The 70,761-nt window shown below is 36.8% G+C and overlaps 5 protein-coding genes across 19 annotated transcripts; 2 read left to right on the top strand and 3 right to left on the bottom strand.

Moving 5' to 3' along the window:
• Nucleotides 1-15,366: 15,366 nt before the first annotated feature.
• Nucleotides 15,367-30,657, top strand: c8h14orf180 (chromosome 8 C14orf180 homolog). Of its 3 annotated transcripts, none has more exons than XM_046856324.1 (10): nt 15,367-15,803; nt 17,547-17,577; nt 19,370-19,456; nt 20,718-20,838; nt 24,843-24,873; nt 24,971-25,079; nt 26,090-26,244; nt 26,340-26,457; nt 26,885-26,911; nt 28,192-30,657. In XM_046856324.1, exons 1-10 carry the CDS (start codon nt 15,651-15,653, stop codon nt 28,395-28,397), a joined length of 1,038 nt encoding a protein of 345 aa, XP_046712280.1. In that variant the 5' UTR covers nt 15,367-15,650; the 3' UTR covers nt 28,398-30,657. The 3 variants fall into 3 exon arrangements, with proteins under 3 accessions (XP_046712280.1, XP_046712279.1, XP_046712281.1); XM_046856323.1 differs by having other exon boundaries at nt 20,715-20,838; XM_046856325.1 differs by lacking the exon at nt 26,885-26,911 and having other exon boundaries at nt 15,368-15,803; nt 20,715-20,838.
• A 411-nt stretch (nt 30,658-31,068) lies between these two features.
• On the bottom strand, nt 31,069-34,528 carry LOC124390156 (transmembrane protein 179). Its single transcript, XM_046855917.1, has 4 exons — nt 34,161-34,528; nt 33,291-33,428; nt 32,652-32,730; nt 31,069-32,553 (listed from the first exon to the last, which is right to left on the bottom strand). Exons 1-4 carry the CDS (start codon nt 34,493-34,495, stop codon nt 32,371-32,373), a joined length of 735 nt encoding a protein of 244 aa, XP_046711873.1. The 5' UTR covers nt 34,496-34,528; the 3' UTR covers nt 31,069-32,370.
• A 1,066-nt stretch (nt 34,529-35,594) lies between these two features.
• On the bottom strand, nt 35,595-45,674 carry LOC124389678. Of its 4 annotated transcripts, none has more exons than XM_046855096.1 (19): nt 45,584-45,674; nt 45,383-45,506; nt 45,183-45,272; nt 44,984-45,091; nt 44,682-44,840; nt 44,169-44,247; nt 43,826-44,024; nt 43,362-43,502; nt 42,589-42,697; nt 42,316-42,445; nt 42,044-42,203; nt 40,810-41,062; nt 40,626-40,713; nt 39,344-39,423; nt 39,088-39,254; nt 38,459-38,951; nt 38,273-38,349; nt 37,798-37,847; nt 35,595-37,017 (listed from the first exon to the last, which is right to left on the bottom strand). In XM_046855096.1, the coding sequence occupies exons 2-18, from the start codon at nt 45,480-45,482 to the stop codon at nt 37,839-37,841; spliced, it is 2,442 nt and encodes an 813-aa protein (XP_046711052.1). In that variant the 5' UTR covers nt 45,483-45,506; nt 45,584-45,674; the 3' UTR covers nt 35,595-37,017; nt 37,798-37,838. The 4 variants fall into 4 exon arrangements, with proteins under 4 accessions (XP_046711052.1, XP_046711051.1, XP_046711050.1 ...); XM_046855095.1 differs by having other exon boundaries at nt 45,383-45,514; nt 45,584-45,665; XM_046855094.1 differs by having other exon boundaries at nt 45,383-45,652.
• A 1,497-nt stretch (nt 45,675-47,171) lies between these two features.
• prph2la (peripherin 2-like a) lies at nt 47,172-50,761 on the top strand. 3 transcript variants are annotated; one of them, XM_046855567.1, is made up of 4 exons: nt 47,172-47,350; nt 47,696-48,617; nt 48,702-48,948; nt 50,437-50,761. In XM_046855567.1, the coding sequence occupies exons 2-4, from the start codon at nt 48,037-48,039 to the stop codon at nt 50,698-50,700; spliced, it is 1,092 nt and encodes a 363-aa protein (XP_046711523.1). In that variant the 5' UTR covers nt 47,172-47,350; nt 47,696-48,036; the 3' UTR covers nt 50,701-50,761. The 3 variants fall into 3 exon arrangements, with proteins under 3 accessions (XP_046711523.1, XP_046711521.1, XP_046711522.1); XM_046855565.1 differs by having other exon boundaries at nt 47,678-48,617; XM_046855566.1 differs by lacking the exon at nt 47,172-47,350 and having other exon boundaries at nt 47,369-48,617.
• Nucleotides 50,762-51,976: 1,215 nt separating this feature from the next.
• On the bottom strand, nt 51,977-69,180 carry ubr1 (ubiquitin protein ligase E3 component n-recognin 1). 8 transcript variants are annotated; one of them, XM_046855561.1, is made up of 47 exons: nt 68,662-69,177; nt 66,420-66,685; nt 66,019-66,097; nt 65,829-65,930; nt 64,447-64,574; nt 64,118-64,256; nt 63,929-63,991; nt 63,718-63,841; nt 63,330-63,437; nt 63,005-63,093; nt 62,810-62,908; nt 62,538-62,695; nt 62,351-62,450; nt 62,139-62,267; nt 61,858-62,038; nt 61,659-61,720; nt 61,464-61,574; nt 61,102-61,167; nt 60,897-60,998; nt 60,649-60,712; nt 60,355-60,479; nt 60,183-60,235; nt 59,973-60,075; nt 59,813-59,861; nt 59,473-59,627; nt 59,245-59,344; nt 59,051-59,154; nt 58,880-58,960; nt 58,578-58,759; nt 58,104-58,300; nt 57,920-58,013; nt 57,612-57,764; nt 57,108-57,205; nt 56,927-57,020; nt 56,684-56,832; nt 56,502-56,557; nt 56,305-56,401; nt 56,104-56,171; nt 55,279-55,426; nt 55,070-55,160; nt 54,831-54,967; nt 54,618-54,726; nt 54,455-54,508; nt 54,295-54,372; nt 53,576-53,746; nt 53,148-53,249; nt 51,977-53,001 (listed from the first exon to the last, which is right to left on the bottom strand). In XM_046855561.1, the coding sequence occupies exons 1-47, from the start codon at nt 68,704-68,706 to the stop codon at nt 52,860-52,862; spliced, it is 5,205 nt and encodes a 1,734-aa protein (XP_046711517.1). In that variant the 5' UTR covers nt 68,707-69,177; the 3' UTR covers nt 51,977-52,859. The 8 variants fall into 8 exon arrangements, with proteins under 8 accessions (XP_046711517.1, XP_046711518.1, XP_046711520.1 ...); XM_046855562.1 differs by having other exon boundaries at nt 58,104-58,303; nt 61,464-61,571; XM_046855564.1 differs by having other exon boundaries at nt 58,104-58,303; nt 61,464-61,568.
• Nucleotides 69,181-70,761: the final 1,581 nt, after the last annotated feature.

The following is a 70,761-nucleotide window of genomic DNA, read 5'->3' as shown; positions in this document are numbered from 1 at the left end:
GTGTGTGTGTGTGTGTGTGTGTGTGTGTGTTTTACATTTACAATTTAATTTTCACATTTTCGCATTTTCCTCACAATATCCAGCTTTTCTTCAAAGGTCCGTTGTCAAAAAGCCCTTGTAAGTAGACCTGTGACCAAATCAGATTCTTCTCCTCTGTCAGCCATTGTGGAATGAAAAAAAAACAGCTGTTAAATGCACACAAATATATTTGAGCGTGTGCAGTTTGCTACAAATGCGGTTTGCTGTCTCTGACTAGTGCAAACTCTGACCATCCAATCAAAAAGCGTGAAAATGTTGACGTGATTGGATGCTTTCCAGAGGGCCTTGGAGTGCCCAAATTGCAATCTGACAGCTTCAGGCAACATGCAGTTTAGCCTAAAAGAACCCACAAGTGCTGACTCTGAAGTTTTAATGGGAGATAGACATCTTTGACCTCTGTAACATGTGGTGTGACAGCTGAAATATGATTGGATAGAAACTCCAACCTAAAAGAGTATAGACTACTTGGAATAATGTAATACATATTATAAATTGCATCTCTAGTACCAACACTACTCCAACATCACTTATAAGTATCACCACAGGAGGTGTGAAAGGTTTTAAGAAAAAACCTTCTGTTTGCCAGACTTTTCTAGATCTTCAAATGGGATTGGGTTATGGTTCATCTATCTTGGTCAGATTAACATTTGTTAAGAGTTTACATTTTTAAAAACTTTTTTAAATAAAATGCCTGCTTGGTTTAATTATATAAAATTATATTTTCTAAATATTTAAAAAAGTTAAATTGATGCAATACACTTTTTTTTAATAAAAAATTATCAATTAAATTGGCACAAGTGTATATAAATGTAATTAATGGAAAAATGCAATTAAGTAGTTTACATTTGTTTTGGCAGTCGTGTGTTTTATATATAATTTTCTAAAGATCGGGATTTTTTTCTTTTAAGAAAAATTCTTACACCACTAGGAGACGAGAAGATGACTCAAAGTTGTTATCTTGTCAAAGGAAAGTAATATTGACGGGTGCTAACAGTTTATATATATATATATATATATATATATATATATATATATATATATATATATATATATATATATATATATACAGTACAGACCAAAAGTTTGGACACACCTTCTCATTCAAAGAGTTTTCTTTATCTTCATGACTATGAAAATTGTAGATTCACACTGAAGGCATCAAAACTATGAATTAACACATGTGGAATTATATATGGAATTATATACATAAAAAAGTGTGAAACAACTGAAAAATGTCATATTCTAGGTTCTTCAAAGTAGCCACCTTTTGCTTTGATTACTGCTTTGCACACTCTTGGCATTCTCTTGATGAGCTTCAAGAGGTAGTCACCTGAAATGGTCTTCCAACAGTCTTGAAGGAGTTCCTCAAGAGATGCTTGGCACTTGTTGGCCCATTTGCCTTCACTCTGTGGTCCAGCTCACCCCTAAACCATCTCGATTGGGTTCAGGACTGTGGAGACCAGGTCATCTGGCCTAGCACCCCATCACTCTCCTTCTTGGTCAAATAGCCCTTGATGCCTTCAGTGTGTCTCTACAATTTTCATAGTCATGAAAATAAAGAAAACTCTTTGAATGAGAAGGTGTGTCCAAACTTTTGGTCTGTACTATATATATATATATATATATATATATATATATATATATATATATATATATATATATATATATATATATATATATAGTCCAAACATTTGGTCTGTACTCTATATATATATATATATATATATATATATATATATATATATATATATATATATATATATATATATATATATATATATAATATGTAAAACTGTGTTGTGTTTGCAATAGTTTGACATCCATATATAGAGTCATTTGTACATTTAAAAAAATGTTTAAACAATAAAACCTTCTTTGCTCATATTTCAGTTTAAAAATGTCAATATTAGTGGAGTGTTGTGTAAAATGTTATCATGCTCCTGTTCATGGATTATAGACAGCCAGAGCAGTAGGCCTGGAAAATAAAGCTCATTCATAGTCCTTGATCATAAACTTAACATTTTATTTAATCAATTATACAAAACATACTTAACACTAGTGCAAACTTCAAATAAATGAATATAAAATAGTTGTGCACCTGCAAAAATGAGAAGTCACATGAGTTAGTGACTTGTTTTGTTGTGTTTGATGAGAAACTGCCAGTATAAATGTTACTTTTTTAATTTCTTTAAGCAGATTAATGTCCTGTCAACAAAAGTAACCACAACAGGTACTCAATATCACTAGATACAACAGTCTAAGTCTGAAGAGGATACAAAATCAGAGATACTTTTAGCAAATGTCTAATGAAGTAAAGTGAAATAATGGAAATCAACACTTTTTATAGGTTATATTGACACCATGTTGGAAGGTGTGGACAATATATTGACACTTCTCTACAGAAACATAAAGTTGATGCTTTTTATTCCCTTGTCTGTTTCCATTTCCATAAAAGCAGATCTATAATGCTCTTGTCTCACAAGTGTTAAATCATGAAAGTCAGTGTAATGGAAAATGAAATGAAATAGCAGACTCTACAGGATCAATAAACATATTATTTTCCATTGCCAAGGCTGATGTCATATCCCTATACCTCAGCTGTCCTTCTGAACAAGCCTCTGATCAAACAATTTTACATGTGAAATTTACTGTATATTTTGGGATAAATACTCAAAGTGCCTCTCTGTCTTGGGATAACGTTGACGAAATTCTTTGCTTGATTAAATTTAATAGCGCAACCATCCTCACTTGGGGATACCAGAACAATGGTGAGGGACAATGAGTAGGAGGAGAGTTGATGATGAGAACACAAACATTTGAAGCGTTTATGGCGCTCTGTGAACAGATGGTGCTGAACAGAAGCCTTCACCTATAACCTTCTTCTTATTGACTTACTACAGCACTGTACCACGTTTTAGATCACACATAAACACACACACACACACACACACACACACACACACACACACACACACACAAACACACTGTTTGATGGAGCGTGAAGTTGGATGCTGGTCATAAGAGTGTCCAAGAATCAAGTGAGACAGTTAACCTTTTGTGCTTACTGAGAAGAGGCCTTTATACCTGTAACCGCAGGGCATTTTATTCATAGCACAAGACTTCATGTGACCATATTATAATAAACATGATTTCAGTACTCTCAGTCATCCAACTTTGATATTTTATGCAGCAGTTTTTGGAAAAATAATTAAGTTCCTGGTCTACCATTTATGAATAATGTTTTAGTCTCATACAAAGCATTCATTATGCATCACCTATCATTTAGAATTCTTTATTTCAGGAAATGAAAATCAAAACAAAGACCAATATGTGGAAACTAATTTGGACGTAAGGCTAAAATCAACGAGGCAGCACACCTGTATAAGCTATTTTAAGGGAAAATAGGTACAAATGCATTTCCTTTGTCAAACAGACTGAACGATTATATTTGTTCTTACCATAAAGCCAGAACACACACACACACACACACACACACACACACACACACACACACACACACACACACACACATTCACAGGTGATTTATAGTCACTAATCTATAGTGGGAGGAAACTGGATAACCCAGGGGAAACCTACACAGGGACAACACGTCAAAACAGGAAACCTAGAACTGCAAGGGTGCAATGCAACCTGCTGTACTCCCATTAAATTTCTTTTGCACTTAATTTGCCCTAACAAAAAATGCCTTACCAATTTCGTGATTTAATCCATCTTGTACAATTTTCTAAACATATTGCAGTCAGTGATTTTAACAGTAGAATCAATTCCATGAGCCCCCTCAGAATAAATATATTATTTAGAAAAATGTACAATAATATATTGGCTAAAACATATACAGAAAAAAAATGCATTATATAATATAAAAGTGATATAGTACACTATATTACATGATGTGTTGTCTATATTTTCCCTAAAAGAAAATAGATGATTGTAGCAGTGTTTGAACAGTTGGCCGTTCTCTCAGATTGCTTGCAAACATCTCCCAATTGGAGCTGAAGAAATTTACCCCAAGCTACAAAACCATTATTGAAGTCCAATTGCAGTGTGAGTTAATTCCCTTAGCAATTGAACTGCTCTCATATGCAAGAGGCAAGAACAGTTTCAGAGAGTTACCTCTTGATGGCTTGAATCTAGAACTCATTTATCAAAGCAAATGCATTGGAAAAGGATGGGATGGGGTAATTCAATGAGATGGGCTGAAACACTTACACAGAAGAATCTATGTTGTTAAGTGATGCACAATTTAAAGCCGTTAAATTCAAAACCGCTACAATTTTCTTGTGGCTGTGAATGCCAAATAATACATATTTACTGACAAATCAGGGCTGCATCCAAAACTGCTTTGTACACACCAAATAGCCTAAATAGCAATGACTTCATTTTTAACTAACTTACTATTTAATAGAGTAGACGCATCCTAAGTACTCACAACCGAGCACATAATTATCTGCCGTTATCATTTCCCCTCAGATTTACAGAAGTGTTTTGAGGATAAAAACTCATAGTTATAATTGCTTCATTAACTCACCAAATATAATCTATTTATAAATGCATAAAGAACAGAGAAGCATGAATTAGACACTACCATTGAGTTGCTATGTGAAACAGAGCAGAAAATATATAACACACAAAATGTGAGCAAAAGCCTCAATCCCATCTCACCAAAAATGATTTTAAATGAGCATACTACAGAAGAAACATACCAAGTGTGCCCACCATTCTGTCAGATAGACAGGTTGCTAAAACAAAGATAAAGACCTAAAAATTTGAAATACCTAAAACCTACCTAGGAATATACCTATTAGTCAATAAACACACCAGAAAAGCCATCATTTTTAGCTAGCAGTTTCACAAACAAAATAAATATTCTAGTTCCTCACAATAGTGAAAGAAACTATTAAATTCAACAAAATAAAACATGACTCTGTGTTTTATCAAAAATTGGTTTGGTTTGATTTGTACTCTTATGCATATTCTTTTTCCTGACTGGCTGGTGCTTTTGCCAATCACTGTGTAATATGACTCTATGGTTAATGGTGTTTATATCTAAGTTATATGTGAATGTCATATTGTTTTAAACCTTGCAAAGCACTGACCTGAGACCACAGGACTCACAGGAGTCAGAAACATATATATTTTTGTTCCCAGATTCAATAATCATAGATTCTGAGGTGAAACCTGAAAAGCTGAAATATATATATTAAATCACATATGTAATGTGTGATCAAGGTCATACATAAAATGTAGAGACATACAGTTTTTATGATACCTACATTTCTGCTAGATTTGATAAGATCCACTAACTAGATGCCTTTTTCGTGTGTCAATCCAGAAGACAGACGGTGAGTTGATGGCCTATTCCATTTTATGTAGCCGCTTTATAAGATGATCTAATTTTTACGACAGATTCTAATAATTCATTTAATGATTTGCCCTGTCACAATGAATGGAACTCTCAAAGGGCTGAACATGCAGTTGGAAAAAAAGTTGGGGGGGGGGTTTCAAATAAAAGCTCAAATAAGATGCTCAGCTTCAGTGTGATCCATTCTGCATTCACTTGAGCATTCCATGCCTTACCAGATTCCAGGAACCTATCAGTCCTGGGAAGCACTTTTCAGCTGCAGCTCAAGACACACAATCCACTCTACACACTCAGCCTTTCATATGGCCATCATTATTTTTCCACTCAGTCAGTCTAACAGGCTGGAAGCAGCCAGAGTGAGACCGCCTAACTGTACAGTAATGCAAAGGCAGAGAGAGAAAGACAGGACGCAAGCAGGGACAGAGCTGTGGGTGCTGCTTGTTATCACTCGGCACAGAAGAAGCTGTGTCTTACAAATAGGGTCCTTCTAATAGTAGACAGTTCTGCTTGACTTTCTTCCCATCATTATGTAAGTGTAAATAAATACTTTAAAAAAAAAGGAATAAATATAAGGACCCTTCAATATTTCTTTGCCTCATAGAGCTGGAATAGAAATTTAGAGAGGCTCAACAGCATGGTAATAAGATTATTTTACTCAGTAATCCATGCTTTCTGGTTCACACTATAATCCCATGCAATCAGAATCTCCTTAGGAAGTATGAATGCTTACAATAAGGCGCAGGTGTTTGATGCTAATGATACCATGTCTGATGTGACCAAGATCATTGAGTGGAAAACTGGACTGTGCCCTTTGACCCCTGGTTCTCTGATGAGGTTGTATGAATGAAAGACTGGTATAACCAGACACCTGTGTATTTCTTTGTCCATTGTGAGGACATGTGCCCTCATCAGCACATGCTGTATTGCTCCAAATGAAAGTGTAGAAGAGACTGTGCTAATTAGTGTTGACAGGAGGATTGTAGATGAGGAAAGTGGAGGTGGAGAAACTGGGAGAGTGCAAATTAGCCATTCTTGTGATACATGGATATTTTTTTGTAGCCAGATGTAGCTGTGAAATAGAAGAAAAGGATAGGCATTAATGGAGGCACATTTTATTTATTTAATAGATTTATTAAATTTAATAGATTATTTAATAGATTATCTGTATTTCAGCTTGGAATATTAATATTAATAATAATATTAATATATTGTTTGTCTTATTTTTTCCTCTTTTTTTAAACAATTTAACACATGATGATCACTTTGTTTTAGCAAAGATCAGTTAAAAATATGCCTAGACATGCCACCACAAAAAAGAACAGACAAATATAGAAACAATATATTTATTGGTTTTTGGGGTTTTTTTGTTAGTTTCTTTGTTTGTTTTGTTTTTTAATTGAATTCCAGTGTGCTGCGTGCCATGTCCACTAGATGAGGCTAGAGGGTAGAGAATGGCATAAAACAGTTTCTCTCATTATTTCAGTAAAAATAATTACAGAAATGACAGCATTACATTTAATTAGACATTGATAGAAAGTGCTATTAGTGGAATAAGGAAAGAATAAAAAGAATTATAGAAGTAGTAGGAGAAATAGGATTTAAAGAGAAGTGATAATAGTCAGAGGAGTATCAGTAATAAAATTCAAAATAAGTACAAGTAGTAACAAAATGAGGAGGAAAGATATGAACTATGAAAAATAATTATGAGTTTATGATAACATAATCAACGATCATTTAAAATTTAAATCACTGAATTCATTTCAGTGGCACCTGTCAAGGGGTGGGATATATTAGGCAGCAAGTGAACAGTCATTTGTTGAAGTTGGTGTGTTGGAAGCAGGGAGAATTTGCCAAATATTAATATCTGAGTTACTTTGGCAAACTGCATCTCCAGATTTGTTTATTGTTTGGTTTTGTGGGGTGTTCCCAAAATAAAGTGTTTATACCAAAGCTTTTTTATGCTGCTTAAATAGAAACTACATGAATATACAAGAAAAAACATATGCCTTGCTAAGGTCAAGACACTTGATGATGACACAACTACTGGCTAATAACTAATGATGATATGCTGGGTGTTTTAGCTTCTAGGAGTTTGTCAGCACACAGAAGCTCCATATAAATGTTTGAGCTGATTTCTCACAATGTCATCGTCATTGATTTGGGGATTACTTTTGGCATAGGTCCACATTTGGCTGCTGTTTTAGGAAATGTATTGAATTTAATGATTCCTTGAACAGTTTGTAGGTTGTTATTAGTGGTAGTACGGCCGACTACTAGAGGGCACTTTATACCTTAAGACAAAGCCGTGAATGCCAACTGTACACAAAAGTACAATACTGTATGAATTAACATTTGATGCAGAGATATAATTGAATTTATTTATAAATGTTAACTTTATTATTTGTATTATTAAATGAGGCAATTATTAAATGTATGATGGCATATTGATAAAATTATATCAGGTAGTAGTAATGGGTACTTTCTACTTAAGTACGTGTCATAGACCAAACATCTTTACTTTATCTTGAGTAAAAAAGTGTAGTCAGTACTTCAATTTCAAAACATGAGTATATGTACTTCTACTTGATTGAATGATGTGTCTAATTTTGCCTTCCTGGTTTCCTTGACAATGGACATAACTGACACAAATAGCGACTCAAGAGACGTTTGAGGTTGTATAAAACGCACATGGAGTGAAGCCGGCGCCAGCTTCTGTAACAGAGAAGGAAGCGCTGAAGGGACGTCGGAGGTCAAGTCAAGTTTATTTCTATAGCGCTTTTCACAACAGACATTGTATCAAAGCAGCTTTACAGAAATTTACAGTTAAGGTGAACGGTGTACATTTATCCCTGATGAGCAAGCGACTGTGGCAAGGAAAAACTCCCTTAGATGTTATGAGGAAGGAACCTTGATAGAAACCAGACTCAAAAGGGAACCCATCCTCATTTGGGTGACATCAAGACTGTGATTATAGTCTTTAAACAATGCAGAACACTGGAGAGTGAGAACTAACATGAGCACCGGAGTGTAATATTATGAAAATGATCTTTCTACAGTCTTTTACAGTCATTGTCATTATAAAACAAGGAGCTACTTAGTAACTCATAAAATAGCTCAACATTTGCAAACATCACAGATCCAACACCAGCTTCTCCATGCCAGAGCCTTTAAACACTCAAGGGAGTCCAATGTCAGAACTCCACATGAAGTGGGTCCAATTGTCACTGGTACATCTCTAGATGGTTCGGGGTGTTTGCAGGGTCAGCATCTACTTCTTTAAAGGTCTACAATCTTCATAAGGTGGGACATGACTGGGGCTGGAGCTACCTCAGGGTGCCTCGGAATGGATAGAGAAAGAGAAGCAGTGGAGAGGAATTACCGTAGCTGCTGTTCATGATATTAACAGCACAAGTTGATAATGTGCATGTGATCAGATGTTCTGGAGCACAACGTTATGATGTGATGTTTGTTATGTGTAGGCTTTGATGAAAAGATACGTTTTTAGTCTGCACTTAAACTGGGAGAGTGTGTCTGAGCCCCGAACACTGTCAGGAAGACTATTCCAAAGTTTAAGAGCTAAATGTGAAAATGCTCTACCGCCTTTAGTGGACTTTGCTATTCTTGGAACTACTGAATTTTAGGAACTACTAAACATGGCATAGAGATGTCCTCAGGGAACTAGGATTACATATGTAACCTAAAAACGTTCCCTTTCAGGAACTCGAGCTGCGTCGGAACGATTTGGGAATGAGAGTCCAATACCACCACACTGACCAGTCCCTGACTAGTGTGAAAGAGCACAGGTAGGTTGAATGACAGAGGTGTCAGGAGTGGCATAGAGGTCAAGGTTGTAAAACCTGACAAAGGTGAGTGGACCAAGTCTTAGAGGCTGCCACACTCCAGGTCAAGTGCGCTCCAACAACGAATGGAGCTGGGGGACAAGAGGACCCATAAGAGGACACAATAGCATCAATAACCCACCTGCTGAGGGTTTGCTTATGAGCAGGAAGGCCTCTCCTCAGAGGGCCATAGCAGATTGTTCCAACTTCTTCCAGGGACTTGTCCTGTAGACATAACAATCCAGTGCTCAGGCCAGGCACAGCCAGTTGAATCTTTCCTGGTCTAGGGTCTGGAATGGAGGAGGATTGAATGCCTGGAGCCTGACAGGTCGTGAGACGACAGAGGTAAACTTGGGGATGTAACCCGCTCTAGGGTGCAGGGAGGCACTGGTTATGTCTGGAGTGAAATCCAGAAAGGAGGTGGCCACAGAGAGGGCCTGTAGATCACCTACTCTCCTCAGAGAGCAGATAGCCAGCAAGAACGCAGTCTTAATAGATAAGTGCCTCCATGAAATATCGGCCAATAGCTCGCAGGGGACACACGGCAGGAGCGGATCTGCCTAGTGAATGCCCCGACAATGGGGCATGATACGCCGAACTCCAGCACTGAACCAACCGGGCAGTGGACTGGGTCGAATTGGTGCTGAGCACACCACACCTTGAACAGACGCCATCTCACGGCGTACGATCTCCTTGTGGAGGGAGATCTGGACTGGAGAATGGTCTCTACTACATAGATGCAGAGACCAGAACCTCAGAGCTGCGCCGCTTCAGGGGCCACAACCACAGCTTTCACAGCTCTGGTCGGGGGTGAAATATTGTGTTTCCTGATTGAGATAGGAGATCCCTTCTCAGAGGAATCTCCTATGGAGACTGCTCAAGGTGGGCCACCAAGTCCGCGAACCATGGATGGCCCAACCACCGCGGGGCTACCAGGAGGAGATGAACTCCATCCCGGCAAACTCTCTCCAGAACTCCCGGAAGCAGCGCGGCGGGGAGTAGGTGTAAAAGCGCACCCAGGTGGTTTATATATGAGACCAGGTGTTTTTCGAGTGGATCAACACATGATGACCTCTGAGGTCCGGAAGAAAACGCTTCAGAGCCAGAAGTACAGCCAGTATCTCTAAGCAGTTGATGTGGAGTAGTAGATGGGGACTCTCCTATAGACCTTGCAAGGAGCGGCCACTTGTGACCACTCCCCACCCCATGAGGGATGCATCTGACATTAGCACTATGCAACGACCAGGGACTCCCAACACGAGACCTTGAGATAGGAACCCGGGATCTCTCTAAGATCTGATCCAAGACACAACCTGTTTGAGGGTCAGCATTTTGAACCAGAGCCTCATCAAAGAGTGGTTCAGCTACGTAGATGGAGGAAAGGAAGCAACCCGCCGTGCTTTTTGGGAATTATGCAGTATCGGCTGTAGAACCCGGACTTCTGTCTGATGGAGGGACCACCTCGATGGCCTCCTTCCTCAGAAGAGTGTATTATTCTTGTTCCATGACCATAGCCTGTTTACCGATCAGCAGGTTCCCACAAGGTTGTGGGTTCAAGCCCCGGCACAGCCAAGGTAACATTTTTTTTTTTTTTAAATCTAATAGTTTGTCTTCTTTGTGCCATTTAACTGTAAATCTATTTGTTAATTAAAGAGACCTGTTAAAAAGATTGCTTTTTTCTTTGTCTTTTTTGAAAGACTTGTTTGGCCTACTTTGAATATGAGTTACATGGTGTTGAAGTATGGAAAAGAAGCTATGTTGGTTCATTAGGTTTATTGACTTCTGCTTGAGGTTGGGGCTGCGCCGATTGTTTCTTGGCTTCCTGAAACCTTCGACTACCAAACTAACGGAGTTGCTAAAAAGGCCTGATGGGCGAGAGTGGGGTATCCAGCAGCAGGGCCTTGCCCCTGTCGAAGATTTCGGAAAGGGTGAGCCACAGATGTCTCTCTATGGTGGTTAGGGTGGCTATAGACCGGCCAATGTCCTAAGCGGTTCCTGAAAGGAAACATAAAGAACATAAATCTTTTTTATGCTTATTTACTATAGTGACTATCAATTCTGTGAAAATAATTACCCTTTTAGATTTATTTTTGAGTATCTTTGCCATAGAGTAAACCATTTAAAGCAACATGTCAACCTCCCATTATTGACCTGCACACCAAAGCCCAGATTTGGAGAGGCTGTATATGTCCAAAGAGTGACTGTTAAGTTGGCACACCAGTATGTTACATTCAATGAATTATTTATCTCTCAACAAACACTGAGCAGAACAAGTGACAACCCACATAAAGAGCTGCACTTCATTAAGTGTTCCTTCCATTTCATGTGCTGAAAGCACTATAGTGAAAGGAGTGCAAGTGCAGAGTAAAACCCTTTTTTTTTTTTTAATAAGCAGACAAACAAATACAAAAAGGCAGGCACCTAGTATGGTCAGTTTATTGTAGGATGTCAAACAGTTGCCCTCTAGCCTGGTCAGGTAGTAGGAGTAGGCCACATCATCGTTCTCAAGCTCAGATTGGTCTTGGGGGCCACCTCTTTGACCTTGGACTCCGACGGGTCTTGCGGGGCCACCTCGGGTTTAATCGGGCCTTGAGTGGGGGGGCTGACTGACTCGTTCAGATTTGTCTTGGGGGCTACTTTGTCCACCTTGGACTAAAGCATGGCATGGGCCTTGGCTCTCCTTCCCTCATAAACGAGTGGGAAAAGAGTGGTCGGGCTTGGGCCAATCATGGCCAAAAAGCCTCTTAAGCAGACTGACAAACCCAGCCTCTGTGCCAATTTCCCCATTACCTTGGGCAATGAGTAAACAACAATTAACTAGGCATGGCAAGAACGAGAAACAAGGAAACAGAAACAATATCAAAACAGCAGGACATCATGAACATGAACAAAAAAAATTATATGCACAAACAGGTGTATATATCCACACAAGTTAGTGCGTAAAAGAAGGGCAATCTTAAACAAAGGGATACATGAGGGAAATGATAATGAACTAGACAGGGGTAGATCATTAATAAAAACAAAAGACTCCTACAGAGTTTAGTTCTTTTTTTTCTTATTCCCATTCCTTTTGGACTGAAACAAATTTAGAGAAAAAGCAGAGTGGAGTTAATCTCTGCAGCATTTGTGTGTGTCTTACAGGTATGTTTGTGTGTTCAATAGGAGCATTTAAATTGAGAATGTATTTAATATCTTCAGCTGCATTTAAAGCTTTACCTGCAGCTGAAGGGAAACAGAATATATATTAGAAGAGATATTTAGCAATGAGAGTAACTAAGCTGATAAACCTTTATTGCACTATATAAAATATATATTTCATATATTACATTATTACTTATATATATATATATATATATATATATATATATATATATTTAAGTAATAATGTAATATATGAAATATATATTTTGGTGGCTGACATATATTGTCAGCCACCCAAGCTTATGTCAGTCAAATTTATTTTTTATACCATTCTCAGGCAGTTTCAGGGGTTTAACTGACAGGTGAAATGACAAGTGAGTAGGAGAGAGGTGAGAGCTTGAGAGTTATGGCAGCAGACCTAAATACTGATTAGTTTTATTAAAAAATATGGCATTATACACTTCTAAAGTATTCTTTAGCTATTGGTTAAATCCAACACTTAGGTGCTCTGCTTAATTTTAAATGATATTTTTAATTGTTATAATGTACATAAGATGCACAGGCAAATATGTGAGCAGTGCTACTTTACGTCGCTCTGGACAAGGGTGTCTGCTAAATGCCGCAAATGTAAATGTAAATGTAAATGCTACTTTCTCTGACACTGTTATAGCACATCCATATCATGACACTCCCCAGGGGAATAAATAATTCTCCACTTAGGGTGGTCTGTCACTGCATAAGCAAAAGTCAGTAAAAGTAAATGGCAATGATGTAATTTTGCATCTTCAGTGAATGTAGGTGCATATTATGTTCATTAAAAAAAAGACAAGACCAATTAGACACGGTTTACTGGAAAATGTGTAAAAATACTCAGGGTGGGAATTGCGCTTTATATCAAGTAGGCCCGTTGTCAATGATTTTGCAACTGTATTATGAACCTTTACTCAGTCATTTTGAGTAATTGGCCGTTTTTACCATTTGTGAAACCAGCATTGTATTATGTGTTTTGGGCATTTGATTAAGAATAATCTGGGCTCAGCTCCTGGTTGAATATCAGTCAAGCTAACGCAGCTGACACCCTCCCCCACAAATTACAGATGCATTAAACTCCCACTTAAATACATTTCAGCCATTGGAGTGGGCATTGTCCCTTATCACCTATAGGGGGCAGAAAGGAGGTACAGAAAGCAAGCATTACACACATACTAATTTGGCTAACCAATAACAGAACTGGCATTGCTTGTAAATAAAAATATAAAGCTATTTTATATAGATATAAATATATAAATTTACTTTATATAAACTTTATATAAATATATAAATATAAACACTTGTTTTAGTGTATATGAGTATTAGAGTATGTACATTTGTATACGTGTGAGTAAATGCTATCAATTCATAGTAATAAATAACACAATATTAAAAAAGCTAAAATGCAAACCCTGGTCCAAAAACATAAATGTACAATGTACTCACAGTTTGATTTTAATACAATTATTGTGGTCCAGTAAACACCTTAAATGCACCAAAACACCCCAAAGTTTATTGTGTCATCTGGTACGTAATAGCAATACGAAGCATTGTGGGATTGTTTTAACTTGTCCTGCTCTATGTTCTCTGTTTTCTTTACCTCACTCTTCTCCACATCTTTGTGGATGTTATTTCTGGAATTACGGGTGCATTCACAAAGTCACCATTTATAGACTATGCAGGAGCCAGTGGTGCAGATGAAGACACATCGGAAATTAAGTCTTCACTCAGCACAGGAGACAAAGATTGGAGACCTGAGATAGACATTGAAAGATTAGATCACAAGCACAAATATCCATCCACATCCAAGTGACTAAATAAAAAAGACTTCACTCCATTGATTATGCCTACCAAATATGAACAGGTCAGTGACAGGAAGAATGTTGATAACACTAGGTGAACACCTTCAGACTTCTTCTTCGGCTGCACACGTTAGGGGTCGCCACAGCGGATCATCCGTCTCCATACCTCCCCTGTCCTCTACATCTGCCTCTTTTAAACCAACCATCTGCATGTCTTCTCTCACCACATCCATAAACCTCCTCCCTGGCCTTCCTCTTTTCCTCCTTCCTGGAGGCTCCATCTTCAGCATTCTCCTACCGATATACGCCATGTCCCTCCTCTGCACTTGTCCAAACCATCTCAATCTCGCCTCCCTCACCTTGACTCCAAAACATCCTACATCCCTCTAATAAACAAATTTCGAATTCTGTCCATCCTTGTCACTTACAATTAAAACCTCAGCATCTTCAACTCAGCAGACCAGTGGTATGTTTCCTAAAATCATTAACCCAGTAAAGAAAAAGGTCTCATGACACGACATGAGAAAAAAATCCTGAAAGGAACAGATGTTCTTCTGGATGTAACTGGATAGTGAGATTTTAAATCAAGTTAATATGATTTTGAAATAAAGAAGCTTTTAGTTCTATTATCAAATTATAATGCTCACAAAAATATATATTTTACATGTGCAATAACTTTTATAACTATTATTGTATGCCTGTCAACTTTTCCCTGCCATCTGTTTTTCACAGCTGCTTTGAATTTTATCTCATTTTTTACTGTAAGCACCTGCAACCATGCAATTTCTGAGGGAACCAATAAAGTATTCTGATTCTGATTATTATTTTGAGTGTACTGTAAATTTGAATAAAACTTGCTCACTTAAAACAATTAAGAATGAAAATAATAATTAACCAGGGAACTAATACTTAAACATATTTAGTGTAAGTAGTTTATATGCTTATTTGTGCCAATCTGCAGAAAAGCCTTGTCAGTCAGGTTACCAATCCAAGTGCTGGAAGTGTGCAAGTGTGGGTGGAGAATAAACAGCGCTCCCTCTCTCTTTCCTACTCTCAAGCTCCACCAGCCTCCCTCTCTACCTTCTTCTCTCCTACCCTCCCTCTCTCTACTTTCCTCTCTCCCTCCCCTCCTTCGATGTCGCCCGCCCACGCTACCTAACCTTGAGTCTTACAGAATAGCTGTTAGAAGAGGCTGTATAACAGCTGTGATCCTCTACGCCCACTCATTTCATTCTTCGCTCTTTTATTTTTTTTTTTTCCAGTCTCTTTTCATTCCCTGGCCTCTCCACACGCCTGCAGTGCTTTATCTTCATACGTGGGACTGAGAGCTTGTGCGGCTCAGATGGGAGGTGTAACTGCTGTGTGCTACATGAACGCGCGTAGCCGTGCACGGAGGTGGGTAGTGTCGAGAAAGGAATGCTGAACGGAGGCCGTGAGGGCCTGTTCGAGCAGGGCAGGCGCTTTCAACAGGAGGGAGACTCCAGGGCAGCTCTGCAGTGTTTCCTTAGCTGCCTGCTGGGTCTCACCCATGTGCAGAGCTTTCACTCGCTGCCAAACTGCCTGCATCAGGTGAGATTCAGTCTGCAGGACAGTGGTCCACACCAGAATTCATCAGGATTTACAGACTGCATTCATCACTCTCTGTACATTAGGAGGGGAAAATGCTGCAGAAAAAAATGATAATATCTTGCTTTGCTATTGTAATATAAATTTGCTCTCAAAATGGTATAGTTATGTAAATGTTATGCAGACCTCAAAGACGTCATATTTGACCTAGATTCATCTCTGCATGTATGGCATGATTGCTCAGTCTGCATGCACAGGGACAGGCATGAGAATGTGCTCAGCATTTAGACACATTCAGTGAACAGAGGTTCATAAACAGTCAAGACCCACATAGTCTTGGCTGCTATGCGGCTTCTTTTGATTTATTAGAAACATAAATCAAGCAAAATTTTACAATTCAGTGCCGTAGCACTGTTAACTGAAGAATGAAAACATTTACTCCTAATAAGACCTACCACATACTGTATGTGTGTGCACACAGATGCTGGCATTTCAGAACAAATTATACAGTATAGAAATAAAATTATACTTATGTAAAAGATTATATGAACTAAATTTTGTGAAATGAAATGGAAGGAGTTGCTACTTTTGAATATACTAAATTATATATAAGCAAGTATATAGAGTAGAATTACTATATATAAATTCTTACTTTAAAAAGTACTAAAATACTAATTTGGCTTCTTCTTGAGTATGTTGGTTACTGGAATCAATGCTAGTGTAAACCAGCATTAGTATAGAAAGCAGGCTAACATAGTTTGATATAGCTAGTAAACATCAGCAAAACATACTTGTATAGTTTTTTTTTTATTATTATTATTAAATAGAGTCTTAAGACCTTCTTGAGACACAAAAAATATTTTTTCCCTGTTTTCCCGTTTCCCTCATTTTACACAAAACTTTGTTAACTCTGCCCCTGACCCTACCTCAGTAAAATGTTTCAATATGGCGCTCAATTTCATTTCTACACAGCAGGCCTGTGGCTTCTCCATCATTAGAAGGTCATTGTGGATAATAAATTGGCAACCTGATTAAATGCCAAACTGCGTAGCTGAACGTATTTGATTAATCTATGGCATACAGTTATTAGATGGAAAAACAACAAGGAGAATTTTGAATCTTATTATGTTTTTTTTTTTTATGTAATTAAGTAAAAGTACAGTATAAGTATTCACTTTCACTAACATTTAGGTGAGTTATAAGTCTGCTAAAATAAAATTATCATTGTATAAGTACTAAAATTATTCAAATATTTTCCACCTCTGCTTCTGGTCCATATTATCAAATATCATTCAATAGTACTTTTTATTTAATTCACCGTAACTGAATATGCCTTCACATTAAAGTGGCCTTGTCTAATCTAGCTTTTGAAGTGACTGTCTGATGACATATTCACCGCTAATACCTCTATTCTCTGATAACATTTTAATCAACATAGTCTGTTTTCAAGTGTACAAGTGTCCCAGGAAATGGCCAGAACATCAACAGTAACACAAGCATAAAGGAATGTATGGCATGACACAGAGTCTGTTCACATATAAACAAGTTCTTAAACTCCTCTCACTTCTGGTTGCAGTGTTGAATACTAGTGTAGAAAGTGACATTTTTAAAGTCTGGATTTACTTTTTTTTTTTTTTTTGGAAGTGTAACATTGTTCAAATCATTTTGTCATCCACAAACATGTCATAATGTTAGGATTAATAGATGAGGTCATGCAAAATTGTGTGTTTTTGTTTTCTTTGCTAGATTGCTGAACTCTTCATCGATGAGAGAAATTGTATCCTTTCCCTTGGAAAGCCAAGAAATGTTGCACATGTAGAACATTCCTCTAAGTATCTTCTCATCCACTATGAGGACATAAAGGCTAAGAGCATTTTTGCCTTCACACACAACACCATTGTGCAAACACTGTTTCTATTGCAAAGTATTCTTGACTGTGGATTTGTCACGCAGAAGTTTGACGCAATTTACAGTCAGTAAATAATTTAAAGTTTTCTATAAAGAAATAAAACACTCCCTGTGCTCTAGAGTGTACACATCCTGCTTGTAGCTAGCACATTTACAGATTTTGCTTTGGTTAGTGTTGTGTTTTTTTCTCTAATTTATTTAAAATGCACACACATGAGACATGTAATGACTGTATATATGGCCTTTACATGTACAAAAACCCATACAAGATTACAACAGACGAAGGGGAAGATTTTATTTTCCATGTTATTACCCTGCAAACAAACATATTAGCAAACTTTTGCTTTGCTTCCCATTCTTTCTTTTGAGCATTTCCAGAGCAGTCCTTGTTGGTTTCCTATTTGTTATTTCTTAAAAATTGTTAGTTCATCCCCATCTATTAAATCTGAATCTAATTAAAATCTGATTTGACCTAGTTAAACACTATTGTTTTGGTAGGTAGTGTGTGAGTGATTTTAGATAAGTCTTTAATATACTGTTCAAAATTGACACTGACTTTACTTTTTTTAGTGTTAAGAAGTTGTCTTTTATCTTTGTTTGTAGGTTTTATTCAAATTGGCTGCATATTAATATGATTTTCATATACTCCTTGCCTTGGGCCAAATATCTCTATCAAAGATAAGATCGTTCAAAGTACATTATTTATAGCACTTTAATGAGCATTCACATTGGGTAACAATTAATTGATTATAATATGAGGGACTCGAGGGAATATATAGGATGCCATAATCCAGAAAAAAAGATTTTGCAGGAACGGCATAAATGATCTCTAATGATGATTCACATATTAGATTAAGCACAGAGCAATCAAACTCCTAATTTTAAGACAGCTGGTATCTGCCAAAATGCCATGGCATCATTGCTGAATGTTGTTTATATCTGAGTGTTTGTATGTGAGTCAGATGTCTGAATTATGAGTTGTGTTCTCTGGCATGAAATGCTGTAATCATCCTGCTGCTACATTTTTCCAGTCTGATACACTGTTAATCTACCTGGAAGAATTATTACTTGGCACTGAAAACCAAACACTATGAATAGGCACAGGTTTGAAATTTTACACATTACAATGTCTGTTATCAATTGATTATATATTTTTATTTGTGCAAATATTATTTGGGTTATGCTGTAAAATACATCAGACAATATCAGACAAAAATAGACATGTTTCTAGAATAGAAACCTACAGTAAATTAGGCCATTCATATCTATTTTAAGTATATTTTCCTTGTCAAGCACAAACACTATCATCTTACAAAGAGATTGCTTTTCCTTGCGCATGCCTATATCTATGTAAATACACTTACAAATACATGTCTATTAATAGTTCCAGCACATGCTTTGTGACTTTCTATGGAAAGAGAGTGAGTGGTACAAAAAACACTGCCCAATCACAACTCACAGTGAGCTGCAGAAAAGCTTAAAATTGAAGCATAGCTCCATTGCTTCATCTGGGAAGGAATTGTATTGCATTGAAACAATACAGAGTCAAGCATTGGATTTCTTTTGTTGTTTTACATTGATTCTAAGTGCTTGGCTGTGTGTTCTAACAGCCCAGCAATCTTCATGACAAGCAAATCTGCTCCTTCACTTATATAAAACAGATGAGAAGGCACTGCAGTTCATTCAGGCAGAGAAGATGTTCTATGAGGTGGCATTGATTGAACTCACCGCTCTACAAGGAAGCACAGGCAAGTCTGTTTTATGATTTATCCAGCTCCTGCTAACTTCTGTTTTATAGTTCACTCTGGAGCGCTACAGTCATGTATTATTATGTTTTCAGCTAACTTAAAAAGTAATATTAAAACCTTAGGGCACATCAATATAAGACTTAAAGAGCCTCATATAAAAAAGGAACCATGGCGAAGTTTGCCAGGGTTGTTATGAGCTTGTATTTGCTAGAATGGCAGTGCTATAAGCGACAAAATTAAGAACTGATTGATGTTATTGCTAAACTGTTCTGCTCACTAGACTTAAAACAATAAAGGTTTTAGCTCCCTGTAGAGTGCAAAAGTACATTCAGCCCAAAGCCAGCCTTATTTACAGAGCAAGAGGAGCCATTTGTCTTGTCTCCTGATGCATATCTGCATAGTGTTATCCTGGTTGTCTGATGCTGCTGAAGCAGCAGACAGCTGGCGTATGGGATCAGAATGGAAGCGCATCACGTCAAACAGATAAATGTCTACATTATCCACAATTTCAATAAAAGGGCCAGTAGAGTCTGGGAAATTGTGAAGTCTGACTCAGCACCTGCAGACTGCACTGCTATGACCAACTCCCTGTAGAAAGGACTGCTGTTTTGTTCAATAAGACTCCAGTGAGTACTGTCAGGTTTAAGTCCTGCATCTTCTTGAGTTTCATATTTATAGAAATCTGCTATTTTTAGCTTTCTTTTTGACAATCTACCCCAGTTGGAAGGTTTTACCATTATGTTTATTTTATACTTGCTCCTTTCAACACATTTACATATAAGTTGTGAAATCTGTCTGCATTATGAACTACTGAGGAACATAACAATATAATTTTTTGTTATATTCTGCAGGTATTATACATATAAAACTATAGTTTAGTTTATTTGAAGATACTTAGTATTAAATGTTTTCTTTATACTTTTTTAAATCGTATTTATTCAATCATATTTTATTTGTCTTTTCTTACTTTTCCTCATGATTCCTCATGTTTGTGTTTGCTAAGTGTGTGACTGTGTGTGTGCTTAAGAACATTTGAATATCTGGGTGTGGCAAAATCAGGTGTCCTGTCCTGTCCTGTCCTGTCCTTCCTTTCTCTCTCTCTCTCTCTCTCTCTCTCTCTCTCTCTCTCTCTCTCTCTCTCGTAATTCAGTTCGCCTTGTGCTTGTGAAGAGGAACTTTGGATCGCTGTAGAGTTTCGACTCTTGTGGCATAAATGTGGCATAAAGGAGTTTTCTAATTCAGGCATATGTTTGTGTAGCAGGCTCTCAGGAGGAAGGTACACTGGGTTCTCCAGGATGGCTCTCCCAAGAGGAGTTATCAGAACAAGCCTCACAGGGCCAGGATCTTGAGAGGCTAGCCCAGCTCTGCATCATGAGTAAAAGGTATGTTTTTTCTTACCATGGTATATGTGTCTTCTGCAAAATGTTCAATATGTTATAGCATTTTGATATAGATTATATTATTTTGATATTATTTGAAGCATTTTGATATTACTGAAGCAATGAGTTGCATGTATTTTGATGGAACTCAGAGAGATCTATCATTTTCATGTTTAAATGCATATCTATTAACAGGGAGAATGCCTCCCTGGTAGTAATGGAATACTGATGTCTGGTTTGGAAAGTTCAGAAGGATATAAGGAGATTGATTTGTAATTAGGATGTTTTGTTGAATTCAGTCTTATGTGTTTATCATTATGCGCACAACGTATATGTGAAACAAAAACATTTTTATGAATGCGTTTACTTTACTGGAACAGTCTAATCTATTTAGCCAAAAATTTAACACTTGCATTAAACATATGTAACACTAAATATTCAGCTTTTACAGTTATAAATGTTCAAATATTTGTCTATAGGCTTCTCACCTTTTATAAATTCACTGCACTCATTTCAAGCATATTATTATTTGAGAATAACCACTTGCCCAAAATTATCACACTTTATTACACAAAGTTTTACAAAGTATTGAAATGAATCTTTGATTGTATATAATGATAAAAAATGGTGTTAAACGCTGACGTGTTTACCTGGGGATACTTATATTGCATTATTATTTCTATATTACTGTATTATTGGTGTGTTGTGTATATACTGCATACTATTATTGTAAGCGCATCTAGCCAAATTAGATAATTTACTGTTTGACAGGTGTGTCGTTAAGTGACACACGATCTTGCATATTTTTTGTAGATGTAAACAGTAGTATTTGATCACTGTTGCTTTTCTTAATAGGAAGCATTTGCCAAATAAATATTATATTTTATATAAAAGTAAAATGCTAAAGACAGGTAAAATAAATAAATAGACAGAAACACAAATGCAGCGACTGATGAGAAGGCAGGAAAGTGATGAGTGTTATGTGACTTCCAAGGCTTCAGGTGTTACTAGGGCACCTCGCATAGGTGTTCTGTTTCCTCAGAGGGATTAACATGACCAGGGAGACATTATTTTGCTCACCACATGATTTACACATGGATACAGAGATCCTTGCACTGTTTGTAGACTATAACCTTATTGTACCATTTAAACATAATTTTGCTGAGATTGCTTACTGATGCTGAAATAAGTAAACAGACATTAAACCTAATTTCTTTTTTTACATTTTGAGATTATCATTGTCCTTGTAAGATTATGTTTCCACGGACACCAGGATGGACGTTGGTATTTGCATTTTAATCTTTTAATCGCAGCCAGGATACTGTGGGTCAGGTAACAGAGGAAAGCACAAAAGGGCAGTGATTCAGGTTGTACGTGCTCACTGAAGCACCATGTACAATTATTCTCAGTGCAAGCACTTGAGCTCAGCAGAATTTGCTTATAAAAAATGAAGGATGGGGTTTCTTTAAAGTCATGAACCACATGGTGTGGCCATTAAAAATTCACAAAAAAGTTCTTACTATTTTTATTACTGCAGCTGTATGTTGATTCCAGCAACTCTGTCGGCCAGTTCTAAAGAGAGAGAGACATTAGTGCTGACCAATCATCCACCTGCAGTTAAATGTCAATTTGCATATGAATTTCAATAGCTGAGTCAGAAAGAGATGAGGCTGTCTGCAATTGTCAGCACTTGGCTCAGGGGTAGCTTGTTCCAAACATTATGAATAAACACAGGCTTCTTGAATCTTTCAGTGCAATGATAGCAAGCAGTTCTGCCCTTGCTGAAAGCAGTGTCTTCTTAGACCTGTGCAGTGAAACTGCCCATCATATGTCCTATGTGAACGGACCAATCCCCAAGCAAACTGACACTGATCCATTAGTAAGTGCCTTGCACAGAAAGAGCATGATAATCATAAACAGATTTAAAGGCAGATTTAAAGTGATTTTCTGGGCCATAATCCTGTATTTTAAAGTAGGATATACAGTTCTTCATGTACAGTATAAGGCAGCAATGTGTGCATACCATGTGCACATGAAGGTCACAAGTATTATTGTGTAGGGGTTATGCATTATGTTAACAATTTGCTTCTGCTAAGAAAGAAATGTGTCCTTAATGAAAATAAAGCTGAAGTGACATAATTTATGATATAAAATGCCTGAGGCAGTGTCAAGTATGTCAAATATGTCACTCTAAGGTCACAAAGACAGAACACCTTCAGGTTTGCTAGCAAAGGTCACACATACCATTGCTTCTCCATTTACATTTTGTTATTTAGTGATGCTAATGTCCAAAGCAATTTGCAAAACTTGCAAACACTAAAGGCACAGCAATAGAAGAATCCAACTAATCTGCCAGATCTTTATTTGAAACCTCGTCAGGAATAACATTCTATGTGTGGTTGCATTTTATGTGCTCGATGCCCTCAAATAGAACCACTCATTGTACCTGACACTGCATAGTTTTGTTGTACTTTGAAAGAATGTATTTGTGTTTAAAACTGCCAGATCAGAGAGCCGAGTTTCCATCATGGATTAAATGTAGGCTTTACAAATGAAATGCTTCAATGATATTTTTAGTCACAGGCTATTTTTGTCTGTTGACTGACAGTCCATGACTCTCTTTCAGTGCTACAGGTGGCCATAAATATACATTACATCAATAAGTATCAATAAATAGTATGTTGCAATATAATATCCTTTAAATCTCTCTTGCATAATAAACTCATTGTTCAGCAGTGACATGGCCTGAGGCAATGTTGAATTCTGTTGAATGTTTATCAAATGCTATACATATGAAAGCAAAAGCAATGCCACAAATGAATCTCATGTCACACTTAATAAAATATCTGGCATGCCAACATAGTAATTTGAGGGGTGGGATGTGAGTTTATACATGCCTGAATATTTGAAACTCTAATTTTATTAGTCCTTTTACACAAATGGATCATATCAAAAAGCAATCATTTCTCTAAGCAACCATTATAACCAAGTATAAAATACAATAAAAGTGTAAATACTTAAATATATAAATAAAGTATAGACCAAGCTTGTAACTTTAGCCAACTAATATTAGCATGCAAGAGTAAAATCAGGGCTTGGAAAAACCTATCTGTACTCAAACACACTACAGGCAGACAAAGATTTGATAACTTTACTTTAACTTGTAATTTTAATATGCAGAAAATATATATAAAAAAAGAGGCATATTCCTCTAAGATCACAGTCAAAAAGTGGACAAAAGAGTACTTATTGTATTGTTCGGCACAGACCTATAAACACAGAAGAACAATTCACTGCAGTCAATGCAGTGACTTGTTAGCACTAAGGTAACCAAAGCACTTAGTAAAACAGAGTGCACTAAAAGTGTTTTTTCTTTTTTTTTCCTTTGCTAAAACAGCTTACAACTGTTCAGTTTCTTACCAGTTTAGCAAAGAAAGCTAAAACTTCATCATGCCTCAATTCACTTTTCATCCACTCACATTTATTTATTTATTTATATTTTACTCTCACATGCTTACTTTTCTCTCTACCCTGATTATTTGATGGCGTTCGTTCGTTACCATGTATTCTTGCTTGCCTTGTGCATAAACATTTCCTGCCAAATCTGACCTGACATCTCTGACACACTACAGACTGTAAATTATTACTTTTATTATTACATACCTGCCAGGGTGACACAAAGCAGCCTAGGAGCATCAGATCTTTTCCCCCTTTCTGACTGTGTAGTCATGTTTTCATTATAACACTTGTAGCTTTAGGTAAAGTAGACATATCCCTAGAGAATACTAGTATACACCAAACTGCCAGTGTATGTATTTTCTCATTGTTTAATGACAATGAAGAGATCATTATCAGTGAGTTTGTCTCAGACAATCACATTCTGAGCTTAAGACAATGATAACTTAGTAGTCTTTTTAGTGTGTGTATGCAAAGCAATGTTTAATGTACCCTAAAATGCTCTGGGAATATTTATAAATGTTCATATTCGGCGTATTTATTTTTTCTAGACCCCATCTTGCTTTAGAGTACAGCGGCAAGGTATGTATGTCATAGTACCATCACAAAATATTGTTAAATAAACCATGAGTTTATAGAACTATTATAGGTTTACGTGTATTTTTCCTAATTGTTTTAGGCCACAAAAATACATCAACGAGCATTTGGTAATGATCACCCAATCACAGCCAGGAGCCTGGAGCTACTGGGCACAGTCTATGCTGAGATTGGCAAGACTGAATACTCAGGTACAATAAGCTGGTGGAAGAAGTTAATGAACAACCACACTAATGTAACTGTGCAGTTAGAAACTAAGTTCCATAACACTAGTTTGTGTGTGTGTGTGTCTGTGTCTGTGTGTGTGTGTGTGTGTGTGTGTGTGTGTGTGTGTGTGTGTGTGTGTGTGTGTGTGTGTATATATATATATATATATAGATAGATAGATAGATAGATAGATAGATAGATAGAGAGAGAGAGAGAGAGAGAGAGAGAGAGAGAGAGAGAGAGAGAAAGAGTAGACTTTTTCCTAATTATTGCTATCAGTTTTATTAATATATTAAAGAAAATTCTCTACATTAACACTATAGGAACTGGTTTTCCTTTCTTTCTCTGTATAGTTGTAATATAGGTCAGATTTCCTCTACAGCTTTGTGAAGATTTCAGGAGAGAGATGCGATACCTTTTTATTTTTTGTTATGCCGGGAGGCATGCCAGATGCTGTTTCACATGGTTTTAAAAATATATACCATATGTTCATCTAAGCAACTGAGCCAAGCTGTTTTAAGAGACTGAATGACTCAGCATCTTAGTACAGGTGCAAAATATTGCTTGCTGAAAAGATGAGTGTTTATTAAACACATGCTCTGCTTCTTACACCAGAATATCATCACAAATTTCCTTAGGAAATACAGAAATAGCCATAGCAAGGCACATTTGCTTGGATTTAAGTGAAGCTATATAGAACATTAATGCATTTATTATTGTCTACACTCTACCTGCTATTAGACACTTCAGGCTACAAATAAACTTTAGTTTTCCAAAAGCACCAGTGAAAGTGTCTATTGTTATGCTCAATCTACGACTGTAGGATGATCTTAGTGTTGTAAAATAGCCCTGACTATTGCACATTTTTTAAATTCAGCTGCATGCCAAAGCGCTTTCAAAGGCATTACATAATGCTTTATGAGCTTAAAAATGTGAGATGATTTTATGAGAAATATTTAATGTTATACTTCAACACTACATGCTTATTTCACAGACTCATTGGGTCAGTGTGTGTCAGCTCTGTCAAAAACATTCTCTGCCCCAGGAGCATACAACAATACACTCAACGGTTTCACTCATAACGATAAAGATTCTGAACACTGGCACAGAAAAGATGCATATCCTCCATCAGACACTTCAAAACCAAAGGTACTGATATTTATAAGTTGCACTCAAGAATGGTTATGAATTAGATAATATGCTTATGCAACAAGAAAGAATAATATACATTTTTCTGGCTACAGGTCATTAACAGTAAAATCCCCACCTCCATCCTAAAGAGGACCAACAAGCCATTCTCGACTCATCGGCGGAAAACCGAGAGGCGTGTTCGTTTCACTGAACCAGAGACTACTGTTCATGGTAAGAGAGCTGCAGGTCTCTCTCAAGTGAGACCTGGATCATAAAGATCTACTACTTAAAGAGTATGAGTAAGAGTTGTGTCAGATCTTTGCCTGTGGGACTGAAGTTAATGAATCAACCAGTATCAACAGCACACTAACTTGCCCAAGTGATTTACACACATAATTAATTATACATGCAAATGAGGTGCTGTGTAGTCGGTGCTATTATCCTTATGACAGGAAGATGTTTGTCTAATTTGCTAGCAGTTTTTAATTTTTTGTTTTTGTTTTACCAAGACATTCAATTTAGATGGCAACTTGACTACACTGTAATTGAAAATGAATATTGTTCTTTCAGCTGCTGTTTTCTTTTGGAGTTTTTTCTAAGGTCAAAGAAAAGAAAAATTAGATCTAAAACATTATTTCATTATTTTCATTATTTACAGACATTCCATATTATGACTGTTTAGGAGGTGAGTGTATCGTTTATTGAACAGTCATTTAATTAAAGTAATGTGCATGATGCATGAACTCATCTTGTGTAAACTTCACATATTCTGTTGTCACAAAATATAGTTTTGTTTGATGCTTACTAGTTTAGATGTGAAACCCAAAACAGCATTCAGGAAAAGTAGCATTCACAATTTTTTTAATTGAAGAATTCAGTACATAGCATGCATCTAAAGCATTTGTCTTATTTAATTTTGTAGTCTCTCTTTTTTGAGGCTTGAGTTTTGCTTTTCTCTGTGCATTTTGCACGCACTGTGCACTTTATTTGGAACTCTAATAAAGGTAGAGGCCCTATTACTCTCAAACCTATTTCTTTGTGGCATGGATTCCAAAAGATGTTGAAAACATATTCTTTTGAGATTCTGGTTGACCTAATTGCATCACTCAGTTCCTACAGATTTCACAGGTTGACTTTAAAGCTGCAGTTGTTCAGATCCAGTGAACACTACACACTGAATTATACTTTTGCTGTGTGACATGGCACATTATCATCCTGTAAAAAGGGATGCACATGCTCAGCAATAAATCTCAGATAGACTATTTATTCAAGTCATGATTGACAAGTATTTATGGCTTAAGTTGTGCCAAGAAAACATTCCCCAAACCAGTATACCCCTTCCACCAGCTTGAATTGTTGACACTAGGCATGTTTGGTCCATGAATTCAGGCTGCCAAATTCTGACCCTACCATCTAAGTGAACAAAAATTCATTAGACCACACTTTTTTTTTCAAACTAATACTCAACCTGCCTGTTTGTAACTAAACTCATGCCACATTCAAGTCACTGTGTTTACAGTTTTCCGCTATTTTGCTGATTGATTTGAACATTACACCGTGAATCGTATCTGCATGATTTTATGCATCACACTGCTGCTATGTAATTGGACAATTAGATAATTTCATGAATTGAAAGATGTCAAATCAAGAAAATAATGTTTTAGTGGGTGTATTTCAGGTTTTTTAGGCTACATATGTTGAGTGCAAAAGTTTGTATCTTTATTTCCCCTTGACACAGAGCTGCAGATGGGTATAAACATATTTTATTGTGTTTATGGCAATAAAGCTATTACACATAAACTATTAATATACCTTTTTCAATCATTCCTTTGCTTGTGATAATGTTTTCTAAGTTTTACAGTAGGTATATGCAAACTTTTGCACTCAGCTGCATCTTGTTTGCCATTTAAATAGTTAGGAGTTTTACTGGCAGTTCCTAACCTCTGTGACCTCTGTCGTTTTTAGGATATGACCCATCTCAAAGCCGCCCTCACCTGGCCCTGCTTACATGTCTGTTCCTGCTGCTCTCAGCATTGGGTTTAGCTCTGTACTGCACACACCGCCGACGGCCCCACCGTGCCTGTGAGGAACTACAGGCAGCACTTGCTGTCTATCTGCTGCGGTTCAAGCAAATCCTGTGGGGCTGCTGGATCTGGTTAACTATGCAGTGACCACCACCAGACAGCCTGTGGCATCAGTGTTTCTATGCACTCACATAAGTACAGAAAACCACACAAAGGCACAGAAAGACTTATAGATCAGAATCAGGTTTCATTAAAGACCACTGAAATAATGGGCACTTAAAGTAAGACCCTTTATTTGATGGTTTCCACACTGGGACTGAAAAATGCCTTCAAATACCACTCATGAGAAGCAGTTAACTTTTGCACGCCATCCACAGATGGCATTCTTATGCCCTTTTTGACTTCAATGGCATATCTTCATTTTTACTGAATAGCAGATACATTTCAAATGTGTATATCTGTCTTTCAATGCTTGTGGTTAGACCATATATCTGTTTCTAATGTCTGTTGCAACCTATTTAAAAAATACTCATAGAAATCAACAAAATCTTAATGTAGTAAAATTAGGTTTATAGTAATTATTATTTAAATTAGCATACAAAGTTAGATGTCACACTCAATCACATAGCTGCACCTTCTTACATCTTTCTTTTTTTGTCTATATAGAATGCAAAACTATTATTTATTTCACTACTATCCAAGATACTTTGAATAGTTACACATGTAAATAGAAAATATTATGGATGAAGTAAACCATCTTATTGTGCACATTGTATTTGAATGTACCGTACATAGAATCATGAATAACACTCAGTTCTCAGTATGTCAATATCATATGATAGACTATGATGTAAATTTAAGCACAACATTTGCATCTTTTACAGTTACTTAAAGAAAAAGTGAAACCAGACCGTTTCACAGTGTAGCCAGCCATATATTCTGCCAAGTCAGATTAACTTCATAAATCAAAGGGCAAGGGAATTTTTTGTTTACAAAAATCCTGATGAATAGATTTGAATTATTTTTATGTTTGTCAGTTGATATTTTTTTGAGAGAACCAGCTTGTGTATATATACGATATCTCTATTTATTTGACTATTTTTGTATTTTTTCTGTTTACTTTTTCTATAGTTAATAATTGTAGTTTTTGTTCATTTTTTTATTGATCTCAGCATCAGTGATTTTAAGTATATTATGTTTTACTTTGTTAGAGAAGATTTTAAAACCATTAAATCCAGTGGTATATTTCCAGTTAAACCTAACTGATATGTTAAAAAAAAAGCACTCAGTATAAACTATGATCAAATGTTCAAGCAATAATTAGTTTTTTCTTTTATCGTTATGTATGCCAGTAAAACTGATCGAATGTGCTGTATTTTGAAAGAAATGGAGAAACAATGTAATGGATAATGCAACAATGAGATGAATGAATGAATGAACGAATGAATGAATGAATAGCTGGTTCCTACTTTCCTATTGTTTGACAGATAAATTATCCATGTAACAAAACCTTTCTCAAAAATGATTGTAAAAATACTAAAATGCAGTGATTGTGAAGTATTAGACAAGGTACATGTGAATATTTTCAGTGCATGTGTCTAATATAATCCCTTTTTAAGATTGTGGGTTTTTATAATCTATAACCATTTGGTTCAAGCACACTAATTGGGCCTTATTATCATTCACTCATTATCAGCCCTTTAGCATTTTTGGTCGTAAGAGTCCCTAATAGAGAATAATGCTGGGCATTAGTTGTGTTTTCACTTTTATTTATGTAGCTAATGCTGTACTGTATCACGCTATTTAGTGAAAGGAGTTCTAGGGGCTGTACACATTGTACTTTGAGAAACTGCACAGCATGAGCAGTGGTACTTAGGAGAGAATGTGCAACAAATTCATTACTTACTGTGATATGCAGAAAATTCAAACACTGTGAGATATTTAAGGGAAATGAAAGGCAGTCCAGGTCATGTAAAGAATTTGAAGCGTAATTACACTGAGTGCATTTTTGTACATAAATAATGCATCTAAATCGAAACAATTAGCAGCGCATGATTTTCCATTGCATAGCACAGCTTAATACTGTACAATGTATACTGTTTGAAGAAAAAAAATGAACCAACTGGTTTGTACTTGAATTTCAACTCTTCAAGGCAATATAAAGCAATGTTCACTTAAAAAGGGAATTCAATATACTGTAGATGATTTGATACTTTAAAATCGTCCAGAGCACACGCTCTTGTTAAGTTCCTGCTTTGGTTCAGTTGGTTGTGTTTCCACTCCACTTTTCATTAGTGACACTGTATGAGATTTATATTTAATAGAAGTGCCTTTTTAAGGTTCTCTTTCCTCTCGGTTTGAATCACACTGTAACAGGACATCAATAAAAGATATCGATTAAACAATATTACAAACCAGAGAGCTGATATATTTTACAACTATTCATTAGCTGTATATCTTATTCACCCACTCACTTTCAGTTACCAATTTTATTATTCAAAGCCAAGCCAAGGAATACTGTGTGTGAGGCAGGAATGCTTGAATTGGATGTCATTTGATTGCAGGACACTTTTATATAGGTCTTTAGTGCATTAGAGAATTAATGCATAAGAAGCATAAAAGACTAAACAATGTATGATAATAATTCTGTGCCATGTTTTAATCGGGTTTGTGATATTTAGATAAAATCACAAGCTCCTGTCATCAGGTAATGAGCAATATTTGACTAGAAACCATCTGGAAATTATGTCATTAGGATTGCCTATTATAAGGAATGAATTCACTCAAAGCTCCAAACATAAAAAGGAAAAGGACACGGTTAAATATGGAATGTGTTTTATATGGGACATGGTAAAAGGTTTAACAGATTTCAAAGATATGCTCAAAATATTAGTCATGCATTTTTAAATCAATATACTCACAGAATATAAATGTTATTGAGGTTACAAAATAATTATTTGGCTATTGAAAATGCACACACACACAGTTTTATTAAAGCATGCAAGCAAGATATCAGGTGGCAAATACTTAGACATTGCATGAAAAAAGTAATACTGAATGAACACACTGTGCAACTATGCCATTTTTTGCTTCAATACCCATTTTGTTTTTCATTTGAAAAGTGTCTCATGATTAAGAAGTTCACCATGATCTTTCGTTAGAAGTTGCAAGAAGGTAATGCACAACGTTTTTATATTGAACTCCCTGTATGGTTGTACAAGTCTTCACACATATATCACACTTACTCTATATGTATTTACATATAGATAATAGTGAAATGGTAAGAACAGAAACCATGGTAAGAGAAACCTACTGTAAACCAATATAGATAGTGTATATAGGAAACGCTAACTGAAAAAGCATTTCTTAATTTATAAGAAATAAGGACTCTAAGGAGACTTGTAGTACAGAATTCAAGCCTTATATTAGACACAGTATAATCATTTGTAAAGTGAAGTTTAAAAGAAATGTAAGTTGCCTTTAGTGTAGTATAAGTACTAATAAATATAATGTTAATAGTAAGAGTTGTTGGAAAGGTGCAATATTGATACTAATTGTAATGTAAACAGGGTTTACAATAATTTAATAGCACTATAGAGTTATTACAGAAAGCTTACAAGTTTTGCCCCTGTATAACTGTAAAAGCCTTGATAATCTCTATATTCTGAGACTAAAAATGAGCCACGGTTCTCTTTGCCACAAAACTGTTGTACACCGTTTGATCTTTAACTACTTCAAGGATTAAAAAAAATAATACATTATAAATAAATAATTAATCAAATAAATTAATAAATGTTTTTAAATTCTGTTTAAAGATAAAAAAAAATTAATAAAAGAAAGAATAAAGATGTTTTAAAAATGAACTCTTTGGGGAAAGCTCACAGACAGCCTTTTACTCATACTGTACATGTCAACGTTTCATTCAGTTCACCAGCCTCCCACAGATAATAGCCAGGCTGTCAAGAAGCTGTGTTAGGAATATTAACAGTGGGAGTCCAACACGTCTGTAGCAAAAAAAGAAACTTGAAACACAATTCATTTCAGTGCATGTCAGTTTTATGTCTCATCTCAAATCATCACCTTCAGACAATTGGTAAATGTGTTGTGCTTAAAGAGAGAATCAGATCATGGGACTTTTCTTGTCTAGTAGGTCAGAGCAGCGGCGTGAGGAACGGCCCAGCAGAAACTCCTTCTCATGAATCAGGCTGTCCAGCAGGTCTTCCTGACGGTAGTTATGGTAGACCTTCAAAAAAGCCATGAATGTGATACCCAACCAGGTCAACCAAGCAGCCCATAGTCCAAACTAAATGGAAACAGATTGGCATACATTTTGTATCAAAACAAATAAGTACATAACATAGCTCTACTGACAGCTTTATGTGTAATATATTCAAATCATACTTGTGCAATTGCAAACTGGTCATAAAACGCAGAGTTGTCTAACCCCAGCTCCAAATCAGTATCCTGTAAATCCTCACAGCTACAATGTGAAAAAGAAGTGACGAAGCATTAGAGCATTTACACATATTTACAGCATAAGATTCAAATTCATATTTATTCAGTGGTGTTCTGTGAAACATGATCAATCTTTAACACATTGGTGCTGAACTGGTCCAGTGCTGCTTCTGATAATAATAATAGAGAGCTACTGACTGAAGCTTATGAAAGCAAGATTTAGGCTGTATGTAAAAAATAATTCAGTTATTTATTCTTATTAATATGAAAATGAAAACCAGTGTAGATTGTGTGCGTGTGTGTGTGTGTGTATGCATCACTGCTGGACCAACTGAAAGCATTATTTAGCACAGTGCTAAACCACTGCCTCTGCTGGTTTGAGTTCTGTACCACATTCAGTTAAGATACATAGGCTCATATTCGTTTACATTATAGATGAGTTGTAAAGTCAGTAATGCAAACATTACAGCAATTATAAAAAACAATGTGAATACATTTTCCTAATCGATTTAGTCAATTGTGTTTACGAATCATTTGTAGCCTTGAATTCCTGATGAAGAGACGCACGTTATACAGTATTGTTACCTGCTGGGCATACCGCCCTCTTCAGTAATAGCATCACACCACAGGTTAAAGCCCACAGTCACGATGGTGCTGGACAGGAACACAGCACACACCACGAATAAGCTGATCAGCAGGTTCAAGAAGGCATTAAATATGGAGCTGTGGAAAATTAAGCAAATTTTCAGAAAGCTGTCTGACTGTTCAAAAAGACAAATTAAGCTTCTTATAGAATAACAAATGAGTTTTATGATTCTCCATCACTGTTACTGTATTATTCCGAGGATGTTGTGCAGCCATCATATATACCATTTACTTTTAAACAGCTGCATATTAATTAGTTTCATGGATGGTAGATAAGATAAATTGGGTAAATAACAAAATGGGGAAAATAATGGAATAAATAACAATATATTTTAACATTTCTTACTCTGAAAAGGTATAAACATTAGTTATAAAACTATAATGCAATTTTGATGTTTTTCACTACACTACTGCATAATTGGTGTTTGCAATAATGATTTACAACAATACGCAAAGATTTCAGAAACACGTGATCAAATCGTTGATTGTGAGCTGCGTGCATCCCAACCAATTGCAGATAGTCCAGATGTTCCTGTGGGTGTTTTGATGAATCACGGTGCACACATTACCCAGCAAAAAGCAATGCACATAATTGTCTAAAATAGTGCAAACCCATTTATAAATATATAGTTTTTTAGCAGTGTCTGTTCGTACACTGTAAATCATTTCGCGTTTTAGTTTCTAAAACACACAGTTACTATCTGGTGGTTTGGTACACCTTTATCGTGCATCTCTGACATCATCACTGTATCTGTCCGATCTGCCAGACTGTAGGAAGCTATAGAAAGTATGAAATGGAAGTGGACTTACTCTTCATGGCCTTTGCAAATGAGGAAGAGCAGTCTCCAGGCCTGAACAGCGGCCAGAACCAGGGAGGCCACGCCGGCAAAGGTGATGAAGCTGCAGGAGGACTGCGGTCCCCATTCCTCCACGATGAAACGCTGTTTGGACACAGTGATGTTCTCGTTCTGCCACATACCCCGCGTGAACAGCAAGCATTTCCCGCCGAAGTCCTCGGCATTCTCCGAAAGAGGCACAACTGCAATAAAGCCGAAGACGAAAGCCAAAAAGTACAAGACGCACTGCGTGAACATAAAATTGTTTTTTGCCATTTTCACCCGGCTCGCGCTCAAGCAGCTGAGCATCGCTGCTGCGCATGCGCAGTTCCACTGCTGGCGTGGGAAAGGATGGCATGAAATGTATTATGTAATACTGAGAAATAACACTTTAAAAGCACACTATACTGTTTAGCAATTATAGTTTCACTATATGATGCTGATTGTATTCTTTTTTTTAGTTAATAGCCTAATCATGATAGATGTTTGTGGACACTTGATCAACACACACATATGTGCTTCTTGAATACCCTCTTCGATATTTAATGCCCCTTTCCTGTTCGATTAACCTCCAATCTCCGGGGAAGGATTTCCAGTAGATTTTGGAGCGTTTGTGTAGAGATTTGCTTATTCAGCCACAAGAGCATTAGTGAGATCAACCACTGATGTGGGGTGAAGAAGCCTGTCAGTCTTCCTGTTCATATCAAAAGGTTTTCATTGAGATTGTTGTCAGGTCTCTGTGCAGGACACAGAAGTTCTTCTATTCCAGCCATGGCAAATAATGTCTTCATGGACCTCATTGTCATGATAAAACAAGTTTGGATCTTTTAGATCCAGTGAAGGGAGAACCTAATACTACAAGATACAAAAACATTCTAGATAAATGTCTACTTTCAATTTGTATATGTATTTTAAAGTATGCTGATTCTAACAATGAAATAACTATTATAATAATTATATTGTAATAACTAATATAATTATTTAAACCCCCATGCTAGGAGAACATTTTCTCCAATTTCTAATGCCATTTTCCTTTACATGTACTTTGCAGAAACATGAATATCTGCCCACACAATACATACAGTATGACTCTTTGTGTGTTTGGATTTTAGTTCAAGCATAGAAAAGTTCAGTTCAGTTGTATTTATACAGATCTGCATGAGGCAGGACAAAGCAGCTGCACTGAAGGCTTCTGCAGCATCAGGGTGTTCATTAATTTTTAATGAACTAGATTCGCACCATCTAAACAGAGCAAACAAGCCCGTTTATGCTTCCAGGCTGAAAAGACACAGGAAAGTGCAGACTGGCTTTACATCTTGAAGGATACAGTTACTTGCCATGAATAAAACAACAAACCATTTAATAAAATAAATTTGCATTACATTGATTGCATAGATGGAATATTTTCTGAGAATGAAATACATTTTATTACAATTTACCTTACATTAACATTTACATTATGCTACAAGGAGGAGTAGCCCAGGAATTTATAACAAAGAGGCTTTCACATCTGGAAAAAAAATGCAGTCCTCAAATTGACTGCTCAAATACTATACACATGCAGTACAGAAAGAAGTTTGGATGGAAGACATGCATTTTGCATTGTGTTTTACATGAAAGGTTCCATAAGGCCAAAAGGAAATAGAAGAAACTGTGTTGCAGCTTTAGCATTGCTACTATTCAACAATGTGACTCTAGCAATGCTTTTTACTAAATATTGTATATGATTTGCTAAGTTTAAGACAGTGACAAAAGAATGAAATGCACTTAGAAAAAAAATCTGATCTTGACTTGACTTGTTGCGTATTGTATCGAAATACTGACACAGTCAGTCCAACAGCACAAAAATTTTGGAATGAAGTGGAAAAAATTAAGGTCTAAGTTTAAGAAACGAAGTCTAATTGGATGCTAATGAACCAGGAAAAACACACATTAAGTCCTCTTACCCAGTTACAGATTTTTGATGGCTGTCTCCTTGTGACTGTGCCAAATACTTCCTTTAAAATGTATAAATAATTATTGGTTTTAATATTGCTAGTATATAGTTATAAACTTCTTTTTGTAATCTTTTGGAATTGTCCTGCACAAGTCTTTCTTGATCTTCATGATGTTGACTTTCTAAATGCTCTTTGGAAAAACTGGGGGTTTCTGAAACCAAAGCATTGCATTCAGAATTTAAATAATAACAAACATTTGTAAATTAGTTTGCAAACAGTGATTGATTGATTCATTCATTGATTTGATTCATTGATTCATTAATTCATTTATTTATTCATTCCTCATTTTCTCCCACTCCAATCTGTATAAAACTGTATAAAACAGAGAACAACCAGAACCCTGTAATTATTATTTTCTTCCTAATACAAATATTTGCTAATGTATCTGTTTTTGTTGAAGCTGCAGGATTTGTCCATTGGGGAAAAAGAAAAAACTGAAAACTATGTAAATCAGAAACTCAGCAAACCAAAAAACATGTAAACATGTTAAATCTAATTGACACTGATGGATGTAATCCATGCCTATGACATGATTAAACTAGGTGTAATGGATCCAGAATCATACAGTTTTATTCACATTCATTTGTAAGATAGTACAAGCCCAAGGCATCAGATGCTATTTTTATATATTCTCTTTATTAAAATGCAAATTTAAAATATATTTTAATAGATTTATTTATATAATACATTGGCAAATGTAAATCATATTTAACATGGCAGATATATGCTAAGCAAATTAGAAATGGATCTCTCTTTCTCCTGCTCTCAGCATTGTTTGACCTATTTGCCCTTGTTGCCTTTAGCTTTTCTGCTGCTTTATTCTTCTTTAGTGGTCTAGAAACACAATTTAAATTTGGATTACTTCTCAAGAGCATGGATTTCAATAAACTGTTGAATCATACAGTCAAAAAGATGGTAAAAAACTTCTATGCCTCTTACAGATCTTAAAATTATGAATTTTACACAAGTGTAAACATTCAGGCATGGGCAGTTTTTGTCAAAGTTAGTTTTTAAATATTCAGCATGTAGCGTTTCACGCATCTACAGTCGAATAGAATGTGTTTGCATATGGAGCTCACATTGTGCTGCAATTCATTTCCTCTGTGCATGTGTGGGTGGAGTCAGGGCCAAAATATCCTGATCCCATTAATCTATGCCTGAGGTTATGGGGCAATCAAATAGCAAATAGAGTCCATGATGAAGGGCAGTTTTTTCCTTCAAAAGTACGCTGATATATCATAACAGCTAGCTGCTCTTTACAGTGAGGTAGGGGAAATGAAGTGGAGGATTTGATAAATGATGGCTATTTTACACTCCTTGCCAAATGATTATGCATGATGGATTCGTGCATCATACAGCCTTACTTATGAATTCCAATTTATCTACCAGTAAACAAAAAAAAGGGCATAATATATTGCAGAATTTCTAAATGCTTTTAAAATTCTCAACAACAAGGTCACTTGCATGAGTTATAGCATCATTATTATAAATAAATAGTAACAATTTTAATCCTGATAAAATACTGTTTTGGTTTTATACTCTATGGATTCCTAAAGAACATCAGGAATTCGTAATCTATTTTTAACTAATTTTTTTTTTTTTCATTCTACATACCTCATGACCGAAGAATTTAATAAGGTCGTATTAAGCCAGCATCATCGTACCTAAAAGAATATACAGTATGTAGCAATCTTAACTACTTTGCAAAAAAGATTTGGTTTAAAAATATTAGTGGTTCAGTAAAAACCAATGCATTAGTTCATGATAAAGCAGGGACATCGATGCAATATCATAAAATAGGGATTATACAGTACTGAAATACAAAGATTAATGTGTGAATAACATTAATCCAACACTGCCACTGTGTGGGCAAGGCATATTACCCTCCTTTTCCACATGTACGACACATATATATATATATATATATATATATATATATATATATATATATATATATATATATATATATATATATATATATATATATATATATATATAAAATATTCATGTACCGGTATATAAGATGTGAGAGGTGAAGTGTAAAGTGTATTGTCATTTCTAATACCAGTTATAAATTACATTATCCTACCTGTTTAACCTCTTGTTTGCATCCTCTTATAAGCCCATGACACTGAGGCCATCCTAGAACAAGAGAGTGTCTTTTTTCTAAGAGGGAAAAAGAAGACTCAGTTAACGAGAACTAAAAAAAAGAAAACCTCTAAAAATTGCAATCAGTCTTTTAGACCTTGATTGCTTTTGTGTAGCCAAGTATAACCTTTTGTGACAGCAGGGACCTGCTCAAAAGCAGGCAACAATCCTGTGGAGGCTCTTCTAGTGTCCAGAGCCTGCTTCCACCAGCTGCCCAGCTTACAGTCACCCATTCGTTCTGATGTAGTCCTAAAACAAACTACCTCCTTAAGTCCTGCATTTTTGCTCTCACTGGTTGCTTTGTCTTTGGTCTTCTCAGCCTGGCTGAGGGGCAGTACTGGAGCTCCAAGAGAAATCTGAAGCTGATGAGGACGAGAACCATGCCTCACAGGGTTTAAATCCGTTACTAAAATAGAGTTTTTGACAGATGATAAAACAGAAGGTTGGTTAGGTTCCTCATCCTTCAGTGTGAGGTTCTGTTCACTGAGCTCTTCTAGGAGATCCGGCATTGTCTCAGTAATTGCGCAGGAGGTAAGGATCTCCGGCTGATCCATGGCATCTTGGGAATCATAACAGAAGGACCTGAAGCTCTTCTCGATTGGAGAGTAAGGCAATGCTCTCTAAACAAAGAAAGGGAAGACTACTAATTAAACATCAACCACTTAATAAGGGATAGGTCATACAATTGTAAATGTTGCAGTCAATACTAAAAAATATAGTCCATTATGAACAGATGAGGGTAATGATTTTACTCACTTTTAAAGGATTCAGGTTCAAAAAGCGGTTTGATCCAAATGTTTCCTCACATATGGTGTTTTGGCAATTATCACTCTTAGAATATAAAACATTAAACTGTTCATTCTCATCTTCTGCCCTTACGCTCTCAGAATGTGGTTCCTGGACCATATCATCAAGTGATTCCTCTATCACAAAAACAAGGTAAGATCATAAACTACAGCAGCAAACAATGTAATACTTTTAATAATTAAAAAAAGTAAATAGAAATACTTACCATAATCAGGAATTAAATAATTGTCACCATTCACAGGGGTCTTAGCAGTACTATGCAGCATGGTCTGTTTGTTCTTACTGCTGTAAATTTTATATGTCAGGGTAAAACATTTATTAGTTCAAAACTGTTTTAATTGCCAAGTATATGTGCATGTCAGAAGTTTGGAAACAACTAGTCATATTATTTCTGAGACACACACATGATCCCTTTGTTTATATTACTGAAATGACTGGAAGAATGTTCTATCGATTAAAGATAAATTTTGTTTTGGCTCTAAGAACTATAAGACGAATAGCAGGAGAGATGATGTTGCTTCACACAGTTAATGTTTAAAGTTAATGTACAGTTAAATGCTTCAAGTTAAATGCTTCTTTTGTTTATCAATGTTTAGTTTTTGAATCAGATTTATTCTAATTTTGTAAATAATAGTTATGGGGAGAAGTGGTTTCGTGTTGGTGCCACTATCACTGATTGCGCCACTATCACTGATTGCCCGCCTATAATCGGTACCAGCCCACCCTACTATAATTGCCTAGAACAGGCCCTGCTCACACCTACAGTCAAACATGCAGGTGAAAGCTTAAAGGTTTGGGGTTGTTTTGGAGCCGAGAAGAGGAGACTTATTTCAAGGTAAAGGAATACTAAACCAACATGTCTACTGTTCCCTACTTCAATGCCATGATTAAATTCTGTCAATTTTGTCTGAATTGTGGTTAATTGGCACCAGTGTCATGATTCAACAAGACAAAGACCCAAAGCAAATGTCTAAGCTTTGTAAGAGTTCATGTGGAGAGCAAACAGTTGGCTGGATTGTTATCAATCATAGAATGGCTGACTCAGTCATAAATCCTATTGAACTGCTCTGGAATGAGCTCGATCAAAAGGTCAGAAAGTAATATCCAACCTGCGAAGAACACCTCTAGTGAGTTCTAAAAGAGGTATGGCAATGGATTTCAGCTAAATGTTTGGAGAAACCAACTATCCAGATGCCAGGAGTGGGTAAAGCTATAATTAATGCTAAGAAGGATTTTTAAATGGAAATTAATTTTTCACATTTGTTTGGTCAAAGAATCCCCATACCCTTAAATGACATAGTTTGTTGCATATAAACAAAAGGAACACGTACATGTCTATAAAAACAATAAAAGACTAAGTGCTTTCAAACTTTTGACAAAGTCTTTTGAATGCCTTTTAAAAAGTGCATTGCATATTGCTAATAACTGATTGTCTTTCAAACCAGTTAGTACATTCAGCAAGAGGCCTTTAACAACATTTAAATTACCTGCTTTCTATCTGTGTGACTTCCATTATGTGACTCTCTTTTGTATCTACAAGATTTCCTGCACAGGCCAAAATCTGCTCAACACCATCTAAATTAAAATCATAAAAAATGTCAAAAGAAAATTAGGAAAAACAACCAATCAAAAATAAAAAACAAACAAACAAAAAAACCCAGCTAGACTCACTCTCAGACATGGCCAGCTCATCAAAGCTTTCTCTGCACAAGTTTTTGATAAGCACAGTCTTTGGGACGTCTCCAGTAATAGTGATAATAGAAGAGCACTGGCTGGCATCTTTACATGACATGTGATTGTTGCTTAGCAAGTCACAGTCCTCATCATCGGTCTCCTCTTGTTCTCCCTCTGCATGTGGTGCAGAGTCCATGTGGTCTGGCGATGTGGAGCCAGATAAGAGGACTGCTGGAGATATATGAACCTCCTATAAAACAAATAAAGAAGAGAAATCAATCAGTAAATAAAAATAAAGATAATAGACAGGTCAAATCCCTGTGACTCTAGTATGTGTATATATAGCAGGGGCGCAACAAAAATTCATGGTTTAATGTGTACCTCGATTTTTAAGTCAGGGTTTGGTACAATTTTGTTACGATTAGGTGAAAGAAACATGAAATTGCTTTTAATTTTTTATCAACACAGTTTATTACTAATTACATTTGTGAACATCAACAGTTTACATTTTTAAACAAATTCAAAATAAAATGCCTGCTTGGTTAAAAATAATATTTTATAATCTTCCTCCTTCTTTTGGCTTCTCCCATTAGGGGTCACCACAGCGGATCATCTGTCTCCAAAGCCCCCTGTCCTCCACATCTCCCTCTTTCAAACCAAATATCTGCATGTCTTCCCTCATCATATCCATAAACCTCCCCCTTGGCCTTCCAACGTCACTCCCAACAAAAACCTCAACATCTTCAGCTTTGCTACCTCCAGCTCCGCCTCCTGTCTTTTACTCAATGCCACTGTCTCTAATCCATACAATATCGTAGGTTTCACCACAGTCCTATAAACTTTTGCCTTTCACTCTTGCAGATACTCTATCACAAATCACTCTTGCCACTCCTTTCCACCTCTTCTCCCTGTTACTGCACAATATAATATAATATAATATAATATAATATAATATAATATAATATAATATAATAATAATAATAATAATAAATGCACTCAGAGGAGATTAAACAAACTTGCTGTCTGCCACTTAATACATTCTAAACATTAATACGTTTTATCTCAGATGTTCCGCATGTAAAAATGATTGCTTTTGGTACGTGTGTACCAAACAAAAAACCCTGTACCGAAACATTTCAGTACGAATACGTGTACCATTACACCCCTAAATATATTTGCGTATTACTTTATCATAGTGTTTAGTACAGAAGTGTGCAGAGGCATGGTTTACCATTCTGTCATACTGTAACAACGCTGGCTCTTCTTTCTGAAGCTCAGGATTGGAAGAGATTGGTAATTCACAATAGGTCTCTGACGTCAGGTCAGGTGACTGTGATGCAATCCTGTTTTCTTCAGTTCTCCCGAAGTATTTTGGCCATACCACCATCATTCTTAATATGCAGGAACAACATAAACATATGTAATTGTACATCATGAGTTATTCCTCTATTATTGTTTTACCATTTTAACTACTGTATTTGGGCATTATTCATACTGTAATACCTTGTAAGTTTTTCTGATGAGTTAAGCTCTGTTACAGCTTCTCTAAATAGTCTGAGAAAATCTCCAGGAGTCAGAGAGCCATTAAACAGACACTGGTAGAGCAGTGCAGACAGTGGAATAGGAGCACATCCTGAAAGTGTTAAAAGATGACTAAATAACTGAACATGATCATATTTATTTTTAATGTATCCTGTAGACAAAAGATTTCTTGCTCAGAAAGACTGGTCCTATAATAATGAAGTTTTTATCAGTCAGTGAATAAAATTAGTTCACCTTTTACAACAACCTTATTTTCTGCAACCTTATCACCAAGATCTCTTTGGTTTATGCTGTCAGTTTTTCTTGAATTCTGTCTTTCCGATGAGCCGAGATGTAGTATATCCTGCAATAAAAGGAAATGGTTAGTAAATTCGTTTTATGAATATGCAAGTAATTTTTCTTTTGAAAATAGCTAGTTTACTAAGCCCAGAGTAATCACTGTGCAAAGGCACATCTTACTGTCACCTTACACTGGTCAGTAGTTCTCTACAGAGATTTACATTTTCACAGCCACATATGATATGTTTGAGTGGATATTCATTTCCTGGTTGGCACCATTTGAGCAGATTCTTAGCCTCAGCAACATGGCTGAAAGAATATGTTCAAATGACTCGTTTTATATATATATGTGTGTGTGTGTGTGTGTGTGTGTGTGTGTGTGTGTGTGTGTGTGTGTGTGTATTATACTGTAGCTATAATAATGTTATAAGGCTAAAATCTGACACCTACTTATATGGCAGTTGATTAGATTAATTTTTCATATACTTTTTCTGCAAGAGCACATCCACATACAGTCTGACATCCTAGGCAAAAGTCCTTAACACAGCATAACTGTGACATGATAACTATGCTGAACTTGTGCCTGGGCTCAAAAACTTTCCAAGTGAATTCTATAGGGAAAAAAGTAATTGTTTTCAAGAGCACTCCTTTAAACAAGAGCCTGCCTATCCTAAACTACAAATTATAGCTTTTGGATTTTATAAGTGTGATACTACAAGATGGCATACAGATACAAAGCCATGGTCTAGGAGCCACAATCCGTAGATCTGTTGCGAGAATCTGGATGGTATGCAAAAGGTATGGCGGAAAGACTCCAGCAGATTTCCTTTACATTGAATGTTAGACACATCCAGAATAAAATACATTATCTGTAAATAAAGAGTTAAATAAAACATAAAGAAAAGAGAAAACCCACACTCATTTATGTATGTATTTTTCTTAAGTATTTGTTTTTTCAGGTTTTCAGTTGAAATGGTTCTTATCCCAGGGATCACAGGGTACAAAGTAGGAATACACTTATTCACACCAATATCCAATATTCACACCATCAGGCAGACCTAGAAATCCCAGTGAAAAACATATGCAAAGAACATCCATGTTGATCTAAGAGATGATTTGGCTTAACCTTTGCCACATATCAATCTAATCGTATTATAATTTAATATAAATTAGCAAATCACAAAAAGGATACAATGGCTAGAGCAGATGTGTTGTATGCGGTGTCTGTATATGGGACCAGTACTAGCTTTAAGAGAGATTGGAGGGAAGGTGATGGGTAAATCTGGTTGGTGAAATCTTCTGAAACCCATAGTGGACCATATTGTTTGTGCATATGAGCCACAATTGCCTGTATAATGGAGCTCCCTCTATATTTATCCTCAATATCACACCTGAGAAGAGAAATTAAAGGGATATATTTTTAATCTTTGCAGAAACTGTAAAGCTTTTTCAGCAATACAGAAGCAAAGGATAACAAGGAGTGTTCAGGAAATATACTGTGTCTGCACAATTGACTATTTGTTATAGTAAATTACCTTAGCTGCAGACAAGTTGTCTTGTGGTGCTGCTTCATATCCTGCCACATCTGAGAGATCTGCTTCAGCTCATTGGCATCTTAAAGGGAAGATGCCAGTATTTACATTTGTAGTTATTTCTTCATATTGATGTTCTTTTAAGATAACACCCTTATTTATGTAATTGTAAATAAATATTTACAATATAAAAAAATAAATATTCTACATATTGGCCTACATTATGTCATAATGCTCTTGATTTCCCAGAAAGACCTATGGCTCAGTGGTTTAAGCTGTAATTTTAGTGATATGAAGAAATGTCACTGCTGCCATTAGCCAATTTTGGGTCCTTGGTCTAGTCGTGATCTAATCATGCCTGACCCAGTGCTTTGATGACAACAAGCTGAGGTATGTGAAGACTCTCATGCAGGGGTATAAAAATGCTAAATGATTGATTCTATATTATTGGTTCAAATGTGTACACATAAGAACATGTACATACTGTTCAATCCTGATTGTCATTTAAAACATCACCTGGGTATTGTGGCAGAAGTCCACTGAAGCTCCACCACTGTACCAGTCTTCCCAACAGGATGTGCTGTCGCAGTGTGTGTACATCCCGATTCCAGCATCCACATTGCACCATAGCTTTGGGATTGATTTGACACATCACACATGTGTGCTTTGACATAACTAAAGAGGGGAGAGGCAGAACAAAAAAAAATAAGGATATGTCTTTTTAGTCCTCTGTACCTTTTCACATCACTTAGTGTAAGATTCCAAAGAATACCACAAGCTAAAATGAACTGAAAAGAAATGACCAGAGTGTGACTTACCCCAACGAGTCAATAAGAGCAAATTCTTAAGTTTCTGTGTCAATAGAGATAATTTAGTGAAGGATGTACGGCCTAGAAACATCCACAGGTCATGACAGTGGTGAAAGCCTGGGGCCACAGAGAAAAGTGGCAACTCTATAGCTGTGTCATTTACTTATAGATATCTTAATAGTGCATCTTTTTATAGCATTCTACTTACAGAGAGTTAGTAATTCTTTCTTGATCCGTTCTATGGAACATCGAAGCCAACAGTTAAACTTTGCAAGGCTCTTGTCAGGATCATGTTGACCTTCAGAGTCATGACATCAGATTTGTAATTAGGCCAAAGCATAAATTCATTGTCATACATTGTGTAATGTGCAAGCATAATTAACAGAAAGTCATTTGGCCTATTCTTGCCTTCGGTGGTGAGACTCCGGAGCCAGCAAATGATACCTTTTACATTGTTGTCTGTTAAAGCTTTGTTCCAGAGGACTTCTGTATTGAGCACTGTCTCCATTCTCACTAATACTGGCTGTAATGGCTGTAATACTGGAGAAATAAGTTTTATTTTTTTTTAATAAATATGGTGTCACCAATGTTAAAAAATCCAGTACTCACCAGTAAGCAATTGTCTATTTCAGCACTGGAATAAGAAATGTGTCCAAATCTGCTGACCGAGCATCTGCATGCATTTACTCCGTCTCAATCCTGTCAACGTCAGAATAATCCAATAATCTAGACATGTACACAGTTCTGTAAGTAGTCTGAAGAGAGTGTATATGTGATATTAAATGAAATATGCATGTAACATTAACATAAATTATTGCATGAAAAAATGTTATATGGATGAGCAAATTTCACATAGGTAATCCCGAGATTAAGAGTCTAAAGCAAAATTCTAATACAACTCCAATTTCAAAGAAGTGTGTAAAATATTCCTAAAAATAGAATGCATTGATTTGCAAATCTCATAAACTCATTATATTCATAGCAGAGCATAGAAGAACATAAAAAACATTTGGGACAGGGTCAACAAAATGCTAGAAAAGTTTTACTAACAGCTGGAGGAACATTTTTGCAACAAATTAGGTTAATAGCAGCAGGTCTGTAACATGATTGGGTATAGAAATGTGTTTTAGAGAGGAAGAGATTTTCAGAATTACAGATAGGCAGAGGTTTACCATTCTGCAAAAAAACCCTGCAAAATGTAAAACCATTTTAAAATAATTTTCCTCGACATAAAATTGCAACGACATTTAATATCATAATTTACAGTACACACTGTTTTATCATCAAAAGATTCAGAGACTCTGGGGAAACTCACTGTGTGCAAAAGACAATTGTGAAAATCAATATTGGATGCACGTGATCTTCGGGTTTGCAGACGGCACTGCATTAAACGGATTCTGGAATTAAAATCACTGCAAAAATCTTGCACATCTGGAAAGGCACCATCAATGCTGGACGGTATATACAGTTTTTAGAGTAACATACTGTACGCTTCTATTAAAACAACATCTTTTTCAGGGAAGGCCTTTCATATTTCAGCAAGACAGTGCTAAACTGCATATTGCATCAGATATTCTTGAGATTAATATGAGGCCATATTTCCAGCAATTTAAAATAACCAAATTTGGGTCATGCAACAAAACAATGATCAAGAACAAGTGCCAGCTGCTTTGGAACAATGTCTATTGTTTAAAACACTAACCAAATAAAATAAAAAGTTAAACTCTGTTGAGATGCTTTGGCAGGATCATAAGAGAGCTGTGAATAAATGAGTGCCCACAATTCACAATGAACTGAAGCAATGTTGTAAAGGGGACAAAATGTCTCTAAACAATGTAAGAGACTGATAAACTCCCAGCAAACTTCAATTGAAGGTAGTTACAATTATCCTTGTTTGAGATTGCTGTTGTATTTTTTGCAGTTTTTGGTTATCACAGAAAGAAAATACTGTTCCTTTATAAGCTAGTAGAGTAATTGTCAAGTCAAAACAATAAAAGAAATAAAACATAATTTAACTCTTGTTAAATCATTGCACTACAATAGGATGAGAAATGTTGAGTTCATAGGGAAACCCAGAATATTTCTTTTTGTTTTACTAACATTACTCCTATCAACTGCATTACACACATATACTGCAGTACATCAGTGAGATTTGTGCTTGTGACAGAAGGTACTGTGCCAAATCCAACTGGGCTGATTAGTGCTTACAGGAGATTATAGAGCCTGGGCCTGTAACAATATCTTACAGACACATCAGCTTTTCTGACCTATCAACGTGTAAATGTGTGCTCACAATGAAACTGAGAATATCTAAAGAAGAACAAAGAACCAGTCCGAAATGTTATTTCAGGGTTTAGCAGAAACAGACATGTTTTGGTGAGTATTAAGGCGTTTACTACTCCCGCTAATTGTCTAAGGATCCTTTTCATTGTCTGACCAAATGCAGGGAGGTGTGTGTGTGTGTGTGTGTGTGTTTAAGTGAAAGCAAAATCTGTTTGATTTGCTATGTAAATCATATTTTGTATTGAAAGCAAATAGTTCTTAATAGTGCAGACTTTCCAAACCTGAAAAATCTTGAAGACCATTTCCAGTCTTTAAGTTAAATGTGCTTTGTCATGGTGATACATTGTTGGAAATCTATTTCTAATAGAGAAACCCTGGAATGAAAAACTAACTTGTCTGTTGCTCTTGACTGTGTGTAAGCATGTGAGCATTTTTCAGGTCACTTGAAGAAATAGCTACAAACTAGGCTGACATCTGCTTCCCAAAGGCAGATCCACACATGTGTATCTCCAAAGAGCCATACAAACTGTTGCTTACGGACAGAGCATTATTCTGCTTGCTTTCATTGATTTGCTTCTCAACACTGAACAGACAATGAATCCATTTTAAAATGCCTTGCTTTTGAAACCAAAGCAGCTTTGAAGGGAACTTATATTTTGGCTTGATGTCCTCATCAGCATCAAGTTAAGAGGACAGCTGATATTAAGCCCCCAATTGATTCCTCTGCCCTAAACAATTTAATCCACTCCATAAACTGAAGCCCAAGGATCTATCCATAAATGGCTGTCCTACACGTAAGATTCACTAAAACCCAGAGAGACAGGCTTGCCCAGGTGCTATGGTTGCTGAACTGGATTTCTGTGGTGACAGGCCTCATACTGTTTAGCCTGGGCCTTTTCCTAAAAGTGGAGATCAATAAGAGGAGGGAGCTAATGGCTAAGCAGGATGTTCATTCTGTACCAGATATGCTAATTGCAGTGGGGCTGATAGCATGCATAATCAATTTTGTCGGAGGAAAGATCTGCTATGACTGTGTAGACACCAACAAGTTCTTGCGCTGGAAGCTTCTGATGCTCCCTTATATAATTTGCACATTCTTCTTCACACTGTGCGTGCTGGTCGGCGCACTAATGTGCTACACCATGCATGGGGAACTGAAGGAATCACTAGCACTAGGCCTACAGGAGGCTATACGCTACTATAAAGATACGGATACACCGGGCCGCTGCTTCCTTAAAAGCACTGTTGACCTGCTGCAGATCCAACTCCAATGTTGCGGTAATAAAAACCACAGGGACTGGTTCCAGATTCAGTGGATTAGCACTCGCTACCTGGACATGTCCAAGCAGGAAGTGGTGGAGTAAGTAAGATGTTTAAATGATTGATATTGTACATAAGTATGCTTAAAAACATTGATTGGTTGTATAACTTCAATTTTGCACAGCCGTTTCCGCAGCAACGTTGAAGGAAAGTACCTGGTTGATGGAGTACCTTTCAGCTGCTGTAACGTCAATTCACCTCGACCCTGTATTCAGTATCAAATCACTAACAACTCAGCTCACTTTAACTATGACTATAAGACAGAGGAGCTCAACTTATGGAATAAAGGCTGTCACCAGGCTTTGGTGGAATACTTCACCAACATAATGCACTCAATCGGCCTTATCGTGCTTCTCATCTGGCTCTTTGAGGTTGGTTTTGCATTTTCAATTAGTTGTGTGTATTATGTGCTTTCTTTGCATTATCACTCAACCTTATATTCAATATATAACCTATATGAAGCCATGAACATCCAGTGGCCTTGTGTATAAGTCTCATGTAAATACTTGATTTTTGAGACACATACAGTGCATTTAAAACTAGTGACCCCTTCACCTTTTTTCAGTTTTGTTGTTGCAGCCTGATACAACAATTGTTAAAATTATTATTTTTGTTCTAATAATAATAATAATAAAATATTTTATCAATTAAAAACAGTTTAAAACAATGAAACACTATACAACCAGAAAGTTGCACAAATACATTGTCAATTATATGCCTGTCTGAAAAGATGTTTTCAAATGAGATTTGAAAACAGAGACAGACTTGTTGTTGCAGATATTAAGAAGTAGTAAATTCCATATGGGGAAGCGTAGCCTGAGATCCAATAGATGTCATAGTCCCAAACGCATACGAGGAAGAATTAGGTTGAATAAGGACATTGAATTGAGAGTTTGAAAAGGAGTATATGTTAGAAGTAGGTCAGATAAATATGAGTCATATTATGTAAAGCCTTATAAATGAAATGCAGGGTTTTATATTCAGTGTGCTGTTTAACAGGAAACCAGTGCAGCTGTTGAAGAACAGGAGATATGTGGCCATTGTAGGAGTTCTAGTGAGTATTCATACAGCTGAAATCTGCACCAACTGTAACATGTGTAGGATTTTATGGTGTGGACCAAAAAAAAGAGCATTGCAGTAGTCTATACGTGAGGCATTACATGACAAGAGCATGAACCATAATAGCAGCGCTCCTCATTGAGAGAACCTGGCAGAGGCGATTTATATTACAGATGTGATAATGAGCTCTCCAGGGATTTCAATTTTACTACTGTTAAGTTTAAGATTCTCATTAATAATACATTCTCAAAGATTAATTGTTCTCATTAATCTATAATTAAAGATCAGTTCCTTTGACCTCATGGCTTGTTTTTTGCTCTGATGTGCACCATCAGCTGTGAGGCCTTCTATAGAGAGGTGTGTAGCTTTCCAAATCATGTCCAATCATGTTAAATTGCCACAGATAGACTCCAATCAAGGTGTACGACACATCTCAGCAATGATCAAGAGAAATTGGAGGCACCTAGGCTAATTTCCAGGTATTGTTGCAGAGGGTCTGAATGTGATATTTCGGGGGGGGGGTTTGTTTTTGTTTTTTTCCTGTTTAAATGCTTGCATGCATTTCTACAACTCTGTTTTCACTTTGTCTGTACTAATCTACTGACTGGAGTAATTAAAAAAGTAAGTAAAGTAAGTAAAAAATCATCTTAACAGTTGTATTACCAGGCTGAAATTGAAAGAAAAAAAAAAGTGAAGGGGGTTTGAATACTTTTGTATGTCCTGTAATGCCATTTGTTTTGTAATAACAAAGAGGTTATCTAACCAGCCTATTTCTACACATTCTCTCTCTATAATTACAGCTCTCTGTGCTCACTGGTGTCCGCTACTTACAGACAGCTCTGGAGAATGTGCTGCTTCAAGGAGACCCAGAATCTGAATCAGAAGGATGGCTGTTGGAAAACAGCTTTGCGGAAACTGCACGCTCTAGCTTCAACATGATAAAAAACCTGGGCAAGGGAAATCAGATTGAGGCTGAAAATGGGGACCCCAATGTAAACAGGCCATCCACAGCACACTATGGTCCTGATAATGTACCGCCTAAGCAAATGCCTGTGGCCAGTTAACCGTATCCCTGTGAACAGCTTACGATGAGTTCTCCAATCTTATACCATTCCTATAAGCCCGAGAAGAAATTGTAACCCTAGACTTGGGCCGTGTGTAGACAGGACAGCATAAGAGACATTTTTATTATATTCAGTGGATAATAAGTAAGCATTCCTACAGGAACTAAACACAATTACAAAACTTATTAAAGATGATTTCACTTTTTAAATCATGACGAGAAAGTCAAAACTTTAACATCAAAAATGTTAATGCAACATAAAGTCTTAAACTCACTCTGTGATCACACCTCAGTCTTACAGTTTGATAGTAATTCTTACTTTTGATTTTTTTCAGCTAATTTTTAATATCGTTACTTGCTTTAGAATTTAGATGCTGCTTCCTGGTGTTATATTTCGTATATGTTATGTTGATTACATAGAACAGCAGAATTAATTGTATTTCATCTCAAACCTGTGCCTAAAACTGAGTGGTGAACATGGAAAGCTGGTGAGAAACTACCTCCAAAGCCTCTTGGTGTTTAAATATTGCAAGACTAAATTTAATATACTGCACTACTTAAATGCTTTTAATAAACATAAAAAAGAGGGATTTTAATCCAGAAACCTTACTTTATATAAACATAGTAACATATCTAAAACTGTACAACAAAATATGCCAGTGACGTTGAAGTATTGAAATAATAAGTATTAGGGACAGACCTACAAGAACAATTAAAGAGTGCAAATTCAGCACGATGAGGGGGGAGAATACGGGAGGTTTTGAAGATTCCAATTGTTACACGTACTGAACAGACTGTACAGAGGGAATGCTTTTGAATGGGTTGTGCATTGTTAACCTGCTGAAAACTGAAATAAAAATTTTACAACACTAGAAGCCTTTGTGGTCCTAATGAACAGTTAAAGGGATTTAAACGTTCATTTTTATTTTTACAATCTAATGACCTGGTTTATTTCAATTCTGCTGAATCTTGTCTTTACCTTGCATTCTGCAGACCCCCTTTTTTCCAGAGCGACATACAATTATAAAATTTATAAAACTGCAATTTTAAATTGCAATCTTCCAATCAGTCCAATGTCTTAACCACTTCGCTTGATTAATATACAGTTGGAAATGTAATTGCCTTTCAAAAAGTGCGTTTAAAAACTATTTAATCATTAAGGATATTAGCTTTTTAAGGAATTCTTAAACAATTCTGTAGTTTGGCAATTCATATAGAATGCAATATGGTGTCTAACACGGCATAATGTATGGGCCCCAAGATTAAGCACATGAGAATATTTTATAACAGTATTTTATTTAGCCAGAAAACGACTGTCAAGCAATGCAAACGAGCAACTGCAAAATTAAACCATTTAGAAGTTCAGCTTTAATTCTTCTGAAAGAACTGATGTGGAAATATAAGTAGTGAGAGAGTTTAACACAACCATGAATTTGACTATTACTTATTATAACATTAAATTTATATATACCTTATGAACAGGTAGGTGTTATCGGTGTTTGCCTTTTCCCGAGCTTATCAACTTGGAACTGTTTGTGTAGTGCTGATTTCTCTTATATATTTGCTGCATTTTTATAGTAAAATATATTTTTTTTATCATTTGTGTTTTATATACATATTTGTGTTATATGAGGAAAAACATACACTGCACCAGAAGTAAACAGATTGGCAAAATAAAGTTTACATATGTTTACATTAAGTATACTATATTCACAGTTATGAGTTTTTTTTGTTTGTTTTTTTAATAGAGTACAGAGAAAAGGTGACATGTTCATATCTGAGGAGGATGATCACTGGGTGAGCAATTACACAAACAAGAATGGAAAGCATTTTTTGCAAAAAGTGCATACGCAAGACAATAGAAAGCTGTCTCACTTTTTTTCATCTCTTGACACTCGTATACAACGGAGACAACTGAATTCTGGAAACAGCACTAGCTGTACAATAAACATAGTGTGTTTTCACCCCCACTTCACAGTAATACACTTCTGGATGCAAAGCTGGAATTAAGTGGGAAAAAAAAACAATTATCATAATAATAATCCTGTGCTGCTGCAATTTTCAGTTTGAACTACTATTTTAAATGCTGAGAGAGAAAACATTGCTTTGCAAAAGCCCCCAGAGAATTTGTAAAATATTTTAAGAGTCCTCCTCCTGAGCTCAGAGCATCTGCCAATCAAAAGCGTACATGACACTGAGCACCTCCAGACTGCGGGCGATCTCCTCAAGGATGCAATGTTGCTGCCATAGCTGGTGCAGCTTCCTGTAGCGCTCTGGACAGAGATGAAGTGGATTCCCACGGCTGCCACGACAGACAAGCAAATTACAAAAGTAATTATAAATAAGTAATTAATAAAGCAGATTTGTTCCAAGTAACGTTTATAAAACAATGATCATATAGTTTAAAAAAAAAAAAAACCAGTAATTGTATGTAAAATTTGGATGTACTTTAGTTGAGGATCTGTTTCCCCGTATTCATCGAGGTAAGGAGCTGGATAGGTACTTCCACGTGTCCTGCTGGCCATCAGAACAATCTCACACTCTCTCACCCTGTCCATTAACATAAAAATCATGGTTTATTTCTCCTTTACCTTTCACAACCACTACAAATACACAAATTAGAATACTTATTTCTTTAACAGCAAATTTATGCAAATTAAAGTTTGGACGGAAACCACATTGTATTACCTGATTTGTTTCAGTAAAACTAGTCCTTTCATTAATGAATATTACTGCATTTTTGGAAGCTCAACATGACACTATCCTATATATTAACTTTATTAAGTTTTGATCGACTGTCAGAAAATTCATTATTCAAAAGATACTAAAACCACAGACCATATCCTCCAGAGAAATGCATGTTTATGTGCCCTAACCTGAGGAACATGCCTACTCCGGCTCCACAAGTAGCAGCGTGGGCTGTGCAAGCTCCCACCTCTTCACCGTCCAGCTGCACCTGACAGCATGGGCTCTGAGAGCATAGCATGACCCCACAGAACATACACAGTGTCGGGTGCTTTCGCTCATCATCCGATGAGTTTGGACACCTGAAGGGAATAAAGATGTGAACTGCTTAATCTACATGCACATGTTTAATTAATGAAACAAATCATTGTGATGGTAATTATTTATTTTTTACTAAGCTAGGTATTAGCTATTTTTTTAATAATCATTCTAAAGTTTAATATAAACATTACTCAAAGCCTGTTGTGTTGTGCACGGTTTGTCAGAGCACTGCTGCCACATGACTGTCTAATTAGATAACTACATGAATAGCCACTGTAAGCTGTGTAAGTAAATGTAATGTAAACTGTAAGTGTATAATTTATCTACAGATTGGTCACAAATTAAATCACAAATCCTGCATAAATTTGTGTTAGACTACCAAAAAGAACAATCATCAAAGAATGATGGATGTAATAAACTGGACCTAATCCACACAAACAAAAAGCATAAAAAAATTACAAAGCTACCAGTTTTTCCATAAATTTCTCACCAGTCTGCACATATATGGGTTTCATGCTTGATATATTCGAATATGTTGTGCATATCATGAGTAATTAGGCTAGACGATATGTTAAAGCAATGCACGTACTTAAAATGGCTGGCCTGGTTAAGCAGCACGCTGTAATCCTCTGGAAGGTCTATTAACCGGTTTCTCCTCCGTGGATACCTGTGTTAGTTTTGTTAAACAAAAGTTATGCCATGTTCCAGGTGTAAGAGAGAAAGTTAGGAACTGAAAAAAGTGAGCTAACCTGATGTTCATTTCTCCCTTTAGGATGTTTGATATGGATTTATTCCCACACCACCTGAAATATGATCACAGTTAAAATAAGAATGGACCATGCTGCTGTCTATACTTTCACAGTGAAATAAATAAAGACATACAGTAAACAGGAATATACTAGAGTGCCATACCACTGTATTAGGGATGTTGCGGTGTCCTGGTGGTCCTGGAAGAGCTGAAACAGGTTGCAGGGCAGAGCGAGGTAACTACACAAAAGGGGCAACTGATTTTCACAGGACACTGTGCAGGAGGAAGAGGAAGAGGGAGAGAGGAGAGAGGAGATGAATGGAAATCATTCAATTGAAATTGTTTCGTGTTCATATGTGTTAAACGACTCAATTCACCTGCAGTACTTGACAGCTCTTCTGGAGGAGGCACTCCGGTAAGGCAATGAAAAAAAAGTGCTGCACAGCGCAGAAAGGGTAGAACACCTCTCTTTATTGTGTCTACAGTTACGGAGGCAGATACACCAGACTTCAGCCTGGGAGGGAAAAAAAACAAAAACAACAATGAGTAATTAAATGATTGAATTTTTTTTACAAGCAAGGCATTGCCAGCTCATGTGAATACTTGACAGCCTCACCCGTCTGTGTGCTTTGATACAGTAGACAACAGGGCTGCTGCTGCGCTGACCTCCTCCGCATCTCCTCCACCTACTGCTTCTGCATTCGAGTCTGGTCAAATGTACATACACAAGTTGAAAACACTCCTACAGACCGTGTAATACTTCATACCAGCTACTGATTTCAATCAACAATGTTAATCAAAAAGTTAATCAGTGTGTGTTTTTACCCTGTGATGATAGTAGGACCTGTACTATGTGGGCCATGGTGACTAGGTGCACTAGGTGGAGTTGATTATATGCAGAACTGATTGCTGAAGGCTGCAGGTCAACACTCTCCTCTTGGTACATCACTGGAACAGACAGAACTAACCCCACCTGTGGAATGACTTTTTTAGGTACTTTATTCATGTAGTCTATTAGAAGTAGGGGTGTAATAGTACACAAAATTCACGGTTCAGTACGCACCACGGTTTTTAAGTCATGATTCAGTTACATTTTGGTACAGTTAGGGGGAAGAAATGCAAAACATAAAATTGGTTGTTGTTTTTTATTAGCGCAGTTTATTATTATTAATAAGTGGCAGCATTTTCATTCATTCACAAAAAAAAAATCTTTTTACAATGCACAACAAATTGTATTTCTGGTAAGAATGAGTAGCCACAGTGACATTGCGCTAACTCTATAAATTTTTTAAATACCCCTTGCATTGTTCTGTATGTTTTCAAGTTTAATAAAAAAAAAAAGTAATAAGAAAAAAAAAAAAACAGTGACGATATGATCAAAATGCGAGGCAAAGACTAAAGCGTGTGTTTCACCCAACACGTTCCTGAGGCAACTCAGATTTTAACTATGTTCCGCACATAAAAAGGATTGCATGCGGTACATATGCGCACCGAACCGAAAGCCCTGTACCAAAGCGGTTTGGTATAAATATGCGTACCGTTACACCCCTGATGAGAAGTCGATTAAAAATTCAGTTAATAACTTTTAAAGTATACTGAAGATTGAATTAAAATTACAACATCCAAACATATGTTCTGTTTAACACTTACCAGAAGATTAAAGAAGTCTACTTCCAAAATAGTGGGTGTTTTTACTGCATTAGGCACAGGCAACAACACTAGACAGAGAAAAATGACAGTACAGTTTTGTATTGATTAAAAAGAGCACTCCAATTCAAGTATCAATATCTCTGTATTTCTGTACCATCACACACACACACACACACACACACACAGAACATGCAGTTTTACCTGCTAGCATGTCTGTAAAATGCTTCTGAATAACATTTTGAGAACTCTTCATTCGCTGAATTGCAGAGAACTGTACCAGCGCTTTGAGTCCAGACAGCTGTAATATATATTTCACTTCCATTACTCTTCCTCATCATGACACAATCACAAAACACACAGAAACTACACACATGCATTCAAAAATGTCAGAGACAAACCTGTCTGTTCTGCAGAGATCCAAATAGAGCTTTTCCCTCCTCTTGTAGCATGTTTTCTGTAGAAAACACCAGTCAGGACATGCATGAAACTGGTCATGAATCAGTGAGGTCCAGGAAATTATATTCAGTAGTGCATACAAGGGACAATGGGAGAAATGGTGTGAAAGGGAGGAGCCTCTCACCTGTAGCCTGAATGGTGTAGGCACAAGTGTTCCAGGTCATGACAGGCACGTGAGGGCACAGTTCATTGGGTGCTGTCTGCAAACCCACCCTGTGCACTGTGGTGGCACACACTACCAGCATTTCCATTATACTGCTTGAGTATTTTGGCCTAACAGAGACGAAGAACCATTTACATTCTTTAGTTGCGTCATGATGAATGTTGCATAAATAAACTGTTAATAAGAGAGCAAAGTGGGACTCACGGAGGCTGAACTCCAAAGCTAAGGATTGACCTGAAGTCAGTCTGTGTGTCCTCTAACAACCCAGCTTCCTCTTTTCCTGTCCCAGTTATATTTTCTAAATACACAAACAATAACAAATTCAATTGTTCTAGATGAAATACATTTCACTGAGCTAGTACTCAAAACATTAAAAGCTTTTTACCAGCTCCTTGAAGGATTCTGAGTCCTTTGATCCGAGCGAGCACGTTTTGTATCCAACGAGGAAGAGTGAGAATCTGACCAATCATTTCAGCACTCTCACTAAACAGGAGGAAGAGAATTCAAATGACAGAGTGAGAGATACTGGTAATACCTCATGGTAACTATATGTAGGGCATTTTCACAACTGATCTAAAACATGCCACATTAGCAACCTAGATCTTACAGACAAATTACTTCTAAATTGTGGGTTGTCTGATTTATACACCAGTTCTGCTGTGCAGTTTTATTTCAAAATAAGAGATAATTCACCTATTCAAGCTTATGGATGTGTATTATTAATCACATGATATTTCTTCACATAAATTAACAGCCTATCCAAAGATTTGTTTGTAGGAACATATACACAGACAGACAGACAGACAGACCTTCCCGTTGGGAGAAAAAACACTTGAAAAGGAAAGTACAATAGTAAAAATGCCTTTGGTAGAGAACAGAGTTGTCATACTAGTTAAATTTGCTTGGCTCCATGGGAACAAGGGGGACCACAGTGTTACAGAGAGATTTGCAGAGTGGGCACATGTACTCTCCATTCTCCAGATCTATAATCAGCTCAGCATGTAGCCGGTTCCTAGTGGTGCTCTGTACCGCCTCAAAATATCTGCACAAAGAGAAAATGCAGAAACATCTGAGGTTTTGAAAGAAAAGTGAACACAAAATCAGATTTTTTTTGGGGAAAAAGAAAACTCAAATGGCATTATTTCTTAATAACAAGCAAACATACTTTAATGGTGATACTTTTAATCATGCACTCACTTCTGCCAACAGGTGGCATGCATAACGTGTCCACAGCTTCCAGTGTGTATGCCCACAGCTAGATCAGGAGGCATGAACAATGGATAAGAGCCTTCTGTAGAACAAAACATGTAATATTTGATACATTTCAGCAAACATCCTAAAACTGAAGGTGCATTCATGTGTCATTCGTGTCTTTACTAACCATTTGGAGAGAGGGTTTTGCCCCTGCACTGGGTGAGAACTGTAGATCTCTGAACACAGGCAGTAAGAACCATGGCTGGAGCCTGAGCCTGTACCTCCTGTTCCTCTTGACACAGGATGCAAGTGAGCGTTTCCCAGTCAGCCTGACACACTCCGTGCTTAGGCCCGACTGCCACACGGCTCTCTAGCGCCAATATGCTGCTGTACAAAATGGACACATTCAAATAAGCCTGTTTTTTTCCCCCAACTACATCTATCATACTGCCAATCAATAGCGTCCCTGTAAAAAAACAGCAAAATTCCCAGAGGTTAGGGCTACAAGTCTCTTTTAAAGGCTCCAAAACCACCAAGATTCACGATTACCAGCTGAAAATCTAAAATTACTTTGTAGCTCATTTACATCAAAATCTGAAATGAACAGTAATCCTGAAAATGTGTCCGGTGTCCAGGTTTTCCCGCTACTGTTTTTTTTTACCTCTCAATTGAGACCACTGACTCGCCCTGACTCCCACTCTCAGGCATATTATCATACAGCATCTTGTGAGTTTCAATAAAGTTCTTCTGCATGGCAGACATCTGAGCCATGATCTTCTGTCTGTGAAGCTTAGCAGCCTCGGCCTTCCTTTTCCGCTCTGCCTTCTCTTTATCATGAATGCTCTGTACAAACACATCAAGGCACAGTACTGTGACAAAGAATTCTTTACATCACAAAATTATAGGCATGTATGTATTACAATGTATGTATGTATTGCAATTAGGCCACAGGAATCTCACTACCTCCTCTACCTTGGCCTGGTCTGCTGTATATGAAGGTGAGGGGATGGATTTCTCACGAAGGCACTTCACAATCTCAAACATCTAAAAAAATATGAGGGTCAATAAACAGCACAGAAACATGACTTCTGAATATCCAATTTAAAAAGAAGACTGTAATTTATAGGGTTATACCTGTAGTGTCCAACTTATCATGTCATTGTGAGCTTCAAGAGAAGGTTGTGACTTCATTTTGGACAGAAAATTAAACAATGACTTGCCGTGGTCTGAGCCAACTTCTGGAAGGAAATGCACAAAAAGGAGAATTTAACTTTGTAGTCCCTGAAACATGCTATTGACCTGCCCTGTCCACCCAGAGATAAACATACTCCGAGCTTTGAGACTGAAGTCAAATGTCACTTCTTCAACTGTACAGGCCTCCAACTGATTTTTTTCCTCTAGCAAAGCCTGGCCTACAAGATGCAATGCCTGGAGGACACACATGCACACAAAATATTATTTTTTTACACAGCAGAAACACTTGTAACAGTAACCAATACACACAATCATCAGTGCAAAACAGGATAATAAGATAAAAGCAATGAGCTTCAGCATACCCTCTGGATCATGGCTTCGGTCCACAGAGCAGAACGCTCCTCAACTGCCCTCTGCAGCACTCTCCTCAGCACATGGATAAACACATCACAGCATAGCAATTGCACTATGCTGGAGAAGGCCTGGGAGAAGGGAGGTGGTACTGGAGGCCTAAGAGCTGGAAAAGGTACACAAAAACAAAAAAGTAGTAACCAAAATTCCCTCTCGAGAATAACACTGGACTCTACGGTCAGTAGAAATGTCTAACCAAGTTAGTTGCTGAAGAATATATTAAGATTAATACAAGAAATTTTTAAGAATGAAGATTTTAATTTTTTTTTTTGTTTAGTGCAGTGTCCATACCTTTGTCACTCCCTTCCTGGGCCCTTCTCTTCTTCTGTGCATCTTCAGCCTGAAGGAAAGGTTGATACAAACATGCAACAAACATAATAAAAAGATGCAAACATTGATACAAATAGAGCATAAAATTAGTAATAAAAAAATATATACAATAAGATTGTACCTTGCTGTACTGTGATTTGGTGTAATGATAAAAGAAGGGGTTAAACTCCTTGAGACATTCCTTTTTCAATTCATATAAACCATGACCAGAAACACCAGGTTTCCTGAACAAGGGTGCAAAATAAAGAAATATAATAAATAAATAAATAAAGTTTGTACAGGCCATAAAAAAAATAATATAGATATATATATTTTTATGCGACTAACTTACCGGAATGTGGCAACGTTTGAGATAACGGTTTCAAGCCCAGTTTCCTGATTTTCCTACAATGAGAAAACGATGACATCATTCTAGATTAACTAAGATTTATAGGATATACAAACAGCTTATTTTTATTTGTTTAGTCACTCGACTAAATTTTCAAAGTGTCTAAATTGCTTACATTTTCAGGCAGGTTTTTAACCATGCTACTGTGTGCCATAGGTTCTATACACAGAAGATGAATCACTTCCCTCATCGTCACATCCTCTTTAGTTACATTACTGATCCCAGGGACATACCGCTCACCTTTATAAACCAAACACCATAATTCAGAATTGTCTCTCTGCAAAAAAATGCTTGCGAAAGGAATCCATAACACTAATCTGCAGTAATGATAGACAAAATTAAAATGACTATGGAAATATTGCAGCAATTATTTCCTTTTCAAAAGCATGTTGACAATGTTTGGACTTGCCTGTGATGATAATCAACAAGGAGAGCATTTCTTCTGTCAATCTGTTCCACTGTTTTTGAAGCTCCTACCGAGAAAAAAAACATATCACACATACAAATATTAGTACTATTAATTTCACAGTTCACAGTGTTTGCAGAATTACAATTTTACAGGACATGGAGATTATGGTCACATGAAGTAAACATCTACATTTGCCAAGTTTAAAAATGTTTTTTACATTGTGACTAATAAAATGTTTTTAAACAAACCTGATCTTTACTTGAGCAATTTCCATTAAATATCTCAAAGAGCTCAAATCTCTGTAGAATTAGCATGACAAAATGATTGGGGTCCATTTTGGAAGCAGCAATCTGCAGGCAAAAATATCCAATTATTATGTATAATATTTATTAGGTTATGTTTTTTGCATATACTAAGGCATGCAGCAAAACACTAAAGAAGCCTGAAACAAACCTGAAGCATAATGATGTCTTTGTCAAACATCTCATCTCTGCATTTCACATCCTGATAGTAGTAGACCTACACCGAAAAACAAATGTCACGATAACATTGGTCCATTTTAGGTTCGGAAAATTACAAATGTTGAAATTTGTTTCATTTATTCTGACTAATAAGGCACTGCTGAGTTTACTGTAAGTGGCGAGTTTCACACTGTGACTGAGTGTGACACTATGGTGTTAGTTTCCATGTTAGAAAATGCCATCTGTTCAAATCATGCTGATATCAATCAAATACAAATTTGTTGATGTTGTACTAGAATGGTCACACATATATTATAAAGGCAAACCAGTGAAATTTTTGTGACATCATCTGACCTGGCTGACAAGGGAAAGGCCATTTCGGCGCCACATTTCCGCAGACACCTGAGCAGCTAGGACCACACAACGCAAAGGGAACTCAGCAAAGTAGGGGAAATCCATCTGCTCCTGAGAAATTATACACAGCTCTATAGTAACTGTATGATAATGCAAGACATATTTAGAGGGTGGGACCTCACAAGATCTACTCACAGAATCCACAAAGTCAGGGAGGTATTTTACAGCGCCTGTTCGACACAAGAGGACATACAAACCTGCAACCAAATAGAAAATATAACTATGTTTAACTGACTGTTTTAGGAATTATTTTCATCGATTTTTTATGACATTGGAAAACAGTTAATGCGATTAAACTACATCAATATAATCATCTGATTTTTTAGAAGCTCACCAGCTAAGAGTCTGGTAATGGGCAGGTGGATAGAGACAGGTTCTAGAGAGACTTTGTAAGAGCGGGTATGAAGAATATGCTTGCACATGTAGGAATCCGTGGGCTCGCTGTGGAAGGGCTGGTTGGTGCAGCACTGAAGCGCACGGTGGCACTCCTGAAAGGCTAGCAGTAAAAGTCTTTCCTGTAAAAGAAACATAGTTTTGCATAGTAAAAATACAGTTTCTATAGAATATAATTATGTTAAACAAGGGTGAGCTAAAAAAAGTCTTATCAATGCTTACATCAGAGGAACACCAGTCCTGAAACATAGACAGAATGTGGCGGAGTTGGATCTGAATTGTGAAACCTGCCTCCCATTCTGGCTCCACCTCAATGTGCTGACCAACCTGCCTTTTGACTTCCTCCATTCCCTAGTATGAGAAAATACATTTTAGTTGCAAAAGTCAAGCAACTCCTTAAGCTCTTATTTAAACTCATCTTTGATGACAAGTACCTGCATACATTTCAGGAAACCTAAAAAAACTGTGAAACCTTCCAGGAACTTTTCTCTTAACTGTTCAGTCCATACTGTGGGTTTACTGATTAAAATGTACCTGGAAAAGAAATCCTCACAAAAATTACAAACTCATATGCAATTACATGTCTTTAATAATCTATAGTACACATACCCAAAGGCTTACTTGAGGTCATGGAATATCACTTGAACTCTGAAGAACTTGTCAGAATTATAGCCCTGAAAATAAAAGCGCTGGTTGATGTCTAGACGTTCCCTCAGCATCTCCATTACTGTGTCGATAATCACCTTTATCACACTGCCCTCTTCAATCAGCTGCCTGGCCTTAAGACAATACAATCAAACAGAAAGAATATTCATTATTTAGAATTATTTTCATGGTTATTTTAAAATCTGTATCTACCATGTAAAAGTGTAACGCTTTTGTAATTTAATTACCAGAGTGGGAACAGTGAAGATTTGTACAGACAAGGCTGTAATGGAGATGTTCCGCTCATGGTCATCTCTAATGAAATCCTCTTGTAATTGCTTGTAATGCTGATGAAAGACGCATGAAAACAAAGATAATACCAGGAGTCTTCCCAGGGTATTGTATTTTGATACTATGTTTATCAATGTGGGAATACAACAAACCTCTGTGAATTTCATGGCAAACTGCCTCTTGTATTCTGTTTCCATCATCAGGCTACAGAAAATCAGCTCGTGGATAGCCTTGCGAGCTCCTAACAAAAAAAAAAAGAGATATGCAGAAAGATTATTAGAAACAACTTAATTTAAAAAAAATCTAACAAAACTAATAAAATAACGTAGCATTCCGGTATGTTTTAGCTTAAAATGTTCCTTGTTGCATATGTTATTCTTTTTGTTCAAGTCTGCTTATTTTTTTTTTATAAATGTGCCAATAATATTAAGACAACAATGTAGAGAAAAACATAAAATGCAGAGTTTAGAAACTTGCCTTTGTAAAGTCTGGCATCATGCAACATGAGTCTGCTGATCAAACAAAGTTTACTGCTGTCAGCACTGGGCTCAAGAGCCACCTGGCAAAACACCTGCCTAAAGCCCACTGAGGATGGAGGAGGAGGGGGAGAGAGAGAGAGAGAGAGAGAGAGAGAGAGAGAGAGAGAGAGAGAGATTATTTAGGAAGGAAAAATAATTCAATGACCATTTACAAATATGGGTATAAAAAAAAAAATAGTGGAACTGTATGTTCATTGGTTAAAAGAATGTACTTTTTTAGCTACAATTACCTTTAAAAAAACAACCATTTAACAATTTCAATTTCTTTCTCTGACACATCAGAGCACTTTTTTTGCTTCTACAACAATGCTTAAAGTATGGTGTACCTGAGTAGCCAATGATCTGCTGTAACCAGGTACACAACCTAAGGGCAAAGGTCTGTTGAGCCATGACAGCTGAACGCAAGAGCTCCACTCGCAAGGGCTGCTGGGTAATATGTTCTGAGCTGGACTGAAAATGCAATATAAAGAAAACTGTTAGATTGAAAATGCTGGTAGACTATTTTAAGTACTGATTCTAAAACTTTTTTTTTTTTACCTTTATAAGCTCTCTGACTTGTTCACAAGTTCTAAGGCTTCCTCTTTTGACAGCTCTGCGCCCCTGAATCAGGGATGAAACAAAAACAAGATGTCCTCTATAAGACAATCTTTTTTTTTTGGCAGAGTTAACCTTTCACAGGCTTTTAAAAAGCAGTACATTTGCATGTAAATGTGCAGAATATAGTACCTCCTTGTCAATAAGAGCAGTATGTGCATGAGCTTCAGAGTGGTTACAGTTGATGGCCCTCTGAAGAGTGTAGATCACATGATCATATGAGTGGTGCTCATCATTGTAAAGCACACAGTAGTACATGCTATCCGTTGATCTAATGACAACAATAAATACAAGCGTGATCAGGCAAAATTGATTTCCTCTTTGGATACTACATTTCTACAACGTCAGTCAACAGGCAGTAGTCATGTGTAAGTGACCCTGTAACTCAATCACTAAAAAGATCAATGGAGAAATGAATCATTTCGGAGAGTGAGATGCTTAAAGATTCCGGTTTTGCTGACCTAGGTTCCAACTCCACTGGAAGTTCATCCTCTTCTTCCCAGACCATTAGATCAGTAACATACTGAAACAGAACCTGGAACAGCACCTGAGCCCGTTCTTGAAGAGCTGCCTCCAACACACACTCGTCCTAAAAAATACACACAAAACAGCATCGTCTAATACGGCTTTCCAGAAACCGTATTGTACTGTAGAATTTTATCAAGACTTGACCATAACACCGATATGTGCTTCAGGAAAATCCCATCCCATTGTTGTTGTAATAGCCTCCACTTATTAGTCATTCATATACTGTACAAGGGCATTTGTGAGGCCACAGATTAATATTTAGTGAGAAGGCCTGTGGTGCAGTCTGCTTTACAGTTCTTCCAAAAGGTGTTCCACTGCATTCTAGACAATAGTGTGCTTTTAACTTCATGGCAACAGTTTTGAGAAAACACCCTGCGATGTCCCACAAATTTAGTTTCCACAAACGTTTGGCTATTTAGTGTACGTGTCGTTTGAAGCATCTTTCAGTCAACAATTTATGAAGCAAATAACAATCCTCCATATACCCAAAATCTACAATTATACATAATACAATAAAGGCTCAAAATATGCTTCTACATATAATCAATAATGTGCTCAGGTTAATAAGAGACTACATAAGCAGCTGAGATTTGTATGTAAGCCACTTCATATTCAACACAACAGCCCCTATATGAAAACGCTATACCCAATACCTACAAACGTGTTTGGGATTAAAATAATTCAAAGATAAACAGCCTACCATTTCTGCTGCTTGGGTCAGTGGATGCATGTTATGGATTAGATTATGCCTGCTCTGGTTGTAGAAAAATTACAGAAAGAGGACGTGCAGCGCTGCAGAAACCTGCTCTTTTCCAGGCATGTGTGACCATAATCTTATCACTGAGAGTCTGAGTGACATGGACACTGATTAAAACCTCCTATCAAGACAAGGTCTTTAAGAAAACACTCCTAACTATATGTCTATCACCACAGTTATGCTGAAGCCAAAAAACTTCCTTTTCCTTTCTTTAAACCCTAATAGCAGCTAAATTAAGACTATATGTAATGTGGTCCCAAAAGATTGTTCTTACCCCCAAAAAAAACAAAACACAAATAATAGTCAGATAACATTTTCCTCTGCATGCATGATCTGCTATACATCAGATATGATTATAAAGCTTGTTAAGGATGCAGGCCTGTCCATGCGTCACACAGCCTGCTGTTTTCCCAGGCCAGCAAAGTACAGTGTGTTCTGCAATCATCTTTTGACCTCAGGGGAGGACTTTAGCTTATACAAAGCAACGGATGGAAAATATCTGTCCCAAGAACTGCCTTAAAAAAGCCAAACAAGATTGAGCAAAAAAAGATGCCTTACTGTTTCCATGGCTATGGAATCGTGTTGGGAGCAACAGGGGCCGTTCTTCCAGGCCTCCAAATCGCCACAGTCACAGAAGCCTCCTCCTGATGATGCATGCATCTAAGAGAAAAACAGATGGTAAGTAATAAATCAGCAATATCAATTTTGAGCATGTAAAAGAGGCCATTCATCAGATTTTGTAACTGACCTTGTAGCGGTGACTTTTGTGTACACTGTTCTGAAAGCAGTCCATACACAGCACACAGGTAGGGTCTATTGCACAGTCCCTGCATACAAATAAAAGAAAATGTATACATGCATGTTGCTGCTTTATAGAAGAAAATGTTTGCATTAATTAACTACTCCTGGCTTGGACATAACCATACTCATTTTGAGATCTGATGCTTTATAATCACATTAATGCAGAAAGAAATTCTACCGAAAGACAATTTGAATAGTGTAGTTCATTAAACAAAAAAACCTCAACACTGCTTTGATTCCAAACACATTTCTAACACTCAATCTAGAAACTGAGCCTTTTTTATCACCAATTTTCACATTTCTGTAAATGGTAAATTCAATGAAAATGTAAACCCCTCCAGCTCGAACCTGCAGGAGTAGACCGTCTCTCCCTCTTTAAAAACACGCCCACACAGCTGAGAGGTAGAGCCCCCGCTTCTTTGTTGGAGTTTCTCTAGGCCGACACTAGGTTCCTCCCCAAACAGGAAGTAGCCCAAAGGCTGCAGGATGAGTTCCTGTACCCTTTCCTCTTCTTCCAGAGGCTGGGGTTCAGCCTGCAGGCAATAAATACGGGGGACCTTCTCCGCCACATACTGGAGTATTGCAGACCGCCGATCTGATGCCTCCCACCATCTCTGAAGCAAGATATTTGTAAAAAAAAAAATATATAAAAGTGTCTAACTTTCTGTGATGCATAACAATGTTGATCAAAAGTAACATTTTATTGTTTACCACATATAGATGGTACTGTGGTGGTACACTGACATATGCAGACAAATGGCATGATACAAAAACTATGTTTAATAAAATACAAAAAAAAGAATAAATAACTAAAAAGAAACAAACATATCTTTTGCTTTTTACTTCGCAGTATGAATGAAGCTTATTTTTTTGGTCATAAGTGCAAACACAAGGTGTGAGAGCAGGAGAGAGCTGACAGTCATAGGAAACAAATCCCACAGTACAGCTGACGCAGGTGATGAGAGACAAAATATAGCTGCAGACCAAACAGTCTGTCTCTCATTGCCTGCAAAGCATCCCAATTGGTCATACACATCACTTTTAATTGCTATTCCGACAATAGTCGCAATTTTAATATTATATGTATAGTAATGTAAATACGTAAAGTAAAGGTATAGTATATGTAAATGAGCTGATTCATATCTGACACATCCACGGCATCATATTTTCGGTAATCTACACAAAATCAACAGGCTTTTGCTTCTGTGTATATTCATTTAGAGAGTTTTTTTTTAAAGGGTTTTTTTTTTTGTCTGTGTTAAAAAAAAGTGTTCAATCCAATAATGCTGCTAAATTGAATTGAAAAAATACACCTAGGACGTGATTTCCTAGTTTTGTGCGTATATATATATATATATATATATATATATATATATATATATATATATATATATATTATTATCTGTTTTTTTTTTTTCGTCCATGTACAAACTCACAGTCTATGCGCTTCGTTTTTGGATGCGAGCTCCAACCCTAGCAAAAATCTAAGTTCGCATTATGCAAATTACTACGTGTCAGCATTCCATGCAAACAGACAATGTAAATCACATCTCCATTATTATGATAGCACTCTTCCTGAATCCAAACTAGTCAACACTGCTGTGTTTATATCTGTGGTGTTTATACATTAACGTGTAGCAGACGAATGACATTCCTCTTGGTTACTAATAGTGAAAGCACGGACTGATTTTAACCGCAATAGACAGGGAAATAATACATTTGGCTGAAAACCAAAATAGAGAATTACGTTACGGAGGAAAGAAGAGTATAAAGGATCCTAAAGCCAGGGACCCCTTTAACTGTACAATCTAATTATTGCAATATTAGGATTATTCTGTAAATGTATACGATACCAATTTGTCTGTTATTTACAGATACTGAGCTTTCACTTTTTTGACATTGCTGACAATGCACATTAGGCCTATTTGACTTCCTGTGGGGTTTTCTTTTCATGTGGCCAGTCAAACAGGCTGATAACTGAGAGCTCAATCATGAATACATGAAACTTATAATCATCTTACGGTCACAACTCTCTGACCAGCTGGCTATAATTTCTATACAATTCTTAATCATATAGTCATGTATGAAATGTATATCAATATACTTCATATACCCAGAAGAAAAGAAACACTACCACATAATAACCCAATGCTGATCTGCTGCTTAAATGCTCAATCTATCTCTATAGCACCATGTACTAGTGTTCTTTAGCCCGGGTAAATGATGAAGCATGACTAGCTTGCTAGCCTGCTAATGTTACAGATGTTGCCATCTGAACCAGATTTAGTATAAAGTACATTCTCCAGCTCACTGCAGAAAAAACGTGGCGTATTTGTATAAAGTAAACCAGCTATATGGGCTCACGGACTAGTTACACATTTACGTGCACTATAGCAGGTTGACGTTAGCTGCCTGGACAGCAGGCTAGTCGCTTACCGAAAGCAAAAGCAGAAAGAACAACAAGGCTGCAGAAACAACTTTGTGTCGCAAGAACCAGCCTTGTAACACAAACAAACACCGCGCTGCTGTAAAAGAGAGACATTAACAACTAAGAGATGGTGTGGGAATCGCAACCAGTCTGAATTCTTACCGTACACAACTGGAGCGCGTTTACTGGATTTTCACCTTCCGCCATGTTGAGTCTGAGCGCCGCACCACGGCAACCGGCGCAGCCGCACCACGGCAACCGGCGCAGGCGCACCACGACAACCAGAGCAGCCGCGCAACGCAACCAGAGCAGCCGCACCTTGTAAGCAGAGCAGCAGCACCATGCAACCAGAGCAGCCGCACCACTGCATTTAGAGCAGCTGCACTACTGCAACAGATCAACACACCACTGCAACAGAGCAGCACACCACTGCAACTAGAGCAGCTGCACTACTGCAACCACAGCAGCACACCACTGCAACAGAGCAACACACCACTGCAACAGAGCAACACACCACTGCAACAGAGCAACACACCACTGCAACTAGAGCGGCTGCACTACTGCAACTAGAGCAGCTTCACTACTGCAACCAGAGCAGCTGCAACATGCAACCAGAGCAGCCACATCATGTAGAGAGCAGCCGCACCATGCATCCAGCAACTGCAGAAATCCAGCATATAGTTTGAAAAAGTCCTCTGTAATACCTTTTAAATCATGGCTAGCAACATATGCATACATATCATAATGAAACAGAAAGGTTTGGCTTTAAACAAAGAAAAAAATATCTTGTATTTGTGTTTAAAAAGAAAAAAAAGAGAATTTCATATTTCATTGTATGTATTAAAGCGTTCTTGAAATTACTGAAAATTTAATGGACTTAAGTTATATGGAAAATAAATTAAAATCTTAATATTTATTTAAAAAAAAACATGTAGAGATTCTTATTTATGGTTATTATTATTTTGAAAATTTTCACTGTTTAACACATCTTGAATACACGTTTACTAGCTAATTACATATGGGTTCTTTCTTTTTTGTTGTTTATATTTATACAGTTTTCAGGTGTGCCTTGTCAAGAGTTCATTTATGGCATTTTTTTACCTTCTTAAAATTCTTTTGCCTTGTGCAGATAAAGGGTAGAAGGAAAATCAAGAGGATATGTTTATTAGAATTCCCAGCCTCTGAGTCAGGGCTTTATGGAGGAATTGCAGCAAAGAGCCATTACGTTGGAAAAACAACAAACAGAAGAGACACTTTGGTTCTAACTGTGACTTTATTAGACGAACAGAGAGTGAATGGAAGGTTCCCAAGTGTGTGATTCCCACTGTGCATGAAGCTAAAATCGAGAGCACACTTACTGTATGCAGCATGTTCACCACAGCATTTTGCAGCGATATGACATTCCATCTGGTTTGCACTTAGTGGGACCATAATCTGTTTTCCAAGAGGACGATGACCTTAAACACACTTCTAGGTTATGTCGGAGCTATTTTTCAAAAAGGCAATTAATGGAGTAGTGCATCAGTTGATGTGCATCAGATGATGAGTAGTGCATAGCCTCCACAATTATCTGATCTAATCCAGTTGATATGGTATGGGATGAGTTGGACTGGAGAGTGAAAGAAAAGCAACCAACAAGCAAAAGGTGGCTACTGTAAAGAACATTCTGGGCTGTTTAACACGTTTCTTTTGATAACATAAATCCACATAAGTTCTTTCATAGTATGTCTTCAGTATTAATGTAGTTCTTCTTTCGGCTTCTCCCATTAGGGGTCGCCACAGCAGATCATCCGTCTCCATACACCTCTGTCCTCTACATCTGCCTCTTTCACACCAACTATCTGCATGTCTTCCTTCACTACATCCATAAACCTCCTCCTTGGTCTTCCTCTTTTCCTCCTTCCTGGTGGCTCCATCCTCAGCATTCTCCTCCGATATACCCCATGTCCCTCCTCACATGTCCAAACCATCTCAATCTTGCCTCCCTCACCTTGTCCCCAAAACGTCCTAAATGCGTTGTCCCTCTAATAAACTTATTTCTAATCCTGTCCATCCTCGTCACTCCCAATGAAAACCTTAACATCTTCAGCTTTGCTACCTCCAGCTCCACCTCCTGTCTTTTACTCAATGCCACTGTCTTTAAACAATACAACATCTCAGGTCTCACCACAGTCCTATAAACTTTCCTTTCACTCTTGCAGATACCCTTCTATGAAAATAAACAATAAATAAATAAATAAAAAACACTGAACGAGATGGTGT

The sequence above is a fragment of the Silurus meridionalis genome, chromosome 8, assembly GCF_014805685.1.
Source record: "Silurus meridionalis isolate SWU-2019-XX chromosome 8, ASM1480568v1, whole genome shotgun sequence".
Classification (NCBI taxonomy): domain Eukaryota; kingdom Metazoa; phylum Chordata; class Actinopteri; order Siluriformes; family Siluridae; genus Silurus; species Silurus meridionalis.
Note: the sequence above shows the minus strand (reverse complement) of the source record. Positions and strands in the feature narration are given on the sequence as shown.

Excerpts from the sequence above, each read along its gene's own strand:
- c8h14orf180 (XM_046856323.1), top strand. The coding sequence starts at position 15,651 with ATGCTGAACGGAGGCCGTGAGGGCCTGTTCGAGCAGGGCAGGCGCTTT. Across the intron at positions 17,578-19,369 it reads CTTCATCGATGAGAGAAATT|ATGAGAAGGCACTGCAGTTC; the intron begins GTATCCTTTCCC and ends TATATAAAACAG. Across the intron at positions 20,839-24,842 it reads CTCTGCATCATGAGTAAAAG|ACCCCATCTTGCTTTAGAGT; the intron begins GTATGTTTTTTC and ends TATTTTTTCTAG.
- LOC124390156 (XM_046855917.1), bottom strand. The coding sequence starts at position 34,495 with ATGCTCAGCTGCTTGAGCGCGAGCCGGGTGAAAATGGCAAAAAACAAT. Across the intron at positions 33,429-34,160 it reads ATTTGCAAAGGCCATGAAGA|CTCCATATTTAATGCCTTCT; the intron begins GTAAGTCCACTT and ends AATTTTCCACAG. Across the intron at positions 32,554-32,651 it reads ACCAGTTTGCAATTGCACAA|TTTGGACTATGGGCTGCTTG; the intron begins GTATGATTTGAA and ends GTTTCCATTTAG.
- LOC124389678 (XM_046855096.1), bottom strand. The coding sequence starts at position 45,482 with ATGGAGACAGTGCTCAATACAGAAGTCCTCTGGAACAAAGCTTTAACA. Across the intron at positions 44,248-44,681 it reads ACTTCTGCCACAATACCCAG|ATGCCAATGAGCTGAAGCAG; the intron begins GTGATGTTTTAA and ends CTTCCCTTTAAG. Across the intron at positions 42,698-43,361 it reads TAGACCATGGCTTTGTATCT|GATATACTACATCTCGGCTC; the intron begins GTATGCCATCTT and ends CTTTTATTGCAG.
- prph2la (XM_046855567.1), top strand. The coding sequence starts at position 48,037 with ATGGCTGTCCTACACGTAAGATTCACTAAAACCCAGAGAGACAGGCTT. Across the intron at positions 48,618-48,701 it reads TCCAAGCAGGAAGTGGTGGA|CCGTTTCCGCAGCAACGTTG; the intron begins GTAAGTAAGATG and ends AATTTTGCACAG. Across the intron at positions 48,949-50,436 it reads TTCTCATCTGGCTCTTTGAG|CTCTCTGTGCTCACTGGTGT; the intron begins GTTGGTTTTGCA and ends CTATAATTACAG.
- ubr1 (XM_046855555.1), bottom strand. The coding sequence starts at position 68,706 with ATGGCGGAAGGTGAAAATCCAGTAAACGCGCTCCAGTTGTGTACG. Across the intron at positions 58,961-59,050 it reads TGATAAGTTGGACACTACAG|ATGTTTGAGATTGTGAAGTG; the intron begins GTATAACCCTAT and ends ATATTTTTTTAG. Across the intron at positions 56,558-56,683 it reads CTACACCATTCAGGCTACAG|AAAACATGCTACAAGAGGAG; the intron begins GTGAGAGGCTCC and ends TGTTTTCTACAG.